The sequence below is a fragment of the Lolium rigidum genome, chromosome 6 (genome assembly GCF_022539505.1).
Source record: "Lolium rigidum isolate FL_2022 chromosome 6, APGP_CSIRO_Lrig_0.1, whole genome shotgun sequence".
Lineage (NCBI taxonomy): Eukaryota > Viridiplantae > Streptophyta > Magnoliopsida > Poales > Poaceae > Lolium > Lolium rigidum.
Window position 1 is genome coordinate 221,413,596 of NC_061513.1, and position 70,665 is coordinate 221,484,260.

The following is a 70,665-nucleotide window of genomic DNA, read 5'->3' on the forward strand; positions in this document are numbered from 1 at the left end:
TCTCCATAAAATTGTGCTAATATCTATCATCAAATCTATATAGTAAAAAAAAATATTAGGATGAATCTAATGACAGATGTTGATATACATTCTATAAACTTGGTCATACTTAAAATAATTTGCTTATGACAACTCAAGAACTTCATTTAATTCGAAACAGAGATAGTATGTCGGCTTGAATTAGCGCAGCACTATGAGATATGCATGTGTACATGCATTCATACGGTCGACCATTTGTAATATTATACTGTAATATAATCTATTACATGTAAAGTTGCTAACTTAATATACATTTTCTCTTGTTAATTAGTTTTGTATGCGTGAATTAGTCAGTAGTAGTTTTTTTTTTTGCACTACTACTTAGTTGAGCCTTGTGCAATGTATGAGTGCATATGACATGACATGACACACCAGACTCATTCATGCATCAGCAGGATGGCGACGATGTGTTGGTGGTGGTGCACGGCGGGAGAATCCTCAGGCAGGTGAAGACGAACGACTATGGGTCCTACGACCCAACTCCGACCATGGCGAAGCCTCACTTCAAGGACATACCTAACTGATTAACCGGCCATCTACATATCTGAGATCGACGGCTGGATGTATACTGCTGCTACGTGCTTCAACTATCAAGATCTTGACCGATGGCCGGGTTAATGATCCCACACATATATGGGAAAGTATGATATGCCCTACATATTATTTTGTCCTCAATAAATCTCGTCTCATGTATATCAATGAGCGACACGCGCGTGGAACATATATATTTGTATGTATGTACACTTGTATTTTGTGGATATATACACGGTCGTGTGCATTCTTGTCTGCATGGTACATACTATATGTTAATCATTCATGCATATTTGCACCGTAGTGCCTATGTCTACCGAGTTTTGGCATCAAGATGAATTATGATATTCTTGCTTGGTATGATTATTATATTCATGTTTCATTTGACAACCATCTTTTGGCTATCAATATGTGACAAGACTAGTGGCAGTGATTGCGAAAGCATATAAGATATGTACATGACTGTCCTTCTTAAGAGTAACAACAGAGAACTGAGGTCAAACCATTTCAGCTCCTTTCATGGATTATTGTAGCATAGAAATAATATAGCTCGTGGAACAAAACTGAGCTTAATCACCTTGTGGCTTGTGCATCTCTATGCATATGATTTTTGTGGCATATTGGCATGATACCAAATCTGATATGTAGAATTCATATCCTACACTGATCTTCTATTTCCTGGAAAAATATTCCTACCAGCTTAAGTGTAGTATCGAATCCAAACCTTTTCTTATTGCAACTCTGCAAGTTAATGCTACCGCACCATGGGTTTAACAAGTTCCTCGAAACAAAACAAAAAAAAACGTCATGGCATTCGGAATTCTTGTTTAGATAGGCATACCTGATGAAAAGCAGATGCGTTTTGTGAGGAGCACGAAGAGCTCGTTTCTCCGAGTGAAGTTTTCAATACGTAATTTTTTTTTCAGTATTTGTGATACTTCAGTTAGTTTTCAGAACCACCGTATTACTTGGAACCAAACGCCTTGAAGCATATTCAATACTTCATCACTTTTGGAAACCAAAGTATTCCCAGAATACTTGAAAAAAACTGAGCTCCCAAACGAATAGTATCGAATCTAAACTACTCCCTCCGGTCCATGGGTTTAACAAGTCCTCAAAACTCCACACAATTTTTTTTTTTTTGACCTTAACTCCACACAATTTTTTCCCGTCAAAACAAACAAGAAAACGTCATGGCATTCGAAATTCTTGTTTAGACAGCCATACCTGGGCCGTCCATATGCACTACCGGGCCGATCCCTTGTCCCATGTCAGTAGATTCGGTCAAAAAAAAAAATGATGCGCAGAAGCAGGCTGACGGCCCTTTTTGTTTTTGAGATGGTGACGGCCCTTTCAACAGCTTGGGCCAGCGGGCGAGGACGAGGCCCCGTAAACGGCTGACCGCACACTACGGCCGACATGCGCGAGTCAGCGAGTGAACGTCCCACTCGTTTCGCTTCGCGTCGTTGAAATTTCCCCGGAGCAGAAACGCGCCACGCGTACCACTGCGCGCCCGACACGAGAGCTGCAGCAGTCAATGCGCGTGGGCCCGGATCCGCTAAGCGCGGGCCCGGGCCGTGTGTAGGTGTAGGAAGCTCGGGTGGCCGGAGAGTTTTCTTTTCTTTTGCACCCGGCAGACTCGCGTCGCGGAAGAGGAAACAAACCATTTCCCACCAGTCTTCCTACCCACTCCTCACCTCACATACCCCACGCGCTCCCCTCTCCTCGCCTCCGCGTCTCCCGGCCCTAACCCTAGCCCCCCGCCAACGGCGACGGCGTCGGCCTCGCGAGATCTGGCCCGGGCCTCCGTCGGATTCCGTGTCGGTGGAGCTGCGGCCGCGATTTTGTGCCCGCTCCAGCCTCAGGATCGGGGCTGAATTCACGCCTAGGTTCCAGGTAATTTCTGGAAAATTCAGATTCGATTGTGGCTGCTGGGTGGAAATTGGCGAATTGGGTGCCATTTTTCTGTGGGGAGTTGGGGGATCGACGAGCTTAGGATTATTTATATTTATATGCTGTGATGCAAACTTGGAAAATTTTAATTTGTGCGCCTCGGCTTAGTCTTGTCCGAATCCAGAAATTACTGATAGGGTGTATGATTTACATAGTTTAAACCGTAGGAGTTAATCAAATACTATGATGGAAAGCCACCGATTGTTACATTGAAACACAGAGATCGAGTGTTTTTATTTTCACACTTCTGAATAAATTACAGTCTCACACTTCTATTTTGCATGATTGGTCTCAGCTGGTATGTTCATGCCTGATTTATTTACTGCAAAATCTATCTAGTGTACAGTAACCATCAGTTTTACAGGATTCTTATGTTATGCTTGCCATTGTGACTTCTGATACCCAAGGAAAATGTATTCTACATGCCATTCAGCCTTTTTGTTCTATCATTCATGGTTTTGCATGCACACAAATACTGGATGCGCATGTTCGTGTGTTGCACATGAGGAATAAGTTCTCTTTTAGGCGTGTGTTGGTTTTGGAATATTTTGCTATTGCTGCCTAAAATGCCTTGCTTCATATAATTGTTCTGAAAGTTGTTAACCTTCCTGGCCAATTGCCACCAAAATAATTTATGCAAGCATCTTTTTCGTATCAATGGTGTATGGGTTATTATTAGATACTTGTTGGCTAGCTCCTTGGTGAAGTTAATAGATTTGCGGTAGCCTACCGATGTTCAGAAGGTTGTTAATATAATACACCCTCCGATCGATATTAAGTTTAAGTGTCACAAACTTAGTACAAAAGTTTTACTAACTTAGTACTAAATCTCCGACACTTATTATGGATCGGAGGGAGTAACATAAATCACCCAAACTTGCATGAGCTACAGGCACTCACATGTTCAGAAAACACACTAGGTTTTTGCATGCACAATACCTTACTTTTAATAGTACGAATTTGTATGTATATGATCTCGTACACTCCACAAATTCAACAGGACAATTAAATTCGGAACCCTCCAGCATTTCTTTCTGGATTGAGGGCAAATACACAATTGTCCCAAGTCAAGAGTTTGGCTCTCTCAAATTTAATTAATAGTTGAACAATGGTCCTATATTTTCTTAAATCAACTCGCTTATGATGCTTCTTATCTTCTTTGCTTCTGGCTGAGGTTGCTTTTTTTTCGGAGTTGTACCCATCGTGAATCTCTCAATGCCTTCAATACAACTTAGGGTGTCCCCACATGTAACATAATAGCATTATCTATTTTTCTTTGAAGTTAAATCTTTCTTTAGTTGTTTGAAGTCTCTCATTGTCTTGCCGTTTCAGCTCGGGAGAGTGAACATGCTATCTATGACTTATAATTTTTCATCACATGGATGAATTCTGAAGATTGGTTGTGTACAAGTCAAGGCATTCAGGGACATTGATTTCTTCTCCGCAATTATTATGGGGGCTAATTGTTGCATAGCTGCCAAGGAGAGGCCTGAGCCATCTGTAGCTTCAGTTGAAGTTTCGGTATACAGGACAAGACACTCACCATCATGGAGCTTCCGGTGGGACAACCGCACACACATAGAAGATATAATGGAAAACGCTACACTGTTTTCCAATCACAGTAGTGGAAGCATTCGGCCAGAACTAAAGAGTGGTTCTGTTGCGCCAACTGAAGGCCATCACAATGAGGATAGCCTTTCTGACGTTCGTGTGGTCAAATGGCAAAAATCTGACAAGAAGATGGAAGCATTCAAACGCTTGAAATCTGTTCCTCGAGGTAATCAAAATTGCCGTTCTATGTTTTCATTTTGTCATCTGCTTCTTTATGTGGTTTCCTTTTGGATTTATTATTACTGCCTGGGTAGTTATGGTGGTCACATTGTTTTATAAAATATGTATATTGTAGGACAAGAAAATGAAGCTCCTTGTGGGCTGGAAATATTGCATGAATAATGTTACATTGAAAGACATTTTTACCCTAGTACTAGCATTTTTTGCTTCTGTGCACTCGAGGGCATTCGTGCTTGCATTTTTTTTTTCACTGGATATTTGTCACGTGTAGAATATTAGGAAGTGAAAGGAAATTAGTTCTCTTTGATATCAGAATTCACGCTTTACTAAAGAAATGAACAAGTTCTCATTGATATCCATTTCATGTTTCCAGGTGTTCAATCTACAGCAAACAGTTCACCCCTTGAGGTATGCACTATTTAGTATTACAGCTATATTCATTTCCGAACCTTGTTCTCTTGTTTTCCAAATGTTATGTAAGAATAAACAGTCATTACTTATGGTTCTTTCATCGACCAAAACTTATTTGTGTAGGCAAATTCCTGCAAGTCGTTAGACATGGTAACTGTTGCTTCAGACATAAAGACATCAAAGTCCCTTCCTTCAACGCCACCCATAGTATCCAGAGCAGATCCTTCGTCCTCTAGGTGTCATTCTCTTCATGTGGACTCCTTTTCAATGAGGAAAGCTCGTCGATCACCTGGACATCAGCTATGTAGGCAGATCTCGGACACCAAGATCCCATCTCTCAAGTCTTTCAATGAGAGTAGCTATGTGGAAGAAAGGCCATCAAGTTCCATGCTCTCTGCCTGCAGCAATGATACATTTGCAGGAGGTTCACAACATGGTGGGTCATCTGATGGGTGGTCAACTCGCACATTTTCTGACTTGGTGGCCTCATCTCAAAGAGACCGGTGGTCAGTTGACAGTGAGCTTTTTGGCTCCATCACCAGTAAAACAGCTAGATCAAATGATTCACATGCTACTGCCCCCTCTCCTGACCAAGGGATTTGCAAGCTGTGCTTAAAGCTATTAAAGGAGCGGTCTACATGGAGTGCTCATGAGCTGGGAGTCGTTGCTGTTTTATTCTGTGGCCATGCATACCATGCAAACTGTTTGGATAGTATAACTGTGGAGAGTGAGAAATTTGACCCTCCATGTCCTGTATGCACACATGGTGAGAAGGGTACAGCAAAACTTTTTGGTAAGTTGGACTCAAAGATTAAGAGCAGGAAATCTAAAAACTTGATGTCAGATACTGATATAGATAGGAGCTCTAAGCACCAGAAGAAAAGTATGAGAGAACCCAGGTTAGGTACAAGTTCTAGTATGAAGGATTCATTCCGTCGACCATTTTTGCGGAGGCACTTTTCAATTGGTTCTCGACCACCAAGATCGATGTTGGGGAGCGAGCCAACAGGAAAAAAAGGCTTCTGGGCACGACACTGGAGAGAATAGCCAGCTGCACATCATCAATGCAGTTAGTATCTTCGTATGTATTTTTACTCCATAAATTCAATGCCGATAACTCTTTGCGTGCAAAGTGAGCCTCCTGAGCGAGCAAGGATAGGAGTCAAAGATTCATATTGTAAGTTTCAGTACTTTTCATCAAAGCACACTTCGTGCTAAACAAATTTAGTGAGACTAGGAGCTGTCTTATACTTATGGGCATGGATTATTGCGGTCTTACTTCGCTACCAGGCAATGTAATAGAATAGAAATGGGAATAGTCTCCCAGGCCAGATTTAAAGGTTTAAATCTGCTATGATATATTGTTACCTTTCCATTCTCTTTTGTAATATTCGTTGCCAGTTCAAATACATATAATATGAAAATTGTAGCATCAGTTCTTTGCACTTTGCAGAACAGACATCTGTTGAAACAATAGAATTTTAGACTAAAGAGGCAGTAGTTCATCTGGTGATGAGCTATCTCTCCTATTCGTGAGACAGCTGGTTCACTCACTTCATTGGACCTTTTCATTACAGCGTTGTGCACTTTGACTAGTTTGTTTTGAACTGACAAATCACGGATAGGAGAGATAGCTGTAATACTACATTTTTTTGGGGAACCTAATGGTTTTTCAAACAAGCTATATATCATTCGATATCTTTAGAAAAGTTTTATTCCTTAATAAAAAAATTATGTGTACCTTGTCTGATAAGACTGAGAAATAGGATTCTTCATATTCCTACTTTGCATTTTTTCTAAATAAAACGTACACTGTTTTCAACCTAACGGTTTTTGTATTTTTGCTAAGTTGGAAGAGAACAAGTGAATAAAGAGAATAATGTCTTCTATTAGCTGAGAGATCATCTCTTAGAAATAAGAGAAGGTTATTTTATCCATTGTAGCACATATCTACCCTTAGCAACCCATTTTTCTACTATAAATTAATTAATTCTTATTAATTATAAGAGATGACTGTAAGAGCTGTATGACTTCTCTAGATGATGCGCCGGGTAAAAGAAGATGTGCCTTCTCTATCATTTTACATGCCCTTAGCGCCCTCCCTTCCACGATTCCATTTCCTGATCCGGTGATGCATATCCAGGCGCTACTGCCCTGTCCCCTTGAGTGTTTGTCTTCCCCCATGATGGTGGCGATGGGATAATTAAGCTTTAAGGGCCACTTAACTTAAGCGCACCACCAATGTGCCACAATGGAAGATTGCCGCAAGCACACGGATCTGGAGGGCTTTTGTTGGCTGCCATTGTTGTCATCTTTTTGGTGAATCCCGCCGTCTGCTTGCATTGCATCTTCGGTGACGTCGCTCGATCCCTGTTCTTGGATCGACCCGGCACCACAAGGACAACCGACGTGTCCTCCTGATCGCCGAGAGGCGGTGCTAGGGTATCACGCCCCACCGCACGCCATTTTCATCATGTTTCAAAATTCAATGTTTAATAAATCCCTAAATATATGCAAAACTAGTCTTGTTTTAAAGTCCTCGTTATTTCAAACACCAATTTGCAATTTGAACATAAAACTAAATCGAATAGTATTTGATTTAAAAGTCATCTCCGCGTCCATCCAATGCGATCGGAGGACCAGCTACGCCAGATCTTCGACGTCCACGGCATGCCGGGATATAGCACCTGGCCGGCGTACAAGTGACAAGTCGCTGCCGCTCGCCGGAAAGCTGGTGAAGCTGCCACGAGACATCCGTAACTGCAACAGGTTGCGCAAGCTCTTTCCCGAGGGCCACCTGTCTCGAGAAGGCTTCCAAGTATTGAGGAAGCACCTCTCCTGCAACATCGGCAACAGGCTATTGGCGAGTGCCGGACTCAGACCTCCATGGTTCACAGATGACGGTCCATCCTGAGCTGCGGCTGCAACCTGGAAAGGCTGATGTACTTCGAGCGTATGCTGGAACTTGTAATTAGTTGTACATTTGTAGAAACAGAGTGCTGTCTCTATTCTTTTCCCTGTGAGATGTACACTGAAGTACAGTACAATTAGTGAATATATGAAGGGATTGTCTATTTCCTTCGAGACTTTCTTAAATTTTAGTCACACTTTTATGCTGTTAGATCAACAATCTATCACTGCCTTATGTCATATATAGGGCAGAGACCAAAACTGGGCACTAAACTCCCTGAATCCATCTTTACACTACGCAACACATCCAAAGCTAAATTTACAAACATGCACCTTTAAATTGCTCTGATTCACTTAACAACGTCAGCAATTTTCAAAAAGAACTTAACAACGTCAACTGGAGACAAGGAGATGGAAAGAGCTGCAAATTGACTTCTTTTCCACTGCGCAATGCCAAACGGGAGACATCGAGACACAAATGCTGCACAAAATTTAGTTCGTGTTCACTGAACATAGCAAACTGAAGCAAAACTGACTTCATGGGCTCCTGGCAGCTTGCATTCTCTGAGTCTCTGAACACACGCATTCAGCTCACATTCTACTCCCAAGTTTCACTGAACATTTTTCTGGATCACTGAACAGACATGCTCATCTCACATTCTAAATTTCACTGAATACATTCGAAGCATACAGTCACACACGTCGCATTCTTTACTCCTAAGGCACTGATTTTTTTTTCTTTCGAAATATCCTGCATTCGCTGTGAAAGAGAAGCCCCACAGTAGACTCGCTGGATTCCCTGGAGGCATGAGGAGGGGTTGGAATGTGGCAGTGTGGGTGCGGCAGAGTCGGAGGACGATGTCGGTGTGGCCAGCAGACTGCAGGATGAGTCTTACCCCTGATTCTAGAACAAAAAAAACTCGGTATGGCATTTGCAAAAACAGTTTTAATACTGCAAGAATGGATCTATGGTGGTGATGTACCTGATGGCATCTCATACAACAAGCTGACGCTTCAGTAACCCATTTGGCTTAAGAAACTTCTCAACATAGTGGCGGGGACTTTGCCAGCTCTCCAGGGCATAATTGAGCATTGCCAGCCTGTGGTAATGTACCCTGGCTCCAAATCCAATCTCAGAGATGAGGAACTCTAATATGCGATGCAGCTTGTCCTTGGAAGTTTTCAGGGCAGATGGGAGCCTTTGGAAAAGCTGGGTCATCTAAAATAGGAAAGAAAGCAGCTGACCAAATAACAATGCAGGCTGCAAACAATATTAATTTCAATGTGTTCAATGTACAAAAAGAAAACGAAAATGACAATATCCTGACAGAAAGCTAGTACAATGTCATCACAACTTTCAGCACGGGTGGCTATGTCTGTCAAGATGGTATGAAATGCCACACCAACTGTATCAACTGATATATTTATCCTAATAGGCAACCCAGTACATTATATGTGCAACAATACAAGAGATGAACTATCTATAGGATTTGGGTAATCCTACCAAGTAGAAAAAGTATTCAGCACCACCATGAGAAGGAATGATGACAAGGCTAATTGTGGTGAAACAAGACTTTTCAATTAAGAGATCATCCTGCATGAATGCTTACAAACGATAATTTTGAGCAGTGAGCTGAATCATAATGAGAGATATCTGAATCAAATTACACACAATAAAAAAAATAGGCCTAAAGTTTTTGATGGGTTAGTCCCTCCTCCTTTTTCCGGGCTTGGGACCGGCTACGCAACATGAAGCACTCATGGTAGCATAGGCGGAGTTACCCCCCCACCCACACACACACACACCAACATGAGAAACTGCTCTTACTCTGCATATTCAGTGAGACAGGGAAGTTCAAAGTTTGGGTGATAGGGCCACCTCTCTCAACCACAACATGTGGTCAATTATTTTAGTGCATGTAAGCACTACCAGGCATGAACAACTATCGATCTTGCTCCCTTGCAAGACCAACAGTATAAAGTATTCCACGGTTCAAATTCAACTTATAAAGCTGAAATGTCGTTTTTTCAACCACTGCATGTGGTTTATTGTTTTTGTTGCTGTAGGCATTCCCACAAATAAGTAAGTGAGGATCGCACTTAACCGCAGGAGCCATAGTGCTCAAATTTCATTGAGTAACTTGCTCTCGACAACTTTTAATAAAGTAATAAAGGGCCGCATGCATCGATTGATGCAGAGGCTGGGGATATCCCCTTATCGAAAAAAAAACTTGCTCTCCACAAGGGCCATATTTGACACAAATAGACTTTCAATGCACATCGATTGCACGCAGTGCAACATGCACATGCTGACGCATGCCTTTTGCCATCACAATATGCTCTGAAGCATGCCTTTTGCGACCATGTTTCAGCTCATGTGGGCAGTTAAGTATTTTAGCTCATCTGCGCATTCCCGCACATAATACGCATGGATCTTGCTTAAATGCAAGACAGATAATGCCCAAGTCTCATTGAGTTTCTTGCTCTGTCCACAAGAGAAAGATAGGACATGAACAGATTTTCCGTCAATTATAACCACATTATTTTTATCGGATGTTCCCAAAGGAACAATATGACCACATTATATCTGGTGATGATTAATTACTTCGGTTTCTTTTGGTATTTCAATCACCACAAACGAGGAAATACTCATTTTAGGAATAATGGGGAAGAATTTCTTTGCTTCTGAGGTAAATCCAACTTTGGTCTCCTACATTACTCCCTCATTTCGTTTTAATATATAAGGCCACTACACATTTTGAGATAAGATTTTGCCTAATAATTTGACCAACAGAATACAAGTTATATGACACCAAAAGCATATTATTGGAAACATCTTTCAAATGTGAATCCAATGGTATACTTTTGGTGACATATAACTTAACTCATATTTGGTTGGTCAAATTATTATTCAAAGTTCTACCTCAAAATGCATGGTGCCCTTATAACAAAAACAGGGGGAGTAGAAAAGATCTCCTTCCCCACTTCCGCATCCAATCTTGCTATTGTGTTCTAGGTGTTCAATGATAATTGAAGCATTGAACGTACCACACGCACTGACTGGCTGATGCTGGTCGGGGAGCTGGGGGATCTCGTCGGCGTGCGCGGGCATCTCGGCGTCCTGTCCAGCCTCCTCGCCGCACCTGCACGAATTCCAGACAACAGCGTTAGTACCACCGAGGACGAAAGTAGGAGGAAAAGAAGAACGGAAGGGAGGATCTGAGTAGGGGCCGAGCACCCAACTTGAGGCGGTGAACAGGAGGACTGGACAGAGAGCACCGCGGACGTGGACGAACAAACCGAGCCCATTAGCCCCAGCAGCAGCACAGCCTCCGTCGGCAAAACCACCGGCGGCCCGGCGCGTACCGCGTGCCGCACACCCCAGCGCGGTACGGGCCGACCCAGTTCGGGTGTCGGGCCAGTTGGCCCCTTTTTTTTCTGAGTCATTTTTCTGTTCTGTTTTTTTTTTCATTTCTGTTTCTTTTTCATTTTCTGTTTTTTCATTTCTGTTTCTTTTTTCTTTTTTCGTTTTTAAGATTTAATTTTTTAAATTTACATATATTTTTGAATGTAAAATGTTCTAACTAATTTTTTTTGAGAAAATTTCAAATTCGAAAATTGTTCAAGTATAAAATTGTTCAAATGCGAAAATTATTCAAGTATAAAAATTGTTCAAATTCGAAAATTGTTCATATATAAAAAATAATAATTTTTTGAAAAATATTTGTTCCAATTTAAATTTTTTTCTAATTTAAAAAATTTCCAATTTGAAAATTGTTCCAATCTGAAAAATGTTCAAATTTTGAAAATATTTAAATTTCTAAAAAAACTAAAATAATTTTAAAAAATCAGGTCAAAAAAGAATCAGCTTTTAAAAAACGTAAAAAGAAAAATTAAACATAAAAAACGAAAAAGAAAAAATAACAAAAATAACAAAAATAACACGAGTGGGAATGTGTTGGGCCGGCCCAACAACCCGCCTGGGAGGTGTGCGGCGCCTGGTCCGCGCCGACCAGGTCGGCGTACAGCACACACTCCCCCCCCGGCGGCCCGGCGAGCGGAGGAGCTTACTCAGCGGGCCGGCAGAGCTTATTGCACAATGGAGGTGCTCTCGAGGCAACGGGGTCACGGAGGAGCAGCACAGCCACCGCCGGACCGGCGAACAGAGGAGGTGACCCCTGCTCAGTCGGCGGGCCGACGGAACTGATCGGACAATGGATGTGACCTCGATCCAATGGATCGCGAAAGAGCAGCACAGCCACCCAGTGGCGGAGCTAGGAATGGAGGAAGAGGGGTGCTCAGCATGTGGCATGCTGAAAAAATCGATATTTGGCAAGCCAAACACACCAAATTGTTCGCTAGTAATCAACCAAAATTCACCAAAAAAAATTGACACCAAAAGATAAATAGTGTACCTAGTAGAGAACCAAAATTAGAAAAAGAACAGTTTTGTTTTGCAGGTACAGACACAAAAATTAAATTGTGGAATACCATCATACTACCGTCTAGATTTTTTAGATAAAATTTAAAAATCAAGCATTCATTCACTGGTTTTGTTCGTACTTTATACATACGGTCATGGTGGTAGAACGAGAAAGGCAGGAAGCAGTACACGCTTTACGGCAACAAGGGAGCAATATACGACTACACGAGGTGGACAGAAGAGATTGATCGCTCACCGTGGCAGAACTTGAGCAGGCTTGCGGGACGAGCATAAGCTTTTTTCACGCATGGGATTAATGTTTCTGTACGGTCAAGCTTCAGTTTCTAGGCGGAATACATGATATCTACTGTGTTGCCTGACTTGCTGGACCGGTGCTACAGCCCGGGTAGCACCGGCCGCAGCTCCGCCCCTGCAGCCACCGCCGGCCCGGTGAGCGGAGGAGGCGACGCTTGCTCCCCACGGCGGGCCAACGGAGCTGATTGGGTAGCGGAGGTGCTTTCGCTCCAGAAGGATCGCGAAAGGAAGACAATGTTGGGTGGAGTGCTCAACTATTTTCGTACTTGAATCCTGTTAAGTTCCTAGCTTGTTAAGTAGTCGCAAGCGTTGTTGAACACACGCGTTAGCTGGTTCGTCCTTCTCCACTGACACCATAAGTTGTTCTCGAAAGATTGATGTAAAAATCTTGCAAGAACGTTCTTAACAAAATATCAAAGAATTGACGGACGGACACATTGTCCAAATTAATGGCTAGTTTTTAAATCATACCACTCACCTCCCATGGGTAATAAAAGTACAAAAACTCACATTATTATAGGCGGCCTCTCATCTCCGAGCGTGACTTACGGCCGCAGCACCCCCCACCCCCCTCCTCGCCTGATGGGATCTCCGGTCGGAGCTTCGTGGTGGCCTGGATGACCCAAGTCGTGCGGTGGACACTAGTAGAAAACCTCTCATCCATCTAAGCCTTTAGTACCGGTTCCCTTACGAACCGGTACTAAAGGGGGCATTAATACCGGTTCCGTGCGTGGGACATCAATACCGGTTCGTTATGGACCTTTAATACCGGTTCGTAACAGGAACCGGTATTAAAGGGTTTGGGCTCGATTTCCGGACGGTGGTGGGGCCAGGGTTGCACCTTTGAGTACCGGTTCGTGTAAGGAACCGGTACTAAAGGGTACTGTGCCTATATGAGCGCGCGGCAGCGCGCCAGCTCCCTGCATATCTCATACTCACTTCTCCTCTCACATTTCCAAATATCCACCTCTCACACTCCAATAATCTTTATTTTTCTCCACCATTTTAACAAGATTAACGGCATGCATCTATCCAAGGGTTAGCAATATCATCCTTTCTTCCGGCGTTCCTAATTTAGCTCATTTCTTTGGTAGTTTAACTCGTACTATTTTTCTAGTGCTAGCAAGGTGTTTGATGAAATGCCTAAGTTAGGGATTTTACTTTTTTATAATCAATTTGAGCTGAAATTATGGTATATTTTGTAGGTTTTAATTAGTATCATCCCCGTCCTCACCGGCCGTCGATCGCTAGCGTCGTCCCCTAGCCGGCACCGTACAACCTCGGTGAGCCTCTTCTTTTTTATAAAAAAACTTAGTTTTATGTGATGAACTTGAATATTAATTAAGTTGGTCACTCATATATCCATGATGTTGTGTACTTAATGATTTTTGATATACATATAAAATGCAGATGAGTCGACAATGGATGTACGGTGACCGGGTCCATCCCGAGTTCATTGCTCGGCATGCATTATTTTCTCAACGTGGCTGAGGCAAACGAGCGAGTCGAATGGTTTCATGTATTGTCCATGTAGTTCCTGTAAGAATATGAAGGATTACTCTACCTCGAAGACCCTTCACGTCCACCTGCTGGAGAATGGTTTCATGCCCAGCTATAATTGTTGGACCAAGCACGGAGAAAGAGGGGTTATATTGGAAGACAACGAAGAAGAAGAGGATAGTGACAACTATCCCTTATTCATCGAAGACGGTGGTAGTAGAATGGGGAAGACGAAGCCGAAGAAGAGCCCATTTTCGATGAGCCGATTTTTGATGACCCGGATGACGATTTGGGTCGGGCCATTCTTGATGCGAAGATGAGCTGCGGAAATGAAAAGGAGAGGTTGAAGTTGGAGAAAATGTTAGAGGATCACAACAAACCGTTGTACCCAAATTGCGAAAATGGTCGAAAAAGCTGGGTACCACGCTGGAATTCTTTGCGAGTGGAAGGCGAGAGAATGGTACTTCGACAAGGGATTTGAAAAGTTGCTGAAAATAATAAAGAAGATGCTTCCGGGGAGAACGTGTTGCCCTCTAGCACGTACGAAGCAAAGAAGGTTGTCTGCCCTCTAGGATTAGAGGTGCGAAGATACATGCATGCATCAATGATCGCATCCTCTACCGCGGGAGTACGAGAATTTGAATGCATGCCCGGTATGTAGTGCATTGAGGTATAAGATCGGGCGAGATGACCTCGGCGATGTTGAGGGTGAGTCCACCCCCGGGAAGAGGGTTCTCGCGAAGGTGATGTGGTATGCTCCTATAATACCACGGTTGAAACGTTTGTTCCGGAACAAAGAGCATGCCAAGTTGTTGCGATGGCACAAAGAGGACCGTAAGAAAGATGTGATGCTTGAGACACCCCGCTGACGGGTCGCGGTGGAGAAAAATCGACGAGAGAGTTCAAGTCATTTTCGGATGACGCAAGGAACTTAAGATTTGGTCTAAGTACGGATGGCTTTAATCCTTTCGGGAGCGAGCTCCAGTCATAGCACACGGCCGGTGACTCTATGTATCTATAACCTTCCTCCTTGGTTGTGCATGAAGCGGAAGTTCATTATGATGCCGAGTGCTCATCCAGGGCCCGAAGCAACCGGCAACGACATTGATGTGTACACGAGGCCATTGGTTGAAGAACTTTTAGAGTTGTGGCGTGACGAAGGTGTACCTGTGTGGGATGAGCACGAACAAAAGGAATTTAACCTACGAGCGTTGTTATTTGTAACCATCAATGATTGGCCTGCTCTTGGTAACATTTCGGAGCGGTCAAACAAGGGATACAATGCATGCACACACTTGTTTAGGTGAGACTCGATAGTATTTATTTGGGAAACAAGAATGTGTGCACAGGGCATCGTCGATTTCTTCCAAAACAACATCACGTAAGAAAGAGAGGAAAGCATTTCGGAGGTGAGTGCGGATAACCGAACCAAGCCTACCCGCCCTAATGGGGAAGTTATATATGATATGGTCAAGGATTTAGAAGTGATCTTTGGAAAGGGTCCCGGCGGACAACTGCATTCGCATGATGTTGACGGACACGTACCCATGTGGAAGAAGAAGTCGATATTTTGGGAGCTACCCTACTTGGAAATTCTTAGAGGTTCACTCTGCAATCGACGTGATGCACGTGACGAAAAATCTTTGCGTGAACTCTGCTAAACTTCTTGGGCGTGTATGGGAAGACAAAAGATACACCGGATGCACGGCGGGACCGAGCAAAGTATCCACGAAGGAAACAACCTGAATCCAGAGAAGTATCAAGGTCCCGCCGCCTATGCTCTTACCAAAGAGGAGAAGGAGATCTTTTTGAAGTCTCGAGTAGCATCAAGGTCCCGTCCGGCTTCTCGTCGAATATAAAGGGAATAATAAACATGTCGGAGAAAAAGTTTCAAAACCTAAAGTCTCATGAGCTGCCACGTGATTATGACACAATTACTTCCGGTTGCATTGAGGGGCTTCTGCCGGAAAATGTTCGAGTACCCATTGTGAAGCTATGTGCGTTCCTCAATGCAATTTCTCGAGAAGGTGATCAATCCACTTACTCTACAAAATTTACTGAAGGATGTGGTCCAATGTCTAGTCGGCTTCGAGTTGGTGTTCCCACCATCCTTCTTCAATATTATGACACATCTCCTAGTTCACCTGGTCGAAGAGATTGGCGTTCTCGGTCCTGTATTTCTACACAACATGTTCCCCTTTGAGAGATTCATGGGAGTCTTAAAGAAGTACGTTCATAACCGTGCTAGGCCGGAAGGAAGCATCTCCAAGGGCTATGGAACGAGAGGGAGGTCATTGAGTTTTGTGTTGACTTTATTCACGACCTTAAGCCGATCGGTGTTCCTGAATCGCGCTATGAGGGGAGAGCTGCGTGGAAAAGGCACGCTAGGAAAGAAATCAGCAACGTGTATGGACGGACATTCTTTCACTCAAGCACACTACACGGTTCTACTTAATTCCATCTTGGTGGCTCCGTACAAAGAGGAACACAAGGAGATCTTACGCTCTAAATACCGGAGCAACGTGAAGATTGGATTGATGGAGAACACATGAAGACTTTCGGCGGTTGGTTGCAAACACGTCTCATGAATGTCACCGATGACGAGCAGCTGTACTTGTTGGCCAAGCAACCATCTTCTACTATATCGACTTTTCAAGGGTACGAGATTAATGGGAACACATTTTACACTTTGGCCCAAGACAAAAAGAGCACCAACCAAAACAGTGGTGTCCGCTTTGATGCAGAAGATGGCAATGGGAACAAGGTCACATATTATGGGTACATAGAGGAGATATGGGAACTTGACTATGGACCTAATTTCAAGGTCCCTTTGTTCCGGTGTAAATGGTTCAACTCTGAAAGACGGGGTACGGGTAGACCGCGAGTACGGAATGACTACGAGTGGATTTCAAGAATCTTGGGTACGACACCGAACCATTCGTCCTAGCCGGTGAAGTGGCTCGGGTTTTTTATGTGAAGGATATGTCTAGCAAACCGAAAAAAAGAAAAGAAAGGCAAGAGGACACATCATACGATGAGCCAAAGCGGCACATAGTTCTTTCGGGAAAAAGAAACATCGTGGGAGTAGAGGACAAGACGGACATGTCGGAAGATTATAATAAGTTTGACGATATTCCACCCTTCAAGGTAAAAATTGACCCAAGCATCATCTTAAACAATGAAGATTGTCCATGGTTGCGTCGCGAGTAAGAAGAAAGGGAAACGAGCGAAGAAAACTCGGAAGACTAGCTAGCTACATATAGGGATCATAACTTGTGTATCTCAATATGGAAATCACTTTTGTGTAATGATGTTACTTGTATGTAAGATATTAACAATGGAGATGGTTGGCTTGTTTTACTAGTTAAGTCACGGGCTTGTATGTAAGATATTAATATAGGGCATGTGCACCAAGGGCATATTCGAGAAGTTCCGCCACGGGAGATTTCCCAACCCTTTCCGCAACATTGTTAGAGGAGATGGAGTCTTGCACGGGCTTGCAGGAAAAAAATTCCGAGGCGGAACTTCCGAAGATGCCATATGGCGTGTGCACCAAGGGCATCTTCGACAAGTTCCGCCACGGGAGATTTATAGGCGGAGCGTCCTTATCCTGCCGACACGACTTTAGTATCGGTTGTAGACACGAACCGGTACTAAAGGTTACCCACGCGTCCTTATCTCTGCTGACGGCTTTAGTACCGGTTGCACCCACCAACCGGTACTAAAGGTTACCCACGCGTCCTTATCCCACCGACGGGGCGTCGTGCGCTACATACTTTATCTCATCGAGCGGGGCGTCCTTATCCTGCCGACGGCTTTAGTACCGGTTGCACCCACCAGCCGGTACTAAAGGTTACCCACGCGTCCTTATCCCACCGACGGGGCGTCGTGCGCTACATACTTTATCTCATCGAGCGGGCGTCCTTATCCTGCCGACAGCTTTAGTACCGGTTGCACCCACCAACCGGTACTAAAGGTTTGCCTCTGTCTTCCCGCCTATTTTCTTCCCACGCTTTCCACCGGTTCCCGCCTTTGTCTTCCCGCCATTTTTTCACTATATATATGTAGGCTTGGCCACCATTTACATATCACATCTAGACTCATATCTGCAAACCTCATCATTCTCTCCCATGGCTTCCATCGCATCTCTAACCCCCCGAGGCGGAGGCGCTTTGCGCCTCGAACTACCCCTGCCCGCCGGGCCTACCGCGTCCCGGCCAGAGCCTGGTTGCTAGCGTCGGAGGCGTACCGGTCCCTCCGGTCCCTCTAGGTGTGGCGCGTGAGATGGCCATCACGAACCACTACTACTTCGAGCTCACGCCGAGAGCGGCGGAGGAATCCCCGGTGGTATCCCGACTACGGCCCGACTTGGGAAAGCTTCTTCATCAATCGGCGTGAGAGGGCGCTTTCCGAGCATGAGGAGGGCGGTCCGCCTCCTTCGAACTTCAACGAGGCCGGCCGTCGGCTGTGGTGGCGCGGCCGGACTCTCCAGGGCGTCATGGCCTACCGTGGCCCCCGCTCGCGCTACCCTCGGTCCCGGCCCACGCGTGCTCACCCGCCGACCGGAGAGTACCGCGACCCCGATGCCGGCGACGATGATGACGGCGACTACGACGACTACGGTGGCGACTACTACGGGGCTAGGCACGAGTATGACTCGAATGACTCCAACGAGTAGAATTTGGCCATGTATCTTTAATTTTCAGTTAAGCTATGTACTTTTAATTCGAGTTCAATCGTAATAAAAATTTATTCCCGCCCCTTTCTTTCCCGCCTTTTTTTCTCCCACGCGCGGCGTCGTGGCGGGAAAGTTTCCGCGCGACGTCGTACGTGGCGGGAAACTTTCCCGCGCGGACGGCGTCGTGGCGGGAGTAAAGAATAGAAATAGAAAATATATAGAAAAGAAATATAAAAATAATTAGAAAATATATAGAAAAGAAGTAGAAATAGAAAATAAGAAATATAAAAAGAAATAGAAAATAAGAAATAGAAAACAAAAGAAAAAAAGGAGAAATAGAAAATAAGAGATAGAAAAAAAGAAACATAAAAGAAAAAGAAAAGAAAAAGAAAAGAAAAAGAAACAATGAATAAGAAATAGAAAAAGAAATAGAAAAATGAACAGAAAAGATAAAAGAAACAGAAAAGAAAACAGCAAAAGAAAAGAAAACAGACAAAAGAAAAAGAAAACAAAAAAAAACCTTTGGTACCGGTTGGTATCACCAACCGTACGATAGGATCTTTCGTACTAGGCTGGTGATACCAACCGGTACGAAAGGGTCTTCTCCTCGTATTAGACTTAGCCGCGGCGGAATTTTTTTCCCCAAATCCCCTCCTCACACGCACGAGACGACCGCGCCGCGCCGCTCCTCGCCGTCGCCGCCATCGACGCACGCTCCTCGCCGTCGCCGGTCACAGTCCCGTCGCCGTCGCACGCAGCCCGCCGTCGGCCGCCGCCCGCACCTCTCCGCGCGCGCCTCGCAGGGTACGTGCGCCGCCCCGTCGCCTCGCTCCCTCCCTTCTCCGGCGCCGCTGCCACAGCGGCCGCCGCCGCCGCCTACGCCGCGCAGCACGGCCTCCTCCACCTCGCCACCGCCGCTACGCCGCACCAACGGAGGAGCGCACACGGCTGCGTGCGGTGGGCGCGTGCGGTGACGCCCTCAACCGCGGCCGCCCACAGCCCGTTCGACGTAATGACGCGAGGAGGCTTGGCGATGGAGAAGGGCGGCGCGGAGAGCGCGGTGGCGGCGGCCGGCCACCGCGCGCCGAGCTCGGCGAAGGTGGTCGTGCGGCCCGTGGCGGCGTGCCGACGAGCGCGACCACGCCCGAGTGGCGGCGGGTGGCGAGGAAGGTGACGACGTCGAGGTCCGGGTCGGCCGGGAGCGGCACGTCGGCGCGCTTGCTCCGGAACGCACGTTGGTGCCGTCGGAGTAGGGGAGGTCGGCGAGGAGGGAGGAGGACGGGGAGGAGGTGGAGGCGGTGCCCGGGGAGTAGTGGTCGGGCATGGAGCTGTTCAGCGCGCGCGCGATGGCGGCGTCGGTGTAGTAGGCCTGCGAGGAGGTGTTCGGGAGGAAGGACGCCGGGTGCGGCGCGAGGCAGGACATGGCATCCATGGGGCGAGGCGGGTCAGATGGCGCCGCCGGGAGCAACTTGGCGACGCTCCTCGCCGTGACCGGCATGCCTGGATGCAACCCTGCCCCCTCACGCATCGGCTTAAACCAAAACCCTTTTTTATTTCTTTTTGTTGTTTCTAAAAATTTGAAATCTGGATACTTTTCAAAGTATTTAAAACTACACTTTGCACAAACTTTATATCTTATTGCATCGGAAAAACATTAGGATTTCAAATATCGTCATGCCATGCATCATTGACATCATCTCTAGTTCGGCCAAATTAAAATTGCAACAAGAACTAAATGCTATGTGAGGGTATTCCACTATTTCTTGCTATATTCGAACACCCCAATTAATTTTGCTATGTATGAAACCCTTGCACACTCTTCTAATCTGTTATATGATCATGACATGATGAATGAAATACAATTGTTTTCTTAATTTTGTAGTGACATTGAGGTATGGAGGACGGCACCTTCGTCCGAGATGAGGAGGGGGAAGAAGCGGTGCAGCAATTGATCTATGAGAGTGCCCGTGGTCCGGAACCCGACGATGGAGAAGACAACGATTTCCAAGACTTTCCGAATGATTTCGGCGAGGGACTTGAGTCCGAACAAGTTAGAAGAGACAACGAAGTGTCCATCACAAACTACGGCGAGGTGTATATCTATGTATCAATTAGTCTCTATGTTCATCCCTAGATGCATTCATTTATTTGTATTGCACTTAGTAACGAATAATTTTTTTCTTTTAGCCTTCTGGATCATCGAGCAAGTCTGTTAGAACAAAACGAGGCCCGACGCGGGTGCTAAAGTGCGAGGGCAGGTTAGCCCTCACGGCATTCAACGCTAATGGTGAACCAGTGGAGCCCAAGGAGTTTTTGCCGCAAATTTACAAATCAATCCGGAGTTATTGTTAGGGACCATGTACCGATCGGCATTCAGAGAGTGGCATAAGCCGAAGAACCCGGAGAGTGGTGCTAGTTATGTCAACGACGCGATGAAAAAATTTCTTTGGGACACGCTCATGACAAAGTTCAGCCCTACCGGAAGACATGACGGAAGGCCGGAAGAATAAAGTCAAGGAATGGACATGGAAGAAGATGGCCATACAATTCCGGACCTTCAAGAAAAATTTATGGGACAAATATAAGAATGAAGATCCAGTATTCGATGATAATCTAGTGAAGATAAAAGATCACCGGGCCGCATTTAAGGAGTATAAGCAATCGTCTACTTTTGTGTCCCGATCGAAGAGAAATACCGAAAATGCGTCGCAAAGAAGAAACTTCCGCATCATTTGGGGTCGGTGGCTACAAGAGTGCCATTCCGAAGTGGACAGCGTTTGAGAATAAACTGATGGATCATGGAATCACTCCACGGACATGGACCGGCCCGAACGGTCCAAGTTATGGCTGTTCGCTCATGGGGCGGGGTTGGACCCAAAGACACGGGTTGATCATTGCGAAGGGAAAATGGAAGGACAAAATTGAGGCAATTGTACCGAAGCTTGTAGATGCAATTGACAAGGTCGAAAGGGAGAGTACATTCCCGATCGAGAGAATGACGAGCTGACACTCGCTTCCGGGGAACCCCGAACATGTTGGACGGGTACGAGCTCGCCCGTGTCTCACCATGAAGGAAGCGTGGCTGGACAGCGACGACACTTATAGAAGCCGTTCGCGAAAGAAGAAGAAGGACGCCGACATTGTAACGGAGTTGTTATCTAGGGTGGAGGCTCTTGAGAGAAATCGAGGGCACCCGATCAGCCGCCGTTTCTCACAGGATCCACAAGCCGATGCGTGCCCCATCTCGGCGAAGGCGCGTGTCGGTTCCTCGCATCTTGACGGATGTGGAGGAAGCTACCCCGTGGATTATGTCACGGAGAAGACAGATTGCGAGCTACATATGTTAATCAGGACCGCGTCTGTTAAGGTGGCGGTCGGCTATGTGTACCCAAGTGAAGATGGAGCAATGCACCATCATATGCCCATTCCACCTGGCTGTGTTCGTGTCGGGGTGGATGAAGTTGTTTCGGGTTTTGAAAAGTGGAGCTTGATATTCCTAGAGGTGAAGATGAGAGGACACCGGCCGATGTCAAGCACGGTTTCGCCCTATGGCCGAAGAAGTACGCCGTCCTTTTGCAAAGGCCACCGACTCCTACACATGAGCAAGCAAATGCCATCGACTCCTCCCGGTGGCGACCCGGTGAGCAGCCAAGTCCACACCTACCCGAGAGGGACCCCAGCGTGAGTCCACCATCTCGAGATCCTCCGCGTAAGACAGAGCCCGTTAAGCGGAACGGTACGCCGCCTAGGAAGAAAGCTAGAAAGGAGAAAAACTGCCGCCTACCGAGAAGTTACCTTGGGAAAAACTCCGCGAGGAAAACGCGGAGGCCGTTCAGGCCGAGGTGAAGAAATTTTTTGCACCGAAAGTGCCGGAGATACCTTTCGAGAAGACACTAGATCGGGAGAAAGTTGTGCGTACTGTTGAGAATCTATATGACCCGTACCATCGCCGCCATCCGACTATAGGCGTTCTATTGAAAGGTCGTATGACAAGATGATCGAGGCGACAAAACCCGTTAAATCGGGTATCGTGGAGATAAAAGGGATACACCAAGTCTACCAGCTCGGACAACAACCCGTTCAATCGGCCGAGCCTCTCAAGGTGTTTGACGGGAAGGCCGTTCAAAGTTCTCGACAAGACACAACCGATTACGCCTTGGCTGAACAAGCATATCAATTTGTTCAAGGGAAAGATTTGGTCGAGAATCTCAGGAAGCTACCAACACGTATGCGTAGCTTGCATTCGTGGTACCTTAATGCCTCAAAGGAAGGGATCGAGACTATCATGGTGCGAGTTAGGGAAGAGCACTACTTCCAGGGAATACTGTGTGAACGTTGACTTCAATGAGCTTTTCCAGCTTATACAATCTCCGGGCCCTCGACAAATCTATCATCGGTTCCTATTGTCCGTAAGTGATTTATTTAATTTGAGAAGTCTTTAGCTCAGCTCTCGTTCATTGTCTGCAGATTATAATCCTTTGTGCGCTATATTATGCGATCGAAGATACTCGAATGCAAAAGGGATGAAATCACGAACATTGGGTTCATTGATCCGCACACAATGCATGTTAAAACCATAGAAGATCCCGTCTATAACAAGGATACACCGGAGACTTTGCTAAGGTTTTTGAAGCGACAACGTGACAAAACCTAATAATTTGGCCTTACAACTTCCAAGTGAGTCTTACTCGTCTTATAACACATTATATTTTGCTCACCGTATGTCAAAATTTTAACTAATGCCTTATATATATGACACTACATATTTAAACGTGCGTAGGTTTCACTTTATTCTTCTCGTCATCAATATGCAACCTGGAGAAGTTGAAGTCTTTGACTCACTAAGCAAAGAACCGGAACTATACTTGTCTTGTTATTTAATGCTCAAAAGGTAATTTTAATTGTTATCGGTTTGTTTCGTTAATTTCCTGCTATGAACTAATTGATAACTCTTTTATGCATTTTCTTTTGTCGGGCAGCGTATGGGCAACTTTCATCAAGGAAGATACGTCCCATGAATGGCCACAGAGGCTGCGATGGAAGGCGAAAGTAAGTAGTACTACCTAGGTCCACACAACTTTAATTATCATACTTGACTATTGTTTGATTGACTTATATTCTTGTAAAGAAATGCCCGCAACAACCACAAGGGACTGATCTCTCGTGGATTCTACGTTTGCGAGTACATCCACAGAATTGTCAGCGAGAGAATTAATAATGCAAGAAATAAAGAGGTACGAAAACAATATTCACAAATTTGTTTTCTTATCATAAGTTGTGCTGAGTTTCAGTAATAGTTGTTTCATTGTGGTTTGAATATATATATACACACACACATATCTCATGTACTCATTTGTATCTTATTCTTTTATAGTTGGCAACAAAGCGGAACAAGCTCTCAATCGATGACCGCTTCATAGCAATAGCCGAGGAATTGGCGGGATTCTTCCTTCAGGACGTCATACCACCATTCGCAGAGTTCCACTATGAATGAAGATGTACATGTTACATATATAGTTGACTCGAAGAGTACCACTATGCTACATGTAATATATAGAGTACGGCTCGGAGAGTACCACTACTATGCATGAAGATCGATCTTCATGCATAGTGCTTCTTAATTTGCGATCTTATGCAATTACATGTGTGTTATATTATATGCACCAACTTGCTATGCATCATATTGATCTTCATGTACTTCAATAAACCCAAACGCGTTTCTCGGTGCATCGACGCGATATGAAACAAACCGATATCCCTAAACCCTCCAAAAACCCTAAAACTTCAATTTTCCGCCGCGGCAGAGATTCGGGCAAATCCCCTGCCGCGGGGGAACCTTTGGTACCGGTTCGTATTACCAACCGGTACCAAAGATCCTTAGCCCCGAGCTCTCCCGGTGGCCCACGTGGAGGCCCCTTTTATACCGGTTCGTAAGCAACCGGTACGAAAGGGGGGGGGGGCTTTAGTGCCGAATAATTTGTACCGGTTGCAAAACCGGTACTAATGCCCCTATGGAACCGGTACAGATGAGCGTTTTTCTACTAGTGGGAGACGAGATGGGCGCCAGGGCGACGGCCTTGAACTTCTTCAACGACCTTAGCGATTGTTGTGGCTGCAACAACTATGCGAAATACATATAATATGGAAATATATTTCATGACAATTCAAAAAATATTATTCATATGTTTATATTTTATAAATATAGATAATAAAACTTTACGATTTGACTTTGACTAAACCTTATATGCAACATATTTTTGGGCAGGAGGGAGTAGATCGCTGCAAGAAACTGCCACCACATTTTGCCATGTGAGACGTGAACGTTCTAATCGCAGTTTAATTGCTCAGGGGCAGATTGATTCTTTCGTCCGCGCCTCGACTCTCGCGGCGTCCCCCGCCCGGGCGCGCGCAAGAACAGCTGTGCCCAGGTAAAAAAAAAAAAGGACAGCCGTCCCACCGCACGCCTAGAGCGAGCACCGGCCAGCAGCACACGCATATAATCTGCAGTGTCCTCCAATTTGTTGTTCAATACGTTCTAGAGAGCTAGCTAGGCGGCTGATGAGTTTAGCTAGCAAAAAACGGGAAATTCAAATCGAGTCACGAGTGTATATGAACCCATTTTTTTAGCAGAAAAAATGAACCATTGTTGAAAAAGGTATTTTAAAATGTTAAAAAAATTATTTATTTTTCGCATGATCATCCGGACATTCTATGTTAGCACAAAAAAATTTGGGGTAAAAACGACATTTTTACACCAGCAACATAAAATTATCCCTTTTTCCGAAAATTTATGTGCGGATTTAGAATGTTTGGATGTACGTGCGATTTTTTTAACAATTTTTTTATTTTATTTTTAGTGCTCTTTTCTATAACAGGTTTATATGCATATAGGAACCGAAACACCACCTCCGCAAAAAAACACTTGTGTTCACGGGGCGTGTGTGTGTGCCTCGTGTGAGTAGTACCTTCGCCAGTACATCATCTTTCTTCTTCCTCTTGGCACTAATCGCGTAAATATGCTTATGGGTAAATACACTTAGGCCATGGGGGTTTCTATAGGACCAGATACATCTTAATTAATCATTAATAATAAATTAATACAATGGCCGTCATCATACGGGTACAGAGCGATCCCAGAAAGTTCCTGTCATTCAAATCTAAAATACAAATATTCACTATTATGTCACGCTCAGGGATGGAGCTTGAGCTTAAGAGGGGCAAGGTATGCATGTGATCTGATTGAGGGAGCTGAGCTAGTTAAAGTACCATGAATAAGGGGCTGCCGTACCTAGAGTTCCTAAGAAAACCATGAGCATAGGGCGTAGCCGGACAGTGCTTCGGTGACTTTGCCACCTCCCAAAGTCAGTGACTTTGAGGCACTTACAAATGGGATCAAGTGGGACCTAAATAATGAAGGGGCCACATGTCAGTCGCTCAAAGTCAGGGCAAAGTCACCCTGACAAAGTCACCGAAGCTCAATCCAGCGTAGCCGGGCTCGTTCTCCCTTCACGCTTCACACTATTTACATGTCTACGATTCTCATTCACACAGACTTCAAATCTAATTTACAAATATTATTATAAAGGTGAAACATGTAGTGTTATGGGATGTCACACTTTCAGTGGGAGGCGACGTTTCCGTCGACACCGAAACGCCCGTGGTAACTTCGTCAATCTCAAGACCCACCAGATCACTTCTTCAACGCAGTCTCTTGAAGGTGCTCATAGGGGTAGGGTGTGCGTGTGTGCGTTTATAGGGGTGAGTGTGTGCGCGTATGTATGAGCGTCTTTGATTATACCGTGTTTCAAAAAAAAATGTCACACTTCACATTATTTACATGTTCAAGATCCACACTCAACGATTTCAAATCTAAAATACAACTTTTTACCTTGTCACGTAATGTCACACTTCACACTGTTTATATATCGTTGTGGTTTTCTCAAAGAACCCTCAATCTGTCTGAGATGGGTTGAACGAAAAGGTTGGACGATACCTAGTTTGCCATGGAGCACAACAACAATTGTTTGACCTGGTGGGAAGATCTAACTTATTGATCTGCACCTTCTCTTATTGAAACTAAGCAATTTCTTATGTATTGCATGCCATTTAGACTAGGGACTGCGCAAGGTCATCACAAACAATTGGTGTTTGACACGTACTTATGCCATTGAAAATTCTAAATGGCAGCGATAGGCTCAAAATTATTTTACACGCACCAAAGTTCTCAAATATAGAATATGTCATAGAAGTTGAACTTTGCCCAAACGCGATCGCTGAATCTCCTCTTTGACTTCCATTTCTTGCACCTTAAGACAGCCATAGCACGACACATGTAGGATAGTACTTTTATAGTACTGAAAGAGAAAGCACTTCTACTACGTGATCCCGTGCAGGTTGCCACTATCGACCTAGATCTGCAGTGGCCGGACGCAAGACGAACAACAACTATATCTATTTTGGTCTGTTTAGGTTGGGACAAGGTATTTTTGCTTCCGAGTGCAAATGCATCTTTTATTTAAAATGTATTTTAAACTTATTTATAAAAATGCCTCATGTATATCTTGACATGTTACATGCACACAAAGTTGTTCCAGAAAAAAAACAGACATGTTTTGCGCCGTGTGTAAAAAGGACAAATTTTTTGTGCTCAAATAGTCTATTTCTCGAGACATTTTTTGTCCATTTTACACATGGCACAAAAATTGTCGGCAAGCGTGCTCTATTGTTCGTCATCATCCTGAATGAGGTTGACGATCACCGGCAAGTCCCACAGCCGGTTGGGTGCCGGCGTTGGTAGTGGGTACATCGGCGGTGGATAAACCAAATATAGTTTTGAAAAGTTTCATCAGCTTTGGAAAGTTGACTTTCAAATAATGTAAAAATATATTCGATATTGGTCCTGTTTTGAAGCTCACTTCATTATGATCCCAAATATTCAAACGGTGTTTGAATTGATCATCTGATTTAAAAGCTATATAGAACTTTCAAGTCTAGAACTAGTTCCTATGAAGGGTGAAAGGAGAGAGAATGGAGCTGATAGATTCTGTGCAAAAAGTAGAAGAGATAGAAGGTGGGATATGCATAAGGCCACCAGTGCAAGGTAAAATCGCTGCTCTCAGTACTGAAACGATATATTTCTTTATTTTTGCCACATGATCAAGCATCCATATGACTCATGAGAGCATCTCCGCCTTGGCTCCGACAATGTGTATCCCGTATAGTGGACGTCCAAACGCTTCTCTAGGCCGATGGGCGATGCCCCCAGCGGTGATCCCACATTTTAAAATTTTTGAACTTTGAAGTTTAAACAAACCAAATAATTCATTCAAATTTTAAGAACTTTTACAGGAGAATTTGACCAAAATTTGAGCTAAGCCTAATCTACTTGTCGTTGTCGGAGGGCACGTTGATGATGTTGGCCTCCTCCACCGCTAACCATCATTGGAACAACGTGAGGCTCGTCGTGTCATGTAGGTCAGCGGGATGCCGATATGGTAGCGTGTCATCGTTTGCGACGTTCCTTCCGACTTGCCCAAGGTGGCTTAGAATCCATGCATTTCCGTCGGGTCATCGGGGTTGCGTGGATGAGAGAGAGAATGTTGTACCCCGCTATAACTGATGGCGCCACCTCCTATGGCTACGACTTCACGCTGAAGTCAACTCAACCCCAGGGTGGAGAGCGCGGCTCCAGCCTTATGCGGAAGGCACACGACCCCAAGATGGAGAACGCGCCTCTGGCTTCACGCGGGATGCAACACAGCCCCACAGTGGAGAGCGCCGCCAGGGAGTCATGCTCGGTGAACATAGCCGCCTCTTCGATGGTGAGGCTCTTCTTCCAGTGCGGTTGCACCTTGCTCGAGCCAGCCTCGTCATTGTGCGCCATGGGGTTAGGGAAGTACCAGCCATGGAAGGAGAGGCGTGGGGAGAGACGAGAGGGATTGTGGGACTAGGGGTCAAAATACTCGGGAGTACTTATTTAACTTTTGCTGCAATTAATACACACCACGTCTATGATGGCGAAAGATTCTAGTCTATAGAAGAATGTCAAACTCTTCATTTCTTAGTGCAGAAGAACCGAAAGATAATATAAATTGTGTTACTTCCGCGTTAAGGCTGAAGTTTAATCGCTAGTTAGGTATTGCATGCTGATACACTTGGAAAAGAACCGTATTTTGATGAAGTCAGATGTTAATGTAGTAGTATTTATAATCTTTACTATTAGTTTGCTAGAGGTGGTGGTCTACGTTAAAAAACCAGTTTGGTACGTAAAAAAAACCGTTTGTCCTCGTTCGAAGCTTTGTTCATCAAAAGAAACCGGCAGCAAACACACCTCAGGAAACCGTAAAACCAACGCGCTGAACGGTACTAGCGGAAGAAAAAACCAAACACAGGGAAAGAAACAGAGTTGATCGTCGTACGTAAAAAAAAATGCTAATATTACACGCTTTGCCACCGCGAAGTGGCGTCGTTGACCTGCTCGGCTCTGTCCCTCCGTGGCTCCGTCTGCAACTTCGATGAGCGATCCCGATTTTTGTGTGTCCCCTGTTTATGCGTGCAGAGAAGTCAAAGTATGTGGCGCCAGCGCTGCTCGCGAAGCGGGAGGTGCTGTACCGCGGCTGCTACATGCTCACCGCTGCGCCTAATAGCCAGAGGCTGCCTGAAGCGACGACGAGCTTGGATTAGCTCTGCTTCTGCGGCTCGTCGACGCTTCTGTGATCCTGGTGCAGGAACACCGGCCTATTCTGAAAACTTGCGTGCTGAATTTGGGTGGGTGTCTCCTTTCTAGAAAGTTATACTAAACCTGCGATAAATCTCTAAGGTGGTACTATGGAGTTACCTATCTCCATCTATCTGTTTTGTACAAGAGCAAATTGGTGCTTTTATGATGATAAAATAGATGGGAAACAAGCTAATGTAAACTGTGCAATACAATAATTTTCCTTGTTTATATTTACAACATTGATTCCTAATGCTACTGGTAAGCTGAAGATTGCAATTTTAAAGCATCAGCAATTCAGCATAGTGCTAATGCGTGTCAACTAGGAGTAGGTGGTAATTAGCTAACTGAAGAAAAGACAAAGTAGCCCTATACGGGTAGATACTTGGAAGGAACAAAAGGATCAAAGCAAGAGCTAGAATTGACTAAGAGGTGAACGTAGATGATGTATCTTTTGTATGGTGAATATGATGATAATGGATAAAATTGACCTATTTGTTCTGTCGCTAACTAATAAATAAAGTATGCACAAATTGAAAATTGATTTTCTTTTTGGATCGAAAGTAGATCAGTTTCGGTAACTTTCGTCCTGTGAAGATCAGGCTACTCATATTCCTCTTTGAAATAGGCTTTCGCCCTGCTATATTAATATAGCAACCACGATACAACAAGCATGCTGGGGTGACAGCACAATCAAGTCCAAAAAAATCCACAGAGAAAAAGAAAAAGAAAAAAATGCCAACACCGGCAGTTCGACAAGAGCGAGGACGACCCGCCACCGATGCGTCCTCCGGAGAAGTCCTACCACGCTCCTAGCACTTCGAATTGTCGCATACCAAACAACACCTTCAACAAGGAGAACGACGACGACGACGCTGCTGTCCGGACCAATCCTAGAGTTTCTCGCGGTATACGGAGGGGATTGGGGATTGGGGATTGGGGATTGGGGCGGTGGTGGCAGGAAGGTAAGGCGGCGCCCTCAGGCGTCGCCGCGTCAGTGTCGGTCGAGCCAACATGGATTTCTCCCAACCCTCAACACCACCATCCCGGCCAATCCGAAGTGCTCCACCTAGCCTCCTGCCCACAAGCACACGCCACCATGGTCTTCAAGCCATCTTCACCGTCTCTCTGTGGTCCTCGACGCAGGGCCTAAGAAGGGTGCCAAAAGGCAGCAGGGCCGGGGGAAGCAGCACAATAGCCTAGCGGGAGGTAACTACCTCCACCACCTTCGCGGGAGCCGACCGAACATGGCTGCAAGGACAAACCAGGCCCAAACTAGCCCGCTAGGTCCCCGCTGCCAAGCTGCATCAAGCTAGCCGTATAGCCGCCTCCACCCTGCCACCACCGCCCCACCAGCAACACGTCCTGGGAGCACCGCCACCAACCAAGGGGGCTACGGCCCGCCCAACCCATATGGGGCCCAAACTGGCCCAGATCTAGGCCGAGCAGGGACCGCCGCAATCCCCAGTTGCGCCATGCCACCGCCAATGGCAGCGCTTTGCGTCTCTCCGCGCCAGCCCGCCGCTGTAGCCGGCCTGAGGCCCTCACGCCCTTGTCCATGCAGCAGGTAAGGTCAGCCCCGCCACCGTCGGCACCGCACGGGCAAGGCCCTGTATCTCAGGCCGACGGCGGCGGCAGGAGAGAGTGGGGGAGGGCTGGAGGCGGGCGGAGAGGTTGTGTGGCCCGGCCGCCGTGGGGGCGGCGCGGGTCGCGAGAGGGGCAAGCATGCTCATGTTCCATCAGCAACGAATCCACAAGCAATGGCACTCCGTGAAAAGCACAGACTTTTACCTCTGCAGCCCAAGGCATCAACATCGAGTGGAAGTCGAGGAACAACAACGAAACAAACATATTTTTAGTTCATCCATTCAATTTATTAACCATATATTTAAAGGTCGTAGAGAAACAAGAGGGGAGGAGAGGAAAACCTGAGATCCGCTGCAACGCGCGAGCACTTAGCTATTGTTTTAGTATTAGTCTTGGAGAGCACGAATACTATGCATGAGTGTAGTCGTCTGTGGCGGCTTTTTTGCGGGAATAGTCATCCGTGACTTTGCGTCTACTTCTATGGTTTTCGCTACTGATCCATCACGTGTTCTTGAGGATAGTCGATATTTAATTTGTTTATTCCAATGGTTAATTACATATTTGAAAGCCAGCACCAAGAACACTTCTTTATATATACCGCTGCCCGCTGATGGACAGCCAACACCAAGAAGGCAAGAACCGAGCAAAAGTAGGACACACACACAAGCTACGTGGTAAGCTGAGACCTCGAGATAGCAGCAAATGGCCGAAGGAGGAGAGGAGGTGAGGCTGATCGGCTCATGGGCGAGCCCGTACGTTGTGCGAGTGCAGATCGCGCTCCGCCTAAAGGGCATCAACTACGAGTTCGTGGAGGAGGACCTGAAGAACAAGAGCGAGCTGCTCCTCAAGTCGAACCCTGTCCACAAGAAGGTGCCGGTGCTGATCCACAACGGCAAGCCCGTCTGCGAGTCGTCGGTCATCGTGCAGTACATCGACGAGGCCTTCGCCGGCACCGGCCCCGCCCTGCTCCCCGCCGACCCCTACGAACGGGCCGTCGCTCGCTTCTGGGCTGCCTTCATTGAGGACACGGTATTAATATTGTTTAGCTCGCGTACATCGTTTGATCAGTTGTGCCGGTGTGCTTAATTTGAGCTTTTGGACGGCGGTGTGGTTTGTATTTGGTGCAGCTCCTGAAAGCGTCGAGCCAGGCTTCGAGCGGCAAGACGGAGGAGGAGAAGACGGAGGGGAAGGAGAAGGCGGCTGCTGCCATAGTGACCCTTGAGGGTGGCCTGAGCGAATGCTCCAAGGGGAAGCCTTTCTTCGGCGGCGAGAGCGCCGGTTATGTGGACGTCATCCTCGGCGGGCTCCTCGGGTGGGTGCGCGCCATTGATGCGATGCAGGGCGTGAAGACCTTCGACCCCTCCAGGACCCCGCTCCTGGCCGCGTGGGCGGAGCGCTTCGGCCAACTGGAGCAGGTTGAAGCGGTCATGCCGGACGGGAAGAGGCTGATCGAGTATGCTTATGCCAGAGCGATGCAGGCTGCGGCGGCCGCTGCCTCAACCAACTGAAGAATGCTTCTTCGCATAGTGACGCAGTCGCAGATCTGATCGTTTCCAATAAAAGAAAAATCGTGTGTCTGTCTCTTTCAGCTTCTGTTCAGAAAATAGTGTTATTTCCCAACCCATGGTGTATATTCTTGATTTGTTTCCTATGTTTACAGAAAGAAAAGAGTAAGTCATAATATAATCGGTTTTGCTATGTCTCAGTCAACTGAGATTTTCTTAAGTCTAAATCACTTACAAAAAAGTGCTTGAGTTGCACTTTTCTGTTAAAAAGGTGCAATTGCAAATATGCAACTGAATCGAGTTGCACTTTTCTTTGAACTGCAGTTGCACTTTTCTGAGGTGACTGAGACTTAAGAAAATCTCAGTCAACTTAGACATAGACACAATTTATCGGGTTTTTTTTTGTACTGATCCCGACATGTGAATTTGCTTCAAAGAACATGCGAAAAGAGTAGGAATTTTATGGGCTACGCGGTCTACCCTCCTGTGTTGTTTTGTTTTTTTTTCCCTCACAATACAAATTCATGTTGAAGGGCTGTGATCTATTTATAGACTTCTTTTCAGGTGTTAATTATTTCACCACTTTAGAAAAAACATCCGTGATTTCCCTAAAAAAGAAAGCATCCGTGAGACTCCTGGCAATGTCACCAACCATGCTCAAACATATCAGTTTTCCGGGTCTAAAATATACTAGTCCCCAGCACACGTATGGGAGTCATGTGCCAAAATCAGATTGTGTCTGTGAGATTAATTCCAATCTAAACAAGTGGTTCAACAGCCTACAGAGCTGCAATTTAATCACAGTTCTTCCACTCTCTGTTGTTCCGAAGAAAAAAACTTACATATATTACTTCAATAGTCAACCTCAATTAATATCGGCACCTCAAATATTATTTTCACGATTGAAATTCCGCCATCTTTGGCATGTCGAGTATTACTTGGCCGAGTGAATTATGCCATTCCCCATCACATGTAGTAATATGGATACTTGCACGGTTGAATGAAAATATACCCCCTTTGTTTCTTTTTATAAGGTATATTAGTTTTTTCTGGAAATACGAACATAACTATCTTTGGCTAAATCATAAGAAAAATAGATAATTGCATAAAACAACCACATTTGGGACGGTCACTACAAAAAACCACCGCTATTCGGGAATGACACAAAACAAACCACTGGTCTTTGGATAGCCCGTCGCAAAAAAACACTTCCGACGCCATTCCACACCACACCTGCGCATCCCCAAGCTACCAAGTGTAGGTGCGCGCTCCGGACGACTTGGACAAATCACCGAGGCTATCCAAGGCGCTATGTGAGTCGGTGGACGAGGTAGCACCGGCGAACCTCGAGTTCGCCAAGTAGTGGTCTGCAAACGAGAGTGGCGCCTTCATCCATGTGGACAACGAGTCGAGCGGCTTCTCCTCGTCATTCTGGGACGGTGATGACAACGGCCACCACGTAGAAGATGTGGCCGACGATGCGGATAGCGGCACCGTCATCAATGTGGACGACCAGTCGTGCGGCTTCTCCTCATCATTCTGGGATAATGACGACGACCACCACGTAGAAGTTGCTGCCGACGAGGCGGATAGCGGCGTCCTGGACATCAACCCCTTCGACAGCTCGTGCCGCCCATAGATCTAGGGTTAGGTTAGGTTTAGTCAAATTTCATTGAAAAAATTGTAAATGATCGTAAATTTGAATAAAATTTCTTAACTGATTAAATTCTGATGGAGGGAACTAGTGTTGGCACTCTTAATAGAGCAAGTAACGATTCTATTGATAGGCTAATTAAAGCTAACGGTAGGATTAGGAGGAATAGTTATAATTATATTCCATTAATTGCACATCAAATACCTATTTTTTTTCCTTGTGTGGTGATTTCTTTAGAACTTAGACGGGTGCATGAGGTGGACAAGAAGAAAAAAAAAACTAATTTTCTTCTGTGTGAGATTTTTTTTTTTGCGAAACATAGAACAATCAAAGACGCTTACACATATGCGTACACAATCACCCTATGAACACACCCATACCCTGCTCCTATAAGCACCTTCAAAAGACTGCTTCGAAGAACTGATCCGTGTCTTAAGATTGTGGGATCGTTATTTGGCACGGAGTAATTTGACTCGGTTTGTGGAGGGCGCCGTGTCCTTATAGGATACAGATAGATACAATTAGCTGGACGGCCCGAGATAGAAGGAGCAGCGAAATCCTGCCTCTAACAACAGAGATTTTCCAACTCGAATCAGTCACGGAGATCGCCCGTGTGCGATTGCCTGCGTCCATATAATGTCAGCACAGCCCCCATAGTCTCTCGTACGCATCGGCACCGCCATCGCCATACAAGATCGCCGCTTCGGAACAAGGGCACAATATGCCGAAGCTGTGCAGGTCGGACGACGAGGGCGGCCCAAGCTCGAGTCGCCGGCGGCATCAAATCCACCTAGTTGTGGACGACTGGACCAAGGGGTACAGCATATACAAGCTGGACGTGGCCGACTTCGAGGCCGTCGAGCCCGGCGCCGACCTCGACTCGCTGGCAACCCCATTCCCCGGCCCGGCGGTCTTCCGGCTGGAGAGCTGCCACGCCAGGCACAGTTACCCGTGGTTCTCTTCCGTGGGAGGCAGGATCGCCGCAATGCGCTACAACGAGGAGGAGGAGGACGCCCCAGTCCTCCTCTACGACACCACGACGGGAGGCCTCGCCGTCGGGCGGCCTCGCGCCCCCGCTGAGGCACGGCGCGCCTGCATGTTTATACCTAATGGTGCAGAGGACAGGCTGTACATGATGGGTATCAGCAAGTTCCACGGCGGCGAGGTTCAGTTCGAGGTGCTCGCCCAGGAGGAGGAGGGGGGCCGCTGGGCATGGAGCTCTGTCCGCAAACCGCCGTTCAGCACCTGGGAGGTCGCGTGCCATGCCGCGCACCCGGACGGCCGCACCATCTTCTTCTCCGTGTACGGCAAAGGCACCTACCCGTTTGACACACACACCCAGGAGTGGAAGCACCGCCGCTACTGGATGCTGCCTTTCCGGGGACGCGCGCACTACGACGCGCAGCTGGATGCTTGGGTGGGGATCAACAGGACGTCTGGAGAAGTCGCCGTATGGTCCTGTGACGTCGTGCCCTCCGGCGGCGACCACCAAGGGCCGCCTCCGGCACGGAAGCTCGCCAGGGAGAACTTGCTTTGCGAGGACTGGAGGAGGAGAAAGAAAGTCGCAATCACCTACCTGGGGCGCGGCAGGTTTTGTCTGGTCGAGGAACGGTTTCGGAAGGACGTGGACGTGGACATCGGCGACAACGTCTACCTGTTTTACATCACCACATTCGAGCTTCGCTACGACAAGGACGGGGAACTACGAGCCACAAGACGCCGTACCCGCTCCTACACAATGCCCAACGAGTCGAGAGGTAACAACTGGTCCGTGTTTGGCATCTAAAATCAGGACAAAAAATTACGGAACAGAGAGAGTGATGGAAAGTCTAATGACAATGTTTTCTAAAGGCTAGCATGAGGAAGGATGCCTCTTTTTAACACTGTTCAAAATCAGGTGGTGCATTTATTTCCTAACGATCTACTACTGCCACCACAAAGTCCAACTCGTATAAAATTTTCGGAGGGTCTTTGGTGTCTCGGCTCAAGCTGGACGCGCAAGGCTAGAAATTTGCATTCTGGCCACGACACCTTAGACCATGCACTATGTATGCCCAAAGCGATTCAAAGGTGTCTAGAAGCCGGTTCGATACATAGCAGAGAACCGATTCATTGTGTCAGATAGAAGAAGTGAACCAACAATTTGATGCGGTTCAAACGAATCTTGCGTCAAGAGCAAGTGCACTAGAGCCACTTGCCAGGGAAAAAGAAAAGGAGAGAGGTAGCATTGACGGAAGAATACAGTGGAATAAAATAGGTTTGCATGTTGCATGCAAGATGCATGACCTCTGACAAGAAATGCTTCTCACATAGCAGTAAATGTAGAGCGACTCATATTTCTGACATATTTTTCTTTGAATCGGCACCACGTAGTACATGGTCTTAGATCAACCGGGCGGAAGGGACTCGTGAGGGTATTCTAGTGGCATGAGTATCTAGTGATGTGACTGTCTCTAACCCTCGCATCATGGACAACTCAATCATAGTGCAGGTGAAGGTAGGAGCTAAGCCTAGCAAGTGTTTATGGACCTTAGGGGATGGAGGAGAAGATTTTATTTCACCAAGAACTCCGGGGACGTATGTGAACTACATGTAGGCCTAGTGGTTAGTTGCTGGTGATTTAAACTTGATTGCAAACCTCGAGGACAAGAATAACGCTAATCTCCATAGGGAGATGATGGGCTAGTTCAGGAGATCCTGAATGACTTGGAGCTATCCAAGTTATATCTCAACGGTAGGCGATTCACGTTGTTTAATGATCATGCAGCGTAAATCGTAGGGCATCGATCACCATGGATTGAGAAAGCCAACACACCTAGGGGTGCCGTGCAGTCATCGTGAATCCTAGTGGATCACCAATGACTAACAAAGGAAACAGACCAACCATTGTGAATCCTTATGCATCACTGTGGACCTAAAAGTAGGGTCATCTTGTCTGAAACACCGTTAAATGAGTTAATTTGAAAATCAATGTTTTGCGAAAATTAGATGGCCGACTTATGATTTTTGCGATTTTTTTTAGAAAAGTGATGATTTTTTGAAGCCTAGTCCTAAATGTGATTGTTTTTAAAATTAACTTTTGCCGCCATCACGCTTGGACTCTTCGGATTGCTACAAACCAGTGAAGTTTGATGCTGCATCTCAAAGAGAAAATTACAAGATATCACCACAATTACGGCTAGGGTTGCAAAAAACCACAACTTCAACACTAACATGTAAATAAAACACTGATTCGTCTGATGCTCTTCTAACCACGATGTCAGGACGATGTGGCACAATGAAAATTGCCAGGAGAGATGCGCTTAGAACAGTTCTAGTTCTAGTTCTAGTTATGGTTTTTTTTTTAAATTTTGGTGGGAGCAGCCGCTTGTGAGAGCATATCCTCGCTTCTCTTCTTACAGAAACTAATCAGGTGGTGCTCACCACCATGTCGTACACCAAGACATCTGTTATGGGGAGGGGGCACTGACATGCTATTGCCGACCTTGCTTCGTTGGTCAGAGGATGCAGGGATGGGATTGGAGGGGGCCAGGCAGGAAGGCCACATCGATGGAGCAAGGGCGTCGTAGGTCAGCGACTACGACAGTCAAGCATGGAGAAGGTAGGGATCGACACGTGTGTTCCGGGGGGGGCACTGACGATGAGGCTTGTTGTTGAAGCTCGATGGGGTGTAAGTGTCTGAAATTTCTCGCCGGAGGTGTGATGGTGGCGTCGGTGGAGCAGTGCACTCCAAACCAAGAAGAGGGTGACTTCGGGCTGCGGTGGCGCACGCCAAAAAAAATGTGAGGGAGCTCAAGTGAAAGAACATGGAGCCCCCATGTGTGGTTTTGGTAATTGATGATAATCCCTATGGACTAACAGTTGCATTGAGAATCTATCTTAGGTCCATAGCCATGTGTTGGTCTCAAGGTTGCAAGATGGAGAAGATGGAGTACAATGACGAAGACGGTGTCGAAGAGAGACGAAGACCGTGTTGAAGATGAAGATGGATGAAGACGGTGGCGTGCGTACAAGATCGAAGAAGACAGTGGCGTGTATGTTGGAGGAAGACGGTGGCATGTACAAGGTTGAAGAGGATGAAGACGGAGTTTGCCGACTCGAGATGAACGCGCAAGGTTAAGGTTTGTGCTCGATAGGATAGTAGGTCGCATCATCGGAGAGAGCTCAAACCTTGCATGCATTGCATCGTGTTTCTTGGTTGTTCTTGGTTCTTATCCATGATATGGGTTAGAGCTTGTGTTCATTCTCATGACAAGCTCTAGCTCATCGGAAACGGATTCCGGATGCATCGCATGTTGCATGTGTGAGGGTGATGATTTTCCCGATATACCATATTGAGAGGTTACACCTCTATGACCATGAGAAAATCATCACTCTCTATTTTCCATGTTTTCACCTTGTGTAGTGGTAGCTCTTGTCGCCCTCTTTCCGGCAAAATTGGTTTCACCTCAATCGGAGTTTCCTAGCTCGAGATATTGTCGTTTCCATATCGCAGTTTAGAGAAAAAAAAGGGAAGAGCGGTAGTACCGGTCAGGTACCGGTTTGGTCTCTGTGAGACACTGGATCCGGTCCGATATTGGACCGGTACCGACCCGGTAGTACCGCTCAAGCGGTAGTACCGCTTTCACAAGCGGTAGTACCGCTTTCACAAGCGGTAGTACCGCTTTGGGCCATTTTTTCGCCTGTTTTCCGCACAGTTCGCGCGCGAACGGTAGTACCGCTTTGACAAGCGGTAGTACCGCTCGGGCACGAATCTGACCATTTTTATGCCTCCAACAGTGATATTTTGGGCCCTCTATTTATACCTCTCTTCCACCTCCGACCCAAGCACTTCATCCCCTCCATTCTCTCTCCTCCATTGTTGACCTTGAGTTGTTTCTTCCTCCTCTTGATCCCCCCCACTATTTCTTGCATATTTTTGTGGGAAAGGAGAGAGGAGATCTAGATCTAGAGCTTCACCAATTGAATCTCTCTCCAAGTGAGGGGATCTTGCTAGATCTAGATCTTGGAGTAATTTGGTGTTCCTTCTCTATTTTGTTCTTCCTCCCTTATTCCCCCAATAGCTTTTGTAGCTTTGTTGGAATTTGGGAGAGAAGAACTTGGGCATCTTAGTGGTGTTCTTAGCCATTGCATTAGGTGCATCGGTTTGGGTTCTCTCCGGGGTTTCGGTCTCGTAGAGGGCGTGCTTGTTGACTTTGTGGTGTTCTAGCCTTTGTGGCCTTGTCGTCTTTGTGGCGTGGTAGGCTTTGTGGCGTTGTTGCCTTTGTGGAGTGTGTTAGCCTTTGTGGTTTTGGAGCCGGTTGTGGCGCGTTGGTGTCTTGGTGGCTTTGTTGCCGGTGTGGCGTGTTGTAGCCTCTTGTGGCCTTGTAGTTGAGAGCCTCCGTGATGTGGAGTTGCCTCAAGCTTGATACTTGGGAGTTTGCCCAAGCTTGTACGGGTTCGGTGACCACCCTCAAGGGTCCCTTAGTGGATCGAGACTTTCCCCCTTGGAGGAAAGGCTCGAGGAGAATACGGTGGCCCTAGTGGCTCATTGGAGTGCCTCGTGCCTCCACACCGCTCCAACGGAGATGTAGCACCCTTGGGTGTGAACTTCGGGATACATCGTCATCTCCTCGTGCACCGGTTACTTCTCAGCCCAAGCTCCCTTACCTATGCGCTTTACATTGTGATATCTATCATGCTTGATGTGCTATACCTAGCTTGTTATCACCTTGTTGCTCATCATGCTAGCATAAGTTGTTGGTGCTCTTAGGCAAACCCTAGTTGATAGGCTTTGAGCTAAACTAGTAAACATTTAGTAGTTTTTATTCCGCCTAGTTTAGCTCTCAAGTAGAAGTTTTTATACACCGCCTATTCACACACCCCCCCTCTAGGCGACGTTCTAGTACATTGAATTGGTATCAGAGCTAGGGCTCTCTTATCTTGTTGGGCTTCACCACCTAGAGAATATGACGTCTAGAGGATTAGTCCACATTTCCACACAAGCAATTGTGTTGGCCTTTATTTTTATTTTTTTATCCATCCCACACAAGCAAAACACCTGTAGCACACCGAAAGGCCTCCAAAAGGGTCCCGCACATCCGGTGACACGCGGCGGGCCACGTGGTCCGGCACTCGCAGTGGGATGCGTCACCACTGCGCCTCTCGTGTCCTTTCTTTTCCTACCAGTTTTTATACCCACACCACACTCCGCTCCCCACCTCTCTGCTTCTCCCTCCCCGACCCCGACCCTCTGCCCTACCGGAACCTATCCCTCCCACCTCGCCTCGCCTCGCCTCTCTGCCGACGCGGTCGATCCTCATCGCCTCTCAGATCCCGAACCAGTGCCGGGCCGCCGGGGTGGACGTGTCTGGACGCCGCCGCTCCCGCCCTGATCGGGCCTGCTTGCTCCCGTAATTCGAGGTAATTCTCGCGAATTGAGGGTGAATTAGGTGGGAGAATTCGGGCCGTTTGGTCAAGTGCTGGTTGCCGTGCGGCCAGTTTCCGATTAATTGCGCGGGTTTCCCGTTCCCGTCTGCGCTAGGCTAGTTTGCCCACAATTGGAGTAGGGCCGATGTTCCCCTGTTTCAGATTTTGCCTGCTAGGTCTTACACTGTTCGTCTAGTTGCTGCTCGAAAGCTGATAGCTGGAACATTCACAGCAGTAGATTCGAACCGGAACCCCGATGTGATGAACTGTGCATAGCCGCGCCTACTATTGCAATCCGGCTTTCGAGTCACACACACACGCGCGAGCATAATAACATTTTGCTTTGTATGTTGCTTTAATGCGATTCCTTGAGTAGGGCGTTGTTTATTTGTCATTCGGTCCTGTGGTGGTCTAGTACACAAGTCTTGATTTGACACGGGAATAATAAATGTGATATGTGCTGGTGTGCTGTGTGGGGAGAGGAATCGGTGCTCTTTGAGTGTGGTGTTGTTTAGGAATGTCCTGGATACGGGTCTACCTAACGCCGGCTTTCTTTCTTCCTTTCATATTACCACGTAGTTTCACCCACACTGCTGTTAGCTGGCTTCCCCTGCTTTGCGCCTTCAATCATACGCAACCATCCTTTTGTATTCTTCTTTACCTTTTTTATATTGTGAATAGGTCGAATGCTTGCTTTATGGATGTTTATGTTCAGCTTCCGGGAGGGAGAACTTATGTGTCAAAAGCACGCAGATGCCTTTTTTATTTTGCCTTTTTTCAGACATGTCTCAGTCTTCAGCCTGTCCTTGCCTTAAAACTAATACTGCCTGGGCTATGCAAAATCAAGTAGGAAAATAAGTTGACATAAATGAACCAACTTTTGATTTTTGTTACATAAAGTTGTGTACCCTAGTTTGAATTGCCGAACCTATCTGATCCTACCACCAAATATGCTGGACCTCATATTAGAGTATGTTTCTTTATTTTAGTTTTCCATACCCTGACTTTTTCATTTGCCACACATAGGGGACCATGCTTTCTTTCAAGCACAACTTTTGTAGGACCATGTTACTAGGCCAACACATATGCAAGAAATGAATTTTGATTTATCAAAGTTTGCTACTTTCGAGTCATACCTTTTTCTCTTGAGATCAGCTAGCTGTCAAAGCTCTTTACATTCCTTGTTGGTTGGCTTTTTCTTATTTTGATCTATACTCCTACCTGTCCACTCTAGATGGTATTTTCTTTACCTTCTGTATTTATTCATTTATTTATTGAAGATGATCCTTATTGCTGGTATCTTTCTTTTGTCAGCTAGGTAGGGCGAGCTTATTCGATTTGGCTCATGGATTTGCTTTCACATGAATAACTTCTCAGCATTCTGAGTTGGGATGATCAAATCAGCGTCAGCTTAATTTCTGTTGCTCTATAGATATGGGAGCTAATTGCTGTATAGCTGCAAAGCAGAGGCCTCAGCCATGTGTCATTCCAGTTGAAGTGTCTGCTTACAGGAATATAAGACACTCCCCATCATGGAGCTTCCGATGGGACAACAGAACACACATAGAAGACGTAATGGAAATCCCCACTTTTTTTTCCAACCATAGTAGTGGAAGTATTCGGCCTGAAACAAAGAGTGGTTCCATTGCACCAACTGAAGGCTTTTCTAATGGAGGTAGCCCTTCGGATCTGTTCCACAAGGTCAAATGGCACAAACCGGAAAAGAAGATGGAAACATCTAAAGTCGCACGATCTGATACACGAGGTAAACAAATTACTTTATGACATGCGATATGCTTTGATTTATCATGTTATTCTGTAGCAGCATGATCGGATTTAACATTGATATTCCTAGTAATCAAATTACTCTTAACAAGGTAAACATGATCATCTTTTAGTTTTAGGACAGCAGTGGCGTACGACTTTGGTACAAAAAGAACTTGGGATGATTTGGTAGATGCCATTGCAATCATCGCCGCTTGAATGATGCATTTGCAACAGCCGATTCTATTCTAAAAGAAATGGAAGTTTACTTAAAATTCCCTTACTTGTAGTGAATCCGTCTCTGTATGTAGAACCACGAGTACCCTGAGCCAGCTTGAAAGCAAGTGGGTTTGATCCTAAACCAACTTTCTCATGACCTGGTTCCCATGAATCAATACAAAAAGGTGGACCGGGCCAGTTATCTAGGTTGACACGTGATGGTTCGGACACAGTGAGTGACCACGGGAATTCGTACTTGTAGGTGGAAGCGTTAAGTGCCATGATGGTGCGATCATGGACGTCGACAGGGTGCAGCTGCTCAGACCACCATGGCCTTAGCTTAGCTGCTGCAAGTTTAGAAGACCCTCTCATAGATGCATTGCTCTGATCCTTGAAGAAGCTGAACATCAACATCTAGCAGGAAACAACCATCAAGACTGCCTTGCGCCTTGCAGCATTGTGGGGTTTAGTTGCTGCATATTAGAGCATCTCCAGCCGCGTCCCCCAAAGCGTCCCCCAAAGGGATTTGGGGCGCGCCGGACAAAAAAACCGTTCCAGCCGCGTCCCCCAAATCCCATTTTTGTCCAGCGCGCCCCCATACGGTGTCCGGCGCCCCGAGCCCGTCCCCGTCCCACAGGGGACGCTCCGGGCACGCCGGACACAACGAAAAGCGAGGCGAACCGACGCGGGCCCGACGCGTCAGCGGCTCGGAAGCCTAAAACCCCGTCGCCTACCTTTGGTCAAGCGACGTTAATGGCGTCCCTGTTTTCCCGGGCGACGCAGGGACGCGTCTCGTCGTGCATGGCCGCGTGGCCGTCCGCGCCGGCGTTATTGCGTGCAACCACCCGCTGCCGCCGCTGTTTAAAGACGCCCTGCAGTTCTCACCGCTCACAAACCTTCTCGTCGCCGCCCACAAACCTTCTCGTCGCCGCCGCCTCCCCCCTCCCAGATCTTCTCCTCGTCGCTCCAAAAATGTCGAGCTCATCCTCCCGCAAGATCGCCGCGGCGAACGGCTTCGGCCGCGGCAGCCTCACCGTGCCGGAGGCGTGGGCGTTGTACCACGCCCGGTATCCAGTCCCGCCGGACATGCGGCTGCCAAGCAGCGGCGGCTGGAAGATGGCCGTGAACGGCATTGGCGTTCCGCCGCCGCCGAAGCCGCGCACGGACCAATGGTGGGACGCCGTCAAGGCCCGTCGGGCTCAACTCACCGCCCAGGAGCGGTTGGATCCGACGTGGGCGGTCAACAACAACGACGCCTGGTAGATGACGTACTTCAAGGCGAAGTACGACATCGAGATGCACAGCACCGAGGGGCTCGTTGGCGGCCCCAATAGCTGGAACAAGGACGGCCGCGCCCTGTTCTGGGGCGTTCCGGGGCGCACCCTCGAGAACGTCATCTGCGGCATCCGCAACGGCGCTCCAAGGCTGGAGATGCCGTCGTCGCCGCCGCCGTCTCCTCAATGGCAGCCGAGGAGGACGACGTACTCGTCCTCCTCGCACTCTTCTTCCTCAGGACCGGCGCGATCGACGCCGTCCTCGTCTTACCGGTCGGCGCCGTACACCGTCCCCAAACGGGAGGTGGAGGAGGAGCCGGCGACGCCCGCCAACACGAGGCGTGGCGGCAGCGGCAGCCGGCGGCAGCAAGGGAGGCGCGGCGGCGCCCTCCTCATCCCGAAGCCGGAGGTGAAGGAGGAGCCGGAGGAAGCGTCGCGAGCGGCGCCGCCGGCGGAGTATGAGCGGCAGCGGCGGCTCATCGCCGGCAGCGACGACCCCGAGGACTGCCCAGGTCTGCGGGCGGCGTTCTTGGCGTCCATGAACGACAAGGACGCCTGGAGGGGTGATCTCGATGCGGCGATCACCTTGTCCATCCGCGACTCCGGCAAGCCGCTGGTGGACCTCACCGACGACGGCGAGGCAGGACCAAGCGGCGCGGTGAAGGACGAGCCCGTCGGCGAGCGCGTCAAGCAGGAGGTCGTCACCGACGACATGTACAACTTCCGAGCAGTACTACGACGCCTCCGGCCGCCGCAAGTGGTTCTAGATTAGGTTTAGTTTAAATTTAGTCAAATTTCGTTCGAATCTATGTAAGTTTGGACGAATCTTAGTCGAATCTCGTTAAGTTTAAAATTTCCGAAATTTTGTTTGGGGGACGCGACTGGGGAGCGACGTCCCCCAAAGGCGGCACGAACGAAACACGTCCCCCAAACGCTCAATCCGGCGCGGTTTGGGGGACGCTTTGGGGGACGCGGCTGGAGATGCTCTTAGTCTCTGACATTGAGAAACCCACATTAGCTGGCCAACTAGCTTTCAGCCTCTCTCAGGAGGGAGCAACAGTATCCTGATATAAATACTACCATGTTAAATGGTGGTGTATTGAGTTGAATAGCATTCTTAGAGTATTCAACTACTGCAGGGGGTAGAACGATTACTGTTGCACTCTTCAAACTATTCAGCATTATGCCAGCATTTACCCCATTTATCACTTATTCATGCCTCGCCAGTGATATCTTGAGCATTTCTGTGCTGATTTCCATTTCTTTTTTCCCCAGCTGATAGATCTACTGCAAGCAACTCTTCCCCCGAGGTATATCTTAAATTAGCAGCTGCTATATTATGTTGTATGCAATTGTACGATTTTTATCTAACACTCTTATTCAATATCTTGTGCAGGGAAAGCTTTGCAGGAAATCACTAGACATGGTAAGCGTTGCTTCAGATACGAAGACGTCATCCCCTGTTGCTTCAGCAACACCTGTTGTATCCAGAACAGATCCTTCATCCTCTAGGGGCCATTCTCTGGCAATGGGCCCAGAGTCGATGAGAAAAGCACGTCGATCGCCAGGTTATCAACTATATAGACAGGTGTCAGACAGCAAGATTCCATCTCTCAGGTCTCTCAACGAGAGCAGCTCTCCTGAAGGAAGGCCTTCCTCCTCCATGCTCTCAGTCTGCAGCAATGATTTATCTGCAGCCGGATCACATGGTGAATCATCAGATGGTTGGTCAATGCGAACATTTTCGGAAATGGTGGCATCATCGCAAAGAGACAGATGGTCAGTTGACAGTGAGCTCTTAGGTTCCGTTTCTAGTAAAATGACTATATCAAGTGCTTCAAATCCTACCACAGTATCCCGTGACCAAGAGGTGTGCAAACTGTGTTTAAAGCTACTTAAGGAAAGGTCCGCGTGGAATGCTCAGGATCTGGGTGTTGTCGCTGTTTTATTGTGCGGCCATGTTTACCATGCTGACTGCCTGGATAGCTTAACTGCAGAAGCTGAGAAATATGATCCTCCTTGTCCCGTATGCATCCATGGTGAGCAATGTACTGTGAAGCTATTTGGTAAGCTGGAATCGAAGATTAAGAACAAGATACCATCAAATGTGACAGTTGATGGTGATCTGGATGGGAGCTCTAAGCGCCAGAAGAAAAGTAGCAGAGAGCCCAAATTAGGCACAAGCAGTAGCATGAAGGGCTCGATCAGTCGACCATTTTTGAGGAGGCATTTCTCAATTGGCTCTCGACCACCTCGATTAGTTTCAGAGAGCGAGTCAACAAGAAAGAAGGGCTTCTGGGCTAAGCACTGGAGGGAATAGTGTAGCATTCAGTTATCAGACTGGTGAGCAGCTTGCTATGTTCATGTTCACTGGCTATGTTCCTTCACTTTTCAAGGATATAACTTGCTCGTATCATTATCGTATATGGTGAATACAGATTGGAAAACATGTTTATCTGGTCCATGTTTTTCTTATTCTGCTAGAAAGGCTCTTGAGGAGGTGGCAACTCCCAAGCAACAAGCAAGCATCTCGGTTTTGCAGCGAAGTTGAACTGAGGCAACGGATATTTGCTGTTTGAGCAACTGTTGTACTTGAAAGTTCCTCCCAGTCGTTATGTTCAGAGTTGGGCACTCTGTGCTATCACAAGTTTTCAGGATAGTAGAATAACAGTTATTATACTATGCAACTGAGGGTTCTTGCAGACCCCGGCGCAGCTTATTAGCAAGTAATCTAACAGAGAAGGTGACGGCCTTCAGGCTGAAGATACAATCCAGCTTGGTAGAGTGTTATGTTTGCAGTTGTATTTTTTTGTATTGTTGGTTGAGTGCACCCGCTATTATTTGATGTCAGTACATAATTTGGGAACTGTCGTACATAGCTAGAAAAATGCTGATAATATTTATTTTACTACAATGCATCACAAAAGATGTCGATTGTGATGTGATTATTTATCTTCACAAAAATATTATGTTTGTGGCTGTTAAAGTAGCCAGCGTGTGTTTTTTAGAGAATACATCCTGGATAGGTGTATTAATCATGTAGAAGAAAAATGAGTCACACGGCCAACCGAAAACTGCAAAGCGTGATGTAGTGACGACAACTCAACAAGCCCTAAATCCTAATCGGTCTTGGCTCCAGGAAGCCAAAACCCTCCGGATTGGATAGGAGAAGTGAAACAAAGCTACGAAGGAGATCGATCTTGGTTCCAATGTACTAGCAGAGAAAGGTTATGGGTAAAAGGAAGGTCTTTAGCTCCAAACACTGGTTAAGATGTGTGGAAACCAAATTCGATTCAATCCGTTGTCCGGAACTTCATCCGTCATGAGAATCTACGAGGGTTGTAAAGGAGAAGCATGCACGGGTGATTAGCACGAGTCAACACTTACTAGAGCTTAAAACGAACCTATTCTACGGGTTCTGTTCCGGAAGATCTATTGGTGGCAACAGAACGCCTTAGTGAGACTAGCGGATCTAAAGATATCTGAGAAAATAAGAGATACGGCTTCATGCGGTGACATTTAAGCCCCTTAGTTTGGTAACGTATAAAACCCTGAACCGAACCCTTAGAGATGAGTGAATGCTTCCCTCTTCCCTTATATGCAAAAGATCGAGAGGGGTCCGAACCAACCGAGAACGTAGACATAATTCGACTCACTCTCGTATGGCTCGCCCTCGAGCCTTGGGCGAGTCGGCCGAGTGTGGGTCTAGTCAGGTCGTGACCCTCGATCGGAAAGGAAATCAACGTTAGCAGTGGCAAGCGAGAGTGGAACAAGTGTTTTCATCAAAAGAAATCCGATGCGGTTTCATTCGATTTGTTGTGGATTGGATGATGGAAAAACCAGAGATGTGAGGTATCGGAGAGCGATTCCACTCATTACAGGAGAGCAAGTCTCACTGAGATAATAAATGTCAGGTCTCTATGTAATCTCGTGCGCTACTACTTAGATTTGTTTTATATATATCTCACCACCTTATTGTTTTCATTTTATTTCTAGAGGAAATCTCATTTGAATCTCTAACAGGAAAAACATTGGAAGGTATCGGTATTTATTTTGCGAATATACCCTCCCTTTATTAAGCAGGGCAACTTCTTGTATTGCATCCTTCTAGTGAGGCCAGTCATAGCGTTTTCAAACTCAAACCATAGTCATTTGATCGTGATCATTGAGAAATGTATTTCCATTAGTATAAAAAAATATGTGGACAATCGTGGACTCGATGTTGAACAGTTCTCTAGGATCGATGTTGTTGGTCAAATCTCATGCGTTCTTGATGAGTCTTCATGATTTTTCAATACATGTGAGTCTGGGTGCTCCGGTGGCCTAGTGAGCCCGTCCAAGCCGAACCTAGATTGTGGAGGTTTCCTTATGGAGGTATACTGCCAATCAGTTGTTCATCAACGTTGAGTTAACTTACATTTACTAATGATTTTTTTTTTTTTGGTCCCTCTCCTTTGTTGCTTGCGAGTTGAGACAAGCACCAGGAAGGTGGAGCAAGATTAGTTTAAGTTTTGGATCGGGCTAGTACTACTCCCTCCGTCTCAGTTTACTAGTCTTTCCTGTATCTCTAGATCGTCAATTTGACCTATATAATTTAAACTATATAATGCAAAAATTATATCATCGGAAAATAAAACATCTAAACTTTCTAATGATATAATTTTTATAACATATAACTAATGCTAACATGATTAAATTTGTAACCTATGGGTACGCGCACGCCTAATAAACTGTGAGAGAGGCAGTAGGTTGTTTCTTCTTATTTTTGGCCCCTTTGTAAATCCCTACTTGTATTTATTATACCCAACTTGGACAATTGGTATTAGTATTAGATCTAAAATATTAATTTGATTTGAAAATTAGTATTTTGTTTTTGGAGCAACATTATGACACTACTGATTTTTCTTACCACATGGGAAAATTTACTTTCACAATTATTAGATTAATTTGTTTTGCTTCAATGAGAATATTGGTACTTCATCCAATCAAAATTAATTGATTTTAACTTTATCTAGATACAATACATCTAGACAAAGTTAAGTCAATTAATATGAACTGGAGGTTCTTTTTGAAGCAACCCTAAATACTACTCAGGATTTTTTTCTCCTTAACGCATGGAAAATGACATCTGTGTGGAAAATAACATCGCACCGCTAGTATCCGGGGAAGCCATGTTGCCAACCGTTGACCCCAGGCACCTTGACAGCGCGATGGCAGAGGTTAAAAAAAAACCTTATATAATGAGAAAATGCGGTAAAAGAGTATCTTCTGAACTGATTTTTTTTTTTTTGAAATTCTATGTTGCTATTATGTCACATTTTTCCTCTAGAAACTAACTTGATGCTCAAAGATACATTTTCTTAAAACAGTGACAAATCAGATATGGCACCGAAAAGCATCGACAAAAATAGCCGCATTACTTTTTCAGCCGAAGAAACATTGCAGCACTAGAGAAATGAAGTAAAACATGTTCAGGTCAAGGCAACCAACACCGACGAAAACATTGCAGCACTAGAGAAATGAAGTGAACCATGTTAAGTCAAGGCAACCAACACCGAAGAAATTATTGCAGCACTAGAGAAATGAAGTGAACCCTTATTCTACCAGTGGTTGACCATCCAGCAATGCTGAGAAATGCCATAGTAGAAAAGGCATAAATTTACAAAAAATCAATTCAACGGCGGCTTACAGAGGAGCAATTTGTCAGGAGCAATACTGTCAACTGCCCGAGACTACTCTCCAAATTTTCCACTGGAAAACTGCATCAATATTTACAAGTTCCACATGAAATTTATCTGTCTGCCATCATCTCATTTGAATTGAATCCTTCCTGCACTCAGTAAACGTAACCTATCACCCCTACGAAACCCGTCATGTTTACCTGTTAGTTTGGATATCACCCCATCCTTGTTTGAACTAACTACTGGAAACAGAGCCCTCGGCGAAGAGTCGTTAGCTACTGTCAGCGACATCTTCCAACCTTTTCCCAGTGACGTAGTGGTCATCCCTAATAGAATCATGGAGTTTAATGCAGAATACCTTGGCAAGACAGCAGAGCACACAGAAGGTGAGGCTGCCCAACCAAGCAAAACGGTAAACTGTTGAGTTCACGGCGACAGAGTAGCCCAATCTTGGGAATATGCCCTTGGCAAGCACATAGGGAACAACCAGAGCAGTGAGCAGCTTCGTGGCAACAGGCATTAATTCATCCTCCAACAACCATATTAGTCTGACACTTGTAAGCACCTCCCTTGCCAAACAAATCTCCCCATCCCAACTTTCGTCAATGAAATAGGCCATGAAAGGGAGGAAAAGACCAAACCCAGGAGCCTTCATAAGGAATAAGAACATAACCAGTTAAATACCTTCTTTGTTTATCCAAGTATAACCTAATTTAGAGAAATTTGAGTGCCCTACAAGTGTGCCAGTTGCAAGACCAGTCCCAATAAAAACTCTATCATGGGGCAGATAGTGAGAGTTGTGCTGAGTGCTTCAAGTGACATAGGAGACGAGAGGACCACTATATGAGTTCAAGAATGGGAAAGGATTACGTTGTAGGTACAAAAGATACCGTGGGTATAAGAAATTTTTTAGAAATGAGATGGCCTAAAGTAAAAATATGGCCTTCCCTAAAAAATGAAAATATGGAAGAATCTATTTTGGTGATTCATTCAGCAGTGGTTTTCTTTTTTGCAACCAGTACAATGTGAGTGCCGTATAGTCTTTATTCCGATATAATCATCCCAAGTTTGGTACATATAGGATAATAACATAAGTTCTGAGGTCAGCATATCGACAGTAGAAGTTGTAACTCACGAAGTTGTTTGCAATATTCTGCAATACCCGCCCGAGGAACCAAGTGCAGAAAAATCCTAGAGCTGGAACATCATCATCAGGCCCGATGAAGGGTGACAGTAATAATAAATCAACCAGCAAGCCGGTCAAGAGAGGAATGATGAAAATCTGGAAACATGCAGATTGAAGTTACTGAGTTGTAGCATAAAATAAACAAATTTAAATGAAAACACCTCGAATAAATTCCTCACCCCTATGAAGAAAAGAAGATGCATCTCCAAAGCTAGAAGGCGTGTCCCCCCAGAAACCATGCAGGCAAATGAATCTCTAGCGACAGCAATAATAGTTGATATGATGCAAAACCCAACAGCAAAAGCAAACAGATCTACAAAAAAAGATTTGCACAAGTAAGCCCAAACAAGATGAAATCCATTGCTAAGCAAGTCCATTGATCATCTATGAAAAATCATTACCATTAGACTTCAATCGACCAGCCACTGGCAGCTGAGGGATGGCAAACAAAAATCTGCGCCCAACTGAGATTGAGAACAAAAGCATAGCACAACTGAATATCACAACAGTCAACCATGCTAGCACCACCCGTGTTCCAACAGCAACATATCTCCTGGTACAATGAGCAAGAAGTGTAAGCATCTACACAAAAACAAAGGTGAAGCCAACACCTCTGGCATGCCAAAAAAAACCTTTTAGTTAACTTAATGGTACGGGTAGATCATATTCCAAAATGGACGAAGACGCAGTCAGGCTAAAAGATGTGCAGATTGTGCACCCTGAACGAACGAAACTGTGGTTGCTTACCTTTTATCATTAACTTCATCACTGCTACGGTACTGGTCTTTTTGTGTGACATTGTTCCCCAGAGCCCCTCCAGCAGTGACAAACCAATACAGTGTTACCCTCTTCACTAGCCACTTGAGGTATAAGACTGTATTGCCAATGAGAAACTTCATATGATGAATGCCAGAGAGTGACTCTGCACAGTATAGCAGTCCTTGCCAAAACGGTGCGCCTTTAGCAGGACGATCGAAGTAGCTACAATTCACAAGTATTAAGATGCGTCACCAAAGGCTGGCAGATACGTCAGATGAATAGCCAAAACAGGATACTTACGTGATATCTAGTGGGAACACCCCAGGTGCCAATTGGACAGCAATTTTAACAGGAACAAGGATGACCAGAACAATAAAGATAATGTCGACAAAAAGACCAGGAAGCTTCTTGAAATAAAATATGTAGAATGGTTCGCGAACATTATGGTGGACAAATGGAATGGTAACTCCTGGCCTCAATATCTACTCAAAACAAGTACAACACTCGTTATATCACTGAACTATATAGTGCATACATTATTGACATGATGACAGATATAATATGATGAATACCTGATGAAGAAGTTTCGACAATTTGGGGCGTAGACTCAATATGATGGTTCCAACAAGCCAATGAAGAGCATTAGAAGCAATAGATGATGCAATCAGAAGTTTGAGCCTCTCTGACATTGTTGCATCAAACATTTTCGAAGTGCAGATATCAAGCAACCAACCAATGAGCAATGGATGTAGTATAAGCATGCTCAGAAGATTAAGACAAGTATTGCCAAGAGTGATCAAATATACGATCCCTCTAAATAATATACCACACAGCCTTGCCAAGAAAATTACAATCATGAGGCGCTCGCCCACCAAGTATTGACAAAAAGTACAGAGCCCAGCAAAAGTTACACCCACAGAAAAGATAAATCCATATCCAAATAGAAGGATGGAAGCTGTTGAAGTACAGGAATCGACTTCATCCACATTACCAAAATTGAAACATGACACGCACCATAAGATCATCCTTCCAAGTGAGAATGGGAGAAAACCAAAAATACAAGCAAGGACCATGTCAACAGTTAACACCTGATTCGACAAGTACATTGTTAGCATTTTCTGCATATAAGTGAAAAAAAATAAGCAGAACAAATATGAGGTACTCCCTTCCCAAAGGATGCAACTAAGTCACGACCATGTAGATAAACCCAAGGTATAACTAGCTTAAAAGGCTAATAGAAAATACTACATTAGCAGAGTAACTAAAGCACCAAAAGAGCAAGCTTAGACCGTTTTGATGGTGCCCAAAATAATACCTAGAATAAATTGGCACATAGTGCTCCCACCATAGTCTATTTGTGCAAATGGACAGCAGGCACAATGGCAGACTACGTAAAGAAGCAAAGAACTGAAGATCATCTTATTTTTGTAGAACAACTCATACTAGTTTCTCCCATGTGACCATCGTTTTAGTTTTAGTGCTATTTGCATATTTCTGGCAATAATCTTGACATATCGAGGATGGTACGCTTTGAAGTGGATCCATACTGATCTATGAGTAACTATAACACAATATAAGAAAAGACATGACAAGATGTGCTAAATGCTCCAATCATAGAACACAAGTGCACTAATTGGTGCTTTGCTGCAATGCAAATCTAGAATGATCTTATCATTCACCGTAGCATAAATCAGACATAGGACATGGGTTGAGAAAAAAAACAAGCATACCAGTGAGGAAACTTCAACAGCAACTAGTGCAAGTACTTGCAAGCCATCAAATCCCCGAAACCCATGACGCCGAGCTTCCAGACGTGCAACCCAGCGTGCAAATGGAGCTACAGCAAACGGCGCAACCTTATTCGCACACACAACCCAGATGGCTATCGAAGCGATGACAGAGGTGGTAGAGAAGCTGATGGAGAGTAGATGATGCACTTGAGAAAAGGTCCTGGCGAGCATAAGACGCCATGTCCAGAGGGTGGTGAGGCGAATGAAGGAGTCTCTGACGACGCAGATGGCGAAGAAGAGGGGGAGCAGCAGACCCATGATCCTGCTGGGCGCGCCCAACATGAACTCCGACACGGACAGCCTCGCAGGGGCGTCTGCGGCGTAGAGAAGGCAGGTGGAGATGGGGCGCTTGCACACCTGCAATTACGGAAATGGAAACGGAAGAATTGCATTGCATCAGTTAAGCGCAACCACAGCAAAAACTAGTATGACAGGAAATGATTGGGGACATTTCTGGTGAGGAATCTGTGACAACTCTCAGCAGGCAACATCACACGGCATCTAAATCGGACTGAAATTACAGGTAATTAAGACGAATCTAAACGTGCAGGCACAGCAACATCATGAATGGAGGGTCACCCATGGCGGACGTGATGACCTGACTTTGCTGGATGAGGGAGGGGGCCGGCTGAGAGCGGAGGATACGCTGCTTGCTCCTGGAAACCCTAGGAGGAAGCGGGAGACTATACCTCGCATCGGTGAAGGCGGCGGATGGCCATCCACCGGAGCTGGCAGTCGTCGTGGACGAACCGGATGCTGCCGTGGCAGGCGCAGGGGTGGCGCAGCGGCCGGTCCGCCTCGGCGGGTAAGCGGCAGATGCGGCACTGCTCCTCGTCTTCTTCGTCGTCCTCGTATGCGGGGCCGGCCGCCGCTGGGAGCGCCGTCTCCGGCGGAGCGGCGGCGGCCATTACAGCCTTCCTTCCTTTCCGTCCCTCTTTTTTTTTGGGGGGAGGGAGCCTTCCTTCTCGAAGCTTCTACTTCCTGTCGCTTCGGGCAGCGTTTGGGTTTTGCGTGGACCGGACCCAAGGGTTTACACGAGTCTTTTGCATTAAGGGCATCTCCAGCGGGCGACGCATTTCGAGATGTCCGAAATGTCCGTTTGCGTCGCGCGGCGGACGCTTTTTGTCCGCGTGTCCGTTTATCGGGTGGCTCCAGCGGACCGACGCATTTTCGCGTTTGCATCAATTTATGAAGTTTCCAAACAACAAAATAAGGAAATCAACAAAGTCATAGTTATTACATTTAAAAGTCGACATGAAAATAAGATAGTATTTCTCTAGGCATGATCTTCATGGCCAGCCAATGTCCACTGATGCACAATCAGATCTGTTTGTAGCTGTTTGGAGACGTTCTCGTCAGTGACTTCTATATTCCTATGTAGATAGTCCTGCCAAGATGAAGCTCCAGGAAGCGACGCAACCAGCTCACCTTGGAAATCCCATTGGTTCTCATTGCGGCCATCAGGACGCTCGTTCTCAACGATCATGTTGTGCATGATCACGCAGCATGTCATCACCTCATGTAGTTTCTGACGCCCCGTAGAATGACCAAGAACAGGTCCCTTGACATCCTTTATCGGCGCCGGAACAGTTTTTCCGGGGAGATCGGATTGGTGAGGTGGAAGTAGTCCTTGTGGAGGCGGGCCTGCCCTTCCACTCTGTTGCGCGGCAGGTTTTTGGCGCGGCCCTTCACAGAGCCCCGGTGCTGCGGCCCCGGGTTAGAGGTGAACTCGTGGATCATGGAGGCCGCAGTAGTTGCCAATGTCTGCGTCGACTCATCGGACTCCTCGTCGGAAGAGGAGTCGACAACCTCCGCGCGAAACTTGTCCAACATCTGCCACATGTCCATCTGCGTGGGTACAAACTGCGGATCAATGGCCGCGCACAATAGCACCGAAAACACAAGTAGAAACCTACCGGCGCAATTGACCGAACAGGTCGTGGGCGGCGCGGAAGGGCGGCGCAACTGGGAGCGTTTCGGCCGAAAACAGCCGGCACGTACGTGGCGGAGCACGCTCCTGCTCTCCCGCGCGGCAAGAACGGAGCCTACGCCGACTCATCGCGGCGCTACGGCCGGACGGCGGCGCTAGGGGTGGGGGTGGTGACGTCGCACTAGGGCAGGAAAGAAGGGGAACAAGAAGCAAATCGAAGCGGTCGATTTCGCTGTCCCTGACATGCGGGACCGGGTAAGAAATGGAGGACGCTCCAAGCGACCGCCGAGCGTTCGCGGAGACGCTAACCTGGCGCATTTTTGGGCCAGGTTTGCGTCTCCGCGGACGGCCCGGTCACTTTGCGTCGCCCCGCTGGAACAGGCCCAGACGCATTTCCGGTCACGGCGGACGAAAACGGTCGCTCAGCGTCCGTTTGCGTCACGCCGCTGGAGACGCCCTAAGATCCAATGGCCGATAAAAAAAATCGATAATGAGCACTTTATTACTTTAAGCAATAGCCGATAAATTATCAGTCGATTTTTGTGTGGCTAAAAAAATTGTTAACTAGTACAGTATGAAAATATTTCGCAAAAAAGAAGTACTTAAGAAAAATGTTACAACATCACTTCCTGCTCCGTTTCAAGTTCGCCCCATTTCAATTTCGCAAACTCCACTTCCCTTCAACTAGGGAAAGGGATACGATTTGGACCTTTGGTGTGAAAGGCTCCGTCTGGGAGCTCGGGTTTTTTAAAGGGATTTCTATTTTCGTGCCCTCAGGTCCTTAGTTGTACTCAGTTTTCCCCAGCTCCTTAGTTTTTCCTCAGTTTTCCCCAAGCCCTTGTCTGAACCGCAGAAGGAGCTCGGACGGAAGGAATCCGTTAAGTTGACCGTTCCGTGCCGACGAGTGGGGTCGTGTCGTTTGTGGGGTCGCGTCGTGTGGGACCGCGTGGGACAGGACGAGGCCGTGTTTGTGTGGCCGTAGCGTGTGGGGCCGTAGCGTGTGGAGCCGTGTGGGTCCGGGACGGGGGCACGAGTGGTTTCTGTCTCTTCCGCCCAGATTAGGAGTTTTCAATGTACCTTTTTCCTCTCTATCGCTCGATCTCATTCATATTTGATAGCCCAAATTGGTAGCAAATCTAGAGCAGCTTCTCCTTCTGTTTTTTAACGCCATTCATTTCTTTATGCCTTCGTTTTTACCCAATCGGGTAGGAAATCTAGGGCACAAATCCGAGAGAAAAAATATAGGATAAGCTGCATACGAGCAACCAACATAGCATAGATATATTCAGGACGGATCCAAAAGTAGTACCGATAGATCCAACATAAGCTACAATTTACATGAAATTAAGCTGCTCTACGGATAGAGCGATCACATACGAGAGTGCGGTAGGCACGTTCAACGCCTCCGGTGTAGCGCGTGTGACTCGCTTGGAGGTTGCGCGAGTGAATCCCAAGTGCTTTGTGTTTGGCCATGTACGCATGCACGTTCACGGTCCTTCCAACTCTAGCGCCACATCCGCCAATGGATTCAGCATGGTTCACCGGGGAGTTGAAGTCGGTGGCGCGGAGCTTCTGTTGCGGAAGGGGCACTTGTAAATGCCTCGAGCAAAAGGGCCATCGTAATGGCCGGACTGCAGCCTCTCCGAGGACGTGACGAGTCTTGGTGTGGAAGGACTCGTCGTCGGCTCGTCGACGTCGCCGCTCTGCACACTGTCACGTAGCACCAAAGATCGTGCAAAAAACACGGAGTCAATTGCAACGATGATGGAACAGAGAGTGAACAAAAAATCATGCATGATAATATGGGCTCGAAAAAAGAGGTAGCCTCGGTTACATTGGACACACTTATATCCGAGATTTGAGTCGGCAAACCAAAGATCATGCACAACAAATTTGTACACACCAATTGTTTACCGACCAAACCCCGAATCAATTTATGCCCAAATATTCATCATCATCGGCACAAATCTTAAACAAAAGCAAATCACAAACACTAATAACGCAAGATCTAACACAAAAGGATCGAACTAGGAACGGACGAACGATAATAACGCAAGATCTAACAAAAAAGGATTGAACTAGGAACGGACGAACCGTAATAACGGTAGATCTAACACAAAATGATTGAAATGAGATAAGAACTAGGGAACAAAGGGTTACCTCCGGCTCGTTGTCAACGATGGTGGTGTCGTAGGGGTTCTCCGGCGCGTCGTACTGCACCGGTTCGTACGGGTCCCAATCGACGGGGGACTCGGACGGTGGCGGCGGCCGATGCGCCCGGCTGCTACGTTGGAAGCAGCGACGGGGGCCCGGACGGGGGCGGCGGCCGATGCGCCGGCTGCTACGTTGGAAGCAGCCGACGGGGGCACTGGACGGGGCGGCGGCCGATGCGCCGGCTGCTACGTTGGAAGCGGCGACGGGGGCACCGGACGGGGCGGCGGCCGATGCGCCGGCCGCTACGATGGAAGCGGCCGACGGGGGCCCGGACGGGGGCGGCGGCCGATGTGCCGACAATGGGCATCTCATTCTTCTCCATCGCCGGCGGTTTTCTTCGGGGTTTTTCTTCGGTTGTGGAGAAGATGATGGGACAGGAGAGGCGGTTGCGGTGAGCCGGTGAGAACGTGCGTCGAGGGAGAGAAAGAGGGGCTCTATAAAGACGAAGGTGGCGTGTACCGCAACACGCGTCCGCTATGCACGGCAACACGCGTCCGCTATGCACGGCTGCGGCGTGCACCGCTACCCGAGTCTAACCCCGGGACGTTTGGTGTACTCGGTTATAACCTCGGGCCTTATACAGAAATTTTATCCGTACTCGGTTTTCCCCTCGAGGACTTAGACCGGCAAGTGCAATATACTCGGTTTACCCTCAAGTAGGCTGGTCAACAGAGAGTCAACAAATGAGATTAACATAGCTAATTGAGTCATTTCATGCGCAAAAAAATCCAAAAAAATAAAAACATAGTGGCAACTACTCATGGAGTCTTCCTACGCAACTTGCCACCTAGAAAACCTTAACAAACATATATAAATCAAGTTTTACCACAAATTGCCACTTCTCAGAACCACTAGTGTAGCTATGAAGATGCATGGTTTTCCACCCAAACCCCTTTGCAAAACATCTTTCCCAAAACATAGTTTGTCTAAATGATGCCATAATTGTCACACTCATGTATATTTGAATTGCAAATAATTTGATGTAGCCCAATATGAATTATATTGTACAAAACACACATTTTTCATTTTGTAATTCTTTTGTTTGAATCCCTTAGTCTATTTACTATTTATGTGCCCTTGGATTCTTAGTACTACTCGGTTTTGCCCTCAAGTACTTGTCACAAATGCTCGAGAAGCCCAAACTTATCTCGATTGGTTGAGCCGTTGTCACACGGATCGACTCCACGAACCGTTGATCCACTGATCTAACAGGCAGTATACCCCTATCCGTCTCTTCGTGGCAACCTCTGTCTCTCTCTCTCTCTCTCTTCGTGGCCACCCATCTCTCTCTCTCTCTCTACTTCAAAAAAAAAATCTCTCTCTCTCTCTCTCTGTCGGTGGAGAATGCAATGACGAGTTTGCCACTTAATATATAGTATTGGTATAAACATGAGGCATACATATTTGCGGATTTCGGTGATTTCATTATTTGTCAGCCCTCTAACAATTATCAACTATCTTGAGCTGTCCTTTTCTTTTAGGGAATATAGTTTGGGATATAGTATTGGCATTTTGAAACGGCCTAAAAGTGGTATAATTTTGTTATAAACATGAGGCATACATTTTTGCGAGATTTCGGCGATTGCATTATTTGTCACCCCTCTAACAATTATCAACTATCTTTAGCTGTCCTTTTCTTTTAGGGAATATAGTTTGGGATATTGTATTGGTATTTTGAAGGGACCCTATTTTGAAAGGGATCCCATTTTGAAACGGCCTAAAAGTGGTATAATTTTGTTATAAACATGAGGCATACATATTTGCGGATTTCGGTGATTGCATTATTTGTCACCCCTCTAACAATTATCAACTATCTTTAGTTGTCCTTTTCTTTTAGGGAATATAGTTTGGGATATGGTATTGGTATTTTGGAAAGGCCTAAAAGTGGTATAATTTTGGTATAAACATGAGGCATACATATTTGCGGATTTCGGGGATTGCATTATTTGTCACCCCTCTAACAATTATCAACTATCTTTAGCTGTCCTTTTCTTTTAGGGAATATAGTTTGGTAATTTCGGTGAATGCACACACTAACTTTGAAAACAACTACAAGTACATCCCAATCTGAATAATGGATTTGTAACTAGGTATCCCTTGTAACAACTTCTAGCGCCGGTGAGCAATGATAAGAATCCGATCGTAATTATACAACAAAAAAAACAACCGGCCATCGGATTAGCTTGCTTCTTCAACTCGATCAGCTGCCTTAACTCGCTTGTTCATTTTCTTCGGTTCTCCCTTCACTTCCACCGGTTCTGCATTGGGAGCATTAGGCATAATCGGAAGGTCCCTAATCGGAACGGCTCCTCTCTCCGCCGCATTCTCTACGGCAAGTCCCCCCTCCCAAATTGCGCCCCCATTAGCGCCAATTGATTCCTGCAACTGAAGCCTCTGAACGTACACATCGATCCACTCGAAATGCCCGCATTTCTTCAAGATCTGAAAACAACAACGTGAACCCTAAATCCCAAATTCGAGGGAATAACAAGAAAATCGAGAGAAAACAGAGAAATTGGATCGAGATCTAACCTTATCCCCCTCTCTATATGGCAAGCTCTCGCATGCAACGAACTCACGTCCACGGTTGCCGTTCTCGTCCGTCTTACAGATCGACCGCTTCAGAGGCTCTCGGCGTGGGCGGTCGAGGCATCTTGTCAAAGGCACGGGTCCATACTCGCGGCCATGAAGAACGGGAGGTCGAAGAGAAACTAGACATCACCCGCGTGCCGGAGAAGGGCTGCCGGCGGCGGAGAAGAAGAACAATGGGGCGCGGAGAAAGAAAGGGGAAGCAATGGCACGGGCATGGGCGCGGGGCTAGGTCGGGCTCCCATTTTGCAACGGTCACCCGGGTAGGCTGTGGGTCCGGCGCTCTCACGTGGACAAGTTGTGGGTCCCACGATGATCCGGATAAGTGGAGACGTGTCCACTGCGGGGCACCAACGGCGGCCCCACTTGCCGGCACCAACCAACGTCAACTAAACGGGATTCCTTCCGTCCGAGCTCTTTTCGCGGGTTATAGACAAGAAGTTGGGGAAAACTGAGGAAAAACTAAGGAGCTGGGGAAAACTGAGTACAACTAAGGACCCGAGGGCACGAAAATAGAAATCCCTTTTTTAAAGTATTCTTGGAGTTAGGGTTTAGAGTTAGGATTTAGGATTAGGGATTGCATACCTTAAAGCGTTTTGGTCCACTAAATACGGAGGTTGTGAAAACTGAATTATCTCTAAAACTTCGGGGTTTTTTTTTAAGTACAACATCTGTCTATAAAAGAATGTCGTAAATTTTTGTAAATTTAGATATTCTTTAATATATAGATATATTTAAATTTTGACAAATCTTTAACATCCTTTTATAAACTTCATCCCGAACCTCTATTTTCTTAAACAAAGCAACGCAAAAAGCGCACCTGCTTTGTCGTTTGGAACCAGAAACAGCCGCACTCTCGGACAGGGGCAGAGATAGCATCATGACAGTTAGAGAGCAAGGGAATGTATCGACATCGGTTAGGCCATCTCCAGCGACGCGACGCATTTCGAACGTTCAAACAGACGCGTCGTGTCCGTTTCTGTCGGGCCAAATGATCGAAATCGTCCGGGCGTCCGTTTGCGTCGGGGGTGGCTCCAGCGGCACAACGCATAATTTTTTTTTCATTCATAGGCCATAATTTACATGAAAAAAAACATAAAAAAGCCAGAAAGGCGTGCTAATACGTGTTGTCTACTAGTCGTTGTCGCTGACGAGGTCAATCAGCTGCGGCGTCGGCCATGGAAGCTCGTACGCCGGCGGTGGAGGAGGTACCGCCGCACGGGCAGGAGGCTGTGGCCAGGATCCCACGCTAGAGCAGCAGGCGGAGCGCGGACGTTGGAACGCGTCGGCGTGGCCGGAGGAGTCGTCGGCCTCCCTTGCGCGAGCGCTGACTCGCGGAGCTGGATTGCGAGCCTGTCCCACAAAGCGAGCTCGTCCTGCTCGCTGTTGGCCAGTGCCATGGCAATAGCCTCCTCCTCGGAAATGTCCGGCGGCTAGATCTCCGGATCCCACGCCGGCCCGCCGTCGTCGTGGTCGTACTGCGCCATGTGAAAGGATCGTATGCCGCACCTAGAGGGGGGGTGAATAGGTGCTAACCAATTTTTAGTTCTTTTTCAATTTAGGCTTGACACAAAAGGTAAATTCTCTAGATATGCAACTAAGTGAATTTACCTATATGACAAGGATATCAACTAAGCAAGATAAAGCTACGCAATAGTAGATAGAGTGGGATAGAGGTAACCAAGCGTGAAGCACGCGATGACACGGAGATGATTCCCGTAGTTCCCTTCCTTTGCAAGAAGGTACGTCTACGTTTGGAGGAGTGTGGTTGCTACGCAAGCCAAACCAACAGCCACGAAGGCTTCACTCAGATCTCCTGTGAGCAACGCCACGAAGGCCTAGCCCACTTCCACTAAGGGATTTCCTCGAGGCGGAAACCGGGCCTTTACAAAGTTCTTGGGGCACACATCCACAACCAAATTGGAGGCTCCCAAATCTGTAACAACACAACAAATCAACAAGCATACATCAACAACAACAACTAGGGATCCAAAGAGGAACACTAGCAAGGGGGCCCTCAAGCATAAGAGGGGAAATGAAGAACGCTTCGGTGAGGATGTAGATCGGGGTCTTCTCCTTCGATTCTCCAAAGCACAAGTGATTTGGTTGGTTGAGGGAGGAGATCTGGCGATTTTGGTGTTCTTGGTGGCTCAGCAATGGAGGATGAAGTTCTTAGGGTTTGAGCAACCTTCCAAGGTAAGTGAAGGGGGGTATATATACCCCACCTACTTTTCTGCCCGTTGGAGGAGAAACGCCGGCAGTGCCGGCCTTGAGACGCCGGCGGTGAAAGAACATCTCTTGCATTTTGTTTTGTGTGTTTGATGTCAATATATGTGATACACTAATGTTTGATTAAGTGGTACAGGGATTACATAGTTTCATATTTGCGTGTGTTGGATTTGGTCGGTCGTCAAAAGATAACGGGAAAAGTTTGGCCAGGCCGGATAATCCGGGCCGGATATTCTTGAAATATCCGGCCCCCTGATTTTGGCTAAGTCTTCGAGGAAAAGCAGCTCGGTAGGGGGCCGGACATTTGGCCGGATAATGTCCCGGTATTGTACCGGGGCCGGATTATCCGGGCCGGATATTTTGGAAATATCCGGCCCCCTCGATTTTGGCTAAGGACTCGGAGGAAATGTGAATCGGTACATGGGCCGGATAATTGGCCGGACAATGTCACACTTTTGTTACGTAGGCCGGATTATCCGGGGGCGGATTATCCGGCCCTACTTACACCGGATTATCCGGCCCCCCGGAAGCATCAACGGCTCAATTTCGAGAGGGGGTATAAATACCCCCTTCTTCTACCTTGGTTGCTTGCTCAATCATTACACAAGAAATCTGCCAAGCCACCTCCATTAGAGCCACCTCAAGAAAGTCAAGATTTGCAAGATCTCCTTCCTCCCCCAACCAAAGCTCTTGATCTTTGGGGATTCGAAGGAGAAGACACCGATCTACATCCTCACCGAAGCGTTCTTCATTTCCCCCTCTCTTGTTTGAGGGATCTCATGCTAGTGTTCCTATTTGGTCCCCTAGTTGATTTGTTGTTGATGTATTGTTGTTGATTGTTGTATTGTTACAGATTTGGGAGCCTCCAATTTGGTTGTGGATGTGTGCCCCAAGAACCTTGTAAAGGCCCGGTTTCCGCCTCGAGGAAATCCCTTAGTGGAAGTGGGCTAGGCCTTCGTGGCGTTGCTCACAGGAGATCCGAGTGAAGCCTTCGTGGCTGTTGGTTTGGCTTGCGTAGCAACCACACTCCTCCAAACGTAGACGTACCTTCTTGCAAAGGAAGGGAACTACGGGAATCATCTCCGTGTCATCGCGTGCTACACTCTCGGTTACCTCTATCCCACTCTATCTACTATTGCGTTGCTATACCTTGCTTAGTTGATATCCTTGTCATATAGGTAAATTCACATAGTTGCATATCTAGAGAATTTACCTTTCGTGTCAAGCCTAATTTGAAAAAGAACTAAAAATTGGTTAGCACCTATTCACCCCCCCTCTAGGTGCGGCATACGATCCTTTCAATTGGTATCGAGCCTCGGCTCTTATTTCGGGCTTAACCGCCTAAGAGTATGCCGAACGAGGAGCCCTCGGAAGGGGCCGCCACAACGGTCTCCATGGAAGACTTCAATTCGTTGAAGTCCTCCATGGAAGCCCAAATGGAAAGCATGAAAAAGATGATAGCCGAGCTTTTGGCTCCGGTCCTTCCCAAGGCTCCTAGTCTAGAGGTAAAAGACACGGGTGCGTTAAATGAGGGAGAGGCTTCGGACTTACCCTCATCTACCAAACCCGTAGAAGGTGACAACTTAAACTCTATCAAAGCTACAAGTGCATCTCCCAAGGGAACTAGTGAAAGTGAGAGCTACAATCGAGTACCTCCACCTTTCCTATCACCCGATATACCGGTTCCCATGCCTCATTTGAACATTCGGGGTGACCCACCTAAGTTTTCCGTTGATAATTTCGATACTTGGAAATTTGAGTTCCGCTCTCATGTTTGTAGTGCCTCCAATGAACTATGGAGAATCATCTTGGAGGGCTTCAAGCCATACAACCCCGACAAGTTGACTAGAAGAGAAGCAATTGATAGTCAACTCAATAGCACCGCCCTACACATGATTCAAACTAGTGTGGGGACACCGGAATTGCATCGAGTCCGGAACTACACCACCGCCAAGGAAGCTTGGGACGGCTTGATCGCTAGTTGTATTGGAAGTGAGAGCACAAGAAGGAACAAGTATAATGCTCTTAAGAATAAAGCCGAAGGGTTCATGAGGCTACCGGATGAAGATCATGAACTCATGTATGGAAGACTTGTCTCGGTTGCCGATGCCTTCCGGCTTATTGGTGCCTCCCACATCAATGACTCTTGGATCAAGGAGAAGTACATTGAATGCATGATGCCATTTGTTCCCATCGATGTCAAGACTCTTGTGGGAAGGGAATGCTATTCCTCTCTTACTTCTCAACAAGTCGTGCACGAGATGCAAGCTCTCAAGGTGCTTGAAGAAACCTCTCATGATTCTCGCAATCGTGCTCTTGGAATGGCAAAAGGTTCCAATCTTGCCTTGGTGGTCAACTCCGGTGAAGAAGTGATTCCTCAAGAATCTTATAGGGCATCTTGGAGTATGTCCTATCCGGAAGATTTGCAATGCCACTACCATGATCACATGGCCTTCCATGCAAAATCCTTTTGGGTTGATCCCTCCAAGGCCAAGGAAGACAACATCAAGAGGAACAACAAAAGTGGTTTCACTAGCTTTGGTCCAAAGACAAGATCTTGCTACAATTGTGATGACAAGCGCCACTTCATTGCCGAATGCCCCTATGAAAATAGAGAGCTTCATAATGGAAGGCTCATTCCCAAGGACAAGAGCAAGGACACCAAGGGCAAGTATTCAAAAGCCCCCAACAAGAAGTTCTACAACAACAAGACCAAGAAGGGCAAGAGGCCCTCAAGAGTTGTGCTAGTAACAAGGGAAGAATACTCTTCCGATGAAGTTGAAAGTTCTAGTGGTGATGAAGATGAAGAAAGCTCAAAGGAATTGGCCGCCATTGCCACCACCAACATACCCTCTTCATCCCTCTTTGAATCTCCCAATGAGAACCCTCCTATCAAGAATGCACATTGCTTCATGGCAAGGTCCTCCTTGGACACATCTATCGTGCTATCAACTCAAGAAGAGTATACCTCCGGAGATGATGATGCTGATGATGAAGAAGATGCATCTTCCAATGGATTGGTTGCTCTTGCCTCCCTCTCCACTAACTCTTCATCACCAAGTGAATCCCCCAATGAGGTCATCCTTGTGGAGGAAGAAAGTTGCCTCATGGCTAAATCCTCCGAGGTATCATCTCCTAACCCCTCTATGCCTAACATATCTAGTGAACTAGGGGTTGATGATGCTAGTCTAAAAGTGAAACAAGAAATGCTAGATTTTGATGATTTCATTCTCAACCTACAAGGTAACACTAAAAAGCATGTTTCAAACCTCATGATTCGTTTAGCTCAACAAAGTGCTATGCTTGAGAAAAAGGGTCAAATAGAGAGAGAAGACTCTCTCGAAATCCATGCTCTTAAAAATGCTCTTGAGGAATGTCAAGAAACCATATCTTCTCTTGAAGAGAGGTTAGAAAATATTGAAGAGCCTCAAGATAAAATTAACAAGCTCACTAAAGCTAGGGATCTTGCTAGGGCTAAGAATAAAGTGTTTACAAAGGAAAAGGCCCAATTTGGGGTTGATCATGAGAAACTTGTGAAGGATCTAGATAAACTAGACAAAGCTCACAAAGCTTTGAAGAGTGAATACACTCTCCTATCCAAGTCGTTTGAGCAACTTCAAATTAGGCTTGCTTCATATGATGTGCCTAGTTCCTCTACTCCTCTATGTGATCATGCAAACATTGTTGAGGAAAATGCTAGGTTGAAGGATGAACTTGCTAAGGCCTCCTCTCCCCAAAGTAAACTTTCTTTGGATGATCTTTTGAGTAAGCAAAGATCAAACAATGGGAAGGAGGGCCTTGGTTTTAATGCCAAGGCAAAGAAGGCAAACAAGCAAAAGGCCAAGCCCGCACAAGAAAAGAAGAAAGTCGTCACTAATGGTGAAGCCTCCAAGGGCAAAACCATGAATGATGATGATGCGGGAATTGCTAACCCTCACTATGTTTTATTTAAAGATTATTATGGTGATGTTTATGCTAAATATGTTGGCCCATATGATGGTTATGTTGCTTGGTCTATTTGGGTCCCAAAGACCCTTGTTGCTAACAAAAGAGGACCCATTGCAAAATGGGTACCTAAATCCAAGAATTGATCTCATGTAGGACTATGCCGCCGGAGGTTCAAAATGGGTACTTGATAGTGGATGTACAAGTCATATGACCGGCGGCAAGAACCTCGTCAAGGAGTTGAGGCCTAACATTAATGATATCACCGTCTCCTTTGGCGATAATTCTACATCCGAGGTATTGGGTTTTGGCAAGGTTGTGGTTGCACACAACATTACTCTTGTGGATGTCATGCTTGTCAAAACCCTTGGTTACAATTTGCTTTCCGTTTCCGCCCTTGGCAAGATGGGTTTCGCCGTCTTTATTGATAATGATATTGTGGTCCTCTTGTGGAGCAAGACTCTAAAAGTCGCATTCGTTGGGTATCGCGAACACAACTTGTATGTGGTGGACTTTTCGGGGGCCACCACGTCAAGTGCGATGTGCCTATTCGGAAAGGCGGACGTGGGTTGGTTGTGGCATCGCCGCCTAGCCCATGTCAACATGAGAACTTTGCAAAGTCTTCACAAGGGGAACCATATTGTGGGACTAATGGAAAATGTGTCTTTTGCCAAAGATCGTGTTTGTAGGGCTTGTGTTGAAGGCAAAATGCATGACTCTCCGCATCCAAGCAAGACCATTATCTCTTCCAAGAGGATCTTGGAGCTCCTTCATGTGGATCTCTTTGGTCCCGTTACTCATGCAAGTCTTGGTGCGAAGAAACATTGCTTGGTGATTGTCGATGACTACTCAAGATACACTTGGGTCTACTTTCTCAAGACGAAAGATGAGACTCAACAAATATTCATTGACTTTGCTACCGAGGTGCAACGCCAACACAACCTCCTCATTATGGCAATAAGAAGTGACAACGGCTCCGAGTTCAAGAACTACACACTCAATGATTTTCTTAGTGATGAGGGGATTCGTCATCAATATTCCGCTGCTTACACCCCTCAACAAAATGGTGTTGCGGAGAGGAAGAACCGGACTCTTATGGATATGGCAAGGTCTATGATGGCGGAGTATAAATCCCGCTATAACTTTTGGGCCGAAGCCATCTCCACCGCTTGTCACTCCTCCAACCGGCTCTATCTCCGCAAGGGCTTGAACAAGACTCCATATGAAATACTCACCGGGAACAAGCCTAATATCTCATACTTCAAGGTGTTCGGGTGTAAGTGTTTCTACAAAATCAAAGGAGTTCGTTTATCTAAATTCGCTCCTAAAGCTTTGGAGGGTATATTTGTTGGTTACGGTGCCGAATCTCACACTTATAGAATCTTTGATGTGTCCTCCGGGATTATCATTGAATCTTGTAGTGTGAAGTTCGAAGAAAATGATGGCTCCCAAGTGGGGCAAGTTGATGTTTGTGCAGGTGATGAAATACCTCAAGATGCCATAGTAAGAATGGGTGTGGGATTTTTCCGCCCCATTGAGGGACACGGTGTGGCGTCTCGGGAAGAACTATGCTCTACCACGGTGGAGCCCTCATCTTCTCAACATCAACAAACCTTACCTAGTGAAGCAAATGATGCACCAACCCAAGAACAAGAACAAGACTCTCCCTCTTATGTGCAAGATCAAGGACAAGATCAAGGTCAAGATCAACCTATCACTCACAATGCCTCCAATGAGGAACCAATCAACTCTTGCCCTTCTCCGAACATTGTTCAAGATCAAGCACATGAGATTGAGCAACCCCAAGCAATTGAGGAAGCTCAAGTTCAAGGTCAAGACGGGGACCCAAATGATCAAGTTGATCAAGTGACACCTCCAAGGCCTAGAAAGACCAAGGAGGAGATCGAGGCCCGTCGTCTAGCAAGAAGAGATAGGAACCTCGAGCTACGTGGACACACTCATGACAAGGTTCTTGGTGATGTTAGGGCAAAGGTTTCCACAAGAAGGCAATTGGCGAACTTTAGCCATCATCATGCTTATATCTCCTTAGTGGAACCCAAGAAAGTATTTGAAGCCCTTGAAGATTCGGATTGGTTGGAAGCTATGCATGAAGAACTCAACAACTTCAAGCGCAACAAAGTGTGGACTCTAGTAAAGAAGCCTAAGGAGTGCCGCAATGTTATAGGCACTAAATGGATTTTCAAGAACAAGCAAGATGAGTTTGGAAATGTTGTGAGGAACAAGGCAAGATTGGTGGCTCAAGGGTTCTCTCAAGTGGAGGGTATTGACTTTGGAGAAACCTATGCTCCCGTGGCTCGCCTTGAGTCCATCCGTATCCTTCTTGCTTATGCCTCGCATCATAACTTTAAATTACAACAAATGGATGTGAAAAGTGCTTTTCTTAATGGTCCTTTGCATGAAGAGGTTTATGTTAAGCAACCCCTGGGGTTCGAGGATCTCAACTTTCCTAACCATGTCTACAAGCTTGATAAAGCACTTTATGGTCTCAAACAAGCTCCTAGAGCTTGGTACGAGCACCTTAAGGAATTGTTGGTAGACCGTGGGTTTGATGTTGGGCTAATCGACCCCACTCTTTTTACTAAGAGGGTCAATGGGGAGCTTTTCGTTTGCCAATTATATGTTGATGATATTATATTTGGATCTACTAACAAAGCTTTCAATGATGAATTCTCAAAGCTTATGACCGATAGGTTTGAGATGTCTATGATGGGAGAGATGAAGTTCTTCCTTGGTTTTGAGATCAAGCAATTGAGGGAAGGAACCTTCATCAACCAAGCAAAATATCTCCAAGACATGCTCAAGAGGTTCAAGATGACCGAGATGAAGGGTGTGGCCACTCCTATGGTTACCAAATGTCATCTTGCACTAGATCCCAATGGTAAAGAGGTGGATCAAAAGGTATATCGCTCCATGATTGGATCCTTGCTTTACCTTTGTGCATCTAGACCGGACATAGTGTTGAGTGTTGGTGTGTGTGCAAGGTATCAAGCTTCTCCTAAAGAGAGCCACATGATGGCTCTCAAAAGAATCTTTCGATATTTGGTTGATACCCCAAGATATGGTATTTGGTACCCCAAAGGCTCAAGTTTTATTCTCAATGGTTATACCGATGCGGATTGGGCGGGTGACAAGGATGATAGGAAATCAACTTCCGGGGCTTGCCAATTCCTTGGTAGGTCCTTGGTGTGTTGGTCTTCTAAGAAGCAAAATTGTATATCTCTCTCCACCGCCGAAGCCGAATATGTTGCCGCCGCAAGTGGATGCACTCAATTGTTATGGATGAGGCAAACTTTAAAGGAATACGGTGTCATTTGTGACAAAGTGCCTCTATTATGTGACAATGAAAGTGCCATCAAGATTGCCTATAATCCGGTGCAACATTCAAGAACGAAGCATATTGAGATCCGGAATCATTTCATTAGGGATCATGTTGCTCGGGGTGATATTGAGCTTATCTATGTTCCTACCAAAGATCAACTTGCCGATATATTCACGAAGCCTCTTGATGAAGCAAGGTTCTCTTATTTGAGGAATGAGCTAAATATCATTGATTCAAGGAGTATAGCTTGACCATCTTGCAAACACACTTTCGTCTCAAAACTTTATTTGGTTTAGATGTGGGCATGGAAATAGGGGGAGTGCGGTTTAAATTATTGAGCTATCCCTCCCCCATAATGCCAACATTAAAAAATCATTCTCTTTATATCATATGTTGATATGTGAGCTTCAATGATGAGTAGTGGCTTGGACCCAAGATATATCTTCGCGGTGCCATGCCACAACACTCATATATGGTGGTCTAGGCCACCACACTCTTCTTTGTGAAGAGTTGGAGTTATTTGGATCTTATTGCCTCTTATTTGACAACTCCATGTTCTTATGGGAAATCACTCAAGTTTGGCCTTATTTGCTCATATCTTGCAAACTTGAGTGATCATGTACCATTAACAGTTTGAACCCTCTAAACCTAAGCCTAATCTCTCCAAGAAGCCACTTCCATCTTGCTCATTTGTCATGTTTGGTAAAAAACTTGGAGTTTGAGGTTTTTCGGTCGGATGATTTAGGGTGCTCCATCTTATTGGTAAATTTGCACCTTATATGTGGCATGATGCTTTATTAAGTCATATATGGGTCTTGCAAATAACCAACGAAAGATGGGCCGGATTCCCGGTGATTCTGGAATTTTCCAGAACCCCGGATAATCCGGCCCCAGGCTGCCCCGGAATATCCGGCCCGACCGGATTATCCGCCCTAAGATAGGGCCGGATTATCCGGCCTGGGCAGACCTTGAAAGGGTTGAGGTCGAGGGAGCAAGGGGCAAAACGGTTCAGAACTTGCCCCCCACGCGCCTCTCTCCTCTTTCTCCTCTCAAGGCCGCCGGATCTCCTCCTCCTCGCCGGAGACGCTCCATCCGCCCCCTCTCGAAGTTCTTGGGTGGATCGGGTGGATCTCCTCCCTAGCTACCTTCTCCTCCAAGCGGTTTCCACAATGGATGTGGGTATGATTCACAATCTCTATCCCTAGATGTTGTGTTTTATATGTGCTATTTCCTTGGTGGAATTGGTGTCTAGTTGTTCCAAATCGTGTGTAGTGTACTCCTCTTGCATGCTATGAGGCCGATCTAGTCTTAGACATGTTTTTT

At 46.3% G+C, this 70,665-nt stretch overlaps 5 protein-coding genes across 11 annotated transcripts in view; 4 read left to right on the forward strand and 1 right to left on the reverse strand.

The window, feature by feature from the left end:
* Positions 1 to 822, forward strand: part of LOC124665280 — a 2,511-nt gene extending 1,689 nt beyond the window's left edge. Inside the window, exon 4 of one of the 3 annotated variants that reach the window (XM_047202701.1) lies at positions 432 to 822. In XM_047202701.1, coding sequence (XP_047058657.1) covers positions 432 to 563 — 132 coding nt within the window. In that variant the 3' untranslated portion in view covers positions 564 to 822. Of the gene's footprint in view, positions 1 to 428 lie in introns of all 3 variants that reach the window. The other 2 variants (XM_047202700.1, XM_047202702.1) reach the window with 2 other exon arrangements.
* Positions 823 to 2,353: 1,531 nt separating this feature from the next.
* LOC124660200 lies at positions 2,354 to 6,170 on the forward strand. Its single transcript, XM_047197994.1, has 4 exons — positions 2,354 to 2,466; positions 3,856 to 4,300; positions 4,688 to 4,722; positions 4,849 to 6,170. Exons 2-4 carry the CDS (start codon positions 3,976 to 3,978, stop codon positions 5,770 to 5,772), a joined length of 1,284 nt encoding a protein of 427 aa, XP_047053950.1. The 5' UTR covers positions 2,354 to 2,466; positions 3,856 to 3,975; the 3' UTR covers positions 5,773 to 6,170.
* A 25,387-nt stretch (positions 6,171 to 31,557) lies between these two features.
* LOC124665505 (probable glutathione S-transferase GSTU6) lies at positions 31,558 to 32,363 on the forward strand. The gene is made up of 2 exons (XM_047202911.1): positions 31,558 to 31,884; positions 31,983 to 32,363. Exons 1-2 carry the CDS (start codon positions 31,558 to 31,560, stop codon positions 32,361 to 32,363), a joined length of 708 nt encoding a protein of 235 aa, XP_047058867.1.
* Positions 32,364 to 40,257: 7,894 nt separating this feature from the next.
* LOC124661250 lies at positions 40,258 to 46,652 on the forward strand. 5 transcript variants are annotated; one of them, XM_047199115.1, is made up of 5 exons: positions 40,258 to 40,416; positions 41,737 to 42,187; positions 44,955 to 44,989; positions 45,076 to 46,022; positions 46,168 to 46,652. In XM_047199115.1, the coding sequence occupies exons 2-4, from the start codon at positions 41,857 to 41,859 to the stop codon at positions 45,997 to 45,999; spliced, it is 1,290 nt and encodes a 429-aa protein (XP_047055071.1). In that variant the 5' UTR covers positions 40,258 to 40,416; positions 41,737 to 41,856; the 3' UTR covers positions 46,000 to 46,022; positions 46,168 to 46,652. The 5 variants fall into 5 exon arrangements, with proteins under 5 accessions (XP_047055071.1, XP_047055069.1, XP_047055070.1 ...); XM_047199113.1 differs by having other exon boundaries at positions 40,259 to 40,416; positions 46,118 to 46,652; XM_047199114.1 differs by having other exon boundaries at positions 40,259 to 40,416; positions 46,164 to 46,652.
* Positions 46,653 to 49,397: 2,745 nt separating this feature from the next.
* LOC124667407 (probable E3 ubiquitin ligase SUD1) lies at positions 49,398 to 54,003 on the reverse strand. Its single transcript, XM_047204692.1, has 9 exons — positions 53,785 to 54,003; positions 53,036 to 53,452; positions 51,878 to 52,393; positions 51,606 to 51,787; positions 51,294 to 51,527; positions 50,948 to 51,099; positions 50,726 to 50,859; positions 50,496 to 50,642; positions 49,398 to 50,009 (listed from the first exon to the last, which is right to left on the reverse strand). Exons 1-9 carry the CDS (start codon positions 54,001 to 54,003, stop codon positions 49,632 to 49,634), a joined length of 2,379 nt encoding a protein of 792 aa, XP_047060648.1. The 3' UTR covers positions 49,398 to 49,631.
* Positions 54,004 to 70,665: the final 16,662 nt, after the last annotated feature.

Bases quoted from the DNA above. Each gene is read 5' to 3' on its own strand.
- LOC124660200 (XM_047197994.1), top strand. From the start codon at position 3,976: ATGGGGGCTAATTGTTGCATAGCTGCCAAGGAGAGGCCTGAGCCATCT. The intron at 4,301-4,687 runs GTAATCAAAATT...TCATGTTTCCAG, and splicing joins CTTGAAATCTGTTCCTCGAG to GTGTTCAATCTACAGCAAAC. The intron at 4,723-4,848 runs GTATGCACTATT...TTATTTGTGTAG, and splicing joins CAAACAGTTCACCCCTTGAG to GCAAATTCCTGCAAGTCGTT.
- LOC124665505 (XM_047202911.1), top strand. From the start codon at position 31,558: ATGGCCGAAGGAGGAGAGGAGGTGAGGCTGATCGGCTCATGGGCGAGC. The intron at 31,885-31,982 runs GTATTAATATTG...TATTTGGTGCAG, and splicing joins CTGCCTTCATTGAGGACACG to CTCCTGAAAGCGTCGAGCCA.
- LOC124661250 (XM_047199115.1), top strand. From the start codon at position 41,857: ATGGGAGCTAATTGCTGTATAGCTGCAAAGCAGAGGCCTCAGCCATGT. The intron at 42,188-44,954 runs GTAAACAAATTA...TTTTTTCCCCAG, and splicing joins CGCACGATCTGATACACGAG to CTGATAGATCTACTGCAAGC. The intron at 44,990-45,075 runs GTATATCTTAAA...TATCTTGTGCAG, and splicing joins CAAGCAACTCTTCCCCCGAG to GGAAAGCTTTGCAGGAAATC.
- LOC124667407 (XM_047204692.1), bottom strand. From the start codon at position 54,003: ATGGCCGCCGCCGCTCCGCCGGAGACGGCGCTCCCAGCGGCGGCCGGC. The intron at 51,100-51,293 runs GTAAGCAACCAC...TCATTGTACCAG, and splicing joins GATGAAGTTAATGATAAAAG to GAGATATGTTGCTGTTGGAA. The intron at 50,643-50,725 runs GTGAGGAATTTA...GCATGTTTCCAG, and splicing joins ATCTTCTTTTCTTCATAGGG to ATTTTCATCATTCCTCTCTT.